The following is a 56208-nucleotide window of genomic DNA, read 5'->3' as shown; positions in this document are numbered from 1 at the left end:
ATTAGGGTTTGAGGCTCTGTCCTTTAGACAAATAGTTATCACCCGTAATTTATTATATTTATTGTCATTCTCTCTTCATTTTTAATAAAGATGATCGATGCTATTTTTAATTTTATATTACATTATTTTTTGAAGATTGAAATTGATATTATATCTTCAATATATATTTAATTATTTTGTTACTTTGTTTTTATTTTAGATTCTCAGATTAATTTTTTTTAATATTAATAGTTGTTGATAATTATTAATAATATGTCGTGATTAAATTGTGATGAAGTGGGTTTGTTAACATATCATCATTAGGGGTGATTATCGAGCGAATCGATCGCAAGTTGGACAATGTTCAAGTCGTGCTTATTAAATTTTTTTGCTGCTCGACTCGACTTGTTGCTCGTTAATATCTCTAAAAAATTTACCTTGTTTTTTAACTAAAAATAAAATTTACTAATAATATATGAGGATATTAGGGTTGAGGTTTTTTGTATTAAAATAATATTATTAATTAATAATATTTTATTATTTAATAAAAAATAATAGATTAGTTAACTTATTATTTATTAATAAATTAGTAATTATTATTTAGATTTATTTTTTGAATGAATTTTTTTTTGAAGTAACTACTACAAATATATTTTAAAAAATTAACGAGATGCTCGCGAACTTATCAAGTCGAGTTAGACTTTGCCCGCTCAACTCGTTAAGGCCTCGAGTCGAGCGTTTACCGGATTTTGATCGAGTCGAGTTCGAGGTTCTCACGAGTTACTCAACTCGTTAAGCACCCATAATCATCATTGCTAGATGTTTTTTTATTAGTGTTTTACAATGTTTACCTTTTATTGTAAATAGTGATATTTGTTTGTATCTATTTTTTATTTATATTGTTTAGTTGAAATTGTTATTTTTTTTATGATACAATTTGATATTTATTGATTAATTTATATACTATAATGATTATAGGAAAATTGATCCGTTAATATGATTAGTTTATTTTAATCTTTTTAAACTCTTTTTACAATATTATTATATTTTTAATTCAATAACATTAATTACTATTATTATTTATTAAAAAAACATTGTAATTAATTAGTTGATTAATTCTAGCTGATCAATAATTGGAGAAGGCCTAGTATTGAGTTGCTAAAGTTAAAACAATCAATGTGAACAAAAGGATCTCGACTTTACAAGTACAAGTAAAAGAAAGTAAACAATAAATGTGAATGTAAATGCTCATAATTTTAGGCCGAATAACAAATTGATGCACATTACACGTGCACGCTTATCTTTTCCAAGAAAACGTTTATCATTAAATAACATACTTGTACACATATACGTATTGTTAGGTTTACATTGATAAGGTGTTACAATAAAGCTGTGATGTTGGAGCAAAGAAATGTGACAACAGATGGCAATCAAAGTATGGCTAATATTAGCCGCCATCCTCCCCAGCCGCCGCTAATGCTTTAAGTTGTCGGCGATGACGACGACCCTCCAGAGTTGTTTGAATCTTAACATATATTATTATATAATGAAGAAACGATTGGTAAGGCAAGCAAATTAAACTAGGTTAGTTAGGTTAGCAACTATGAAATATTAATTTCAATACATATTTTTCTTCTAGAAATAGTGACTTAAGAGAGACTAGAGTATTACTAAGAAAATTATACAATGACAAATCAAAAGAAGGGGTTTCAAAGTCAGTGATGCACTCAATACATGATAACATGGACGGTGTTAATTCATATTATACACGTATATAATTGGGTATTTCATCACACACTTGAAAAGTTAAAACTTCAAGGCTTGGAAAAAATTGACTTGAAAATTGCAAATTTGTGAAACATCTATTAAATGTGGTGCTCAGTGAGTAAATTTCAAGGTCCACTGTGTTTTCCCTTTCGATAGGTAATTTGAACCTACCACCACGCCCTACCTACTTAGCAGCAATAAAAGAAACTAGAACAAAACTTACTCCTTCAAGATGTGACCATATATTTCATCAGTCCATCATCAAACCAAAATTTCTACATATATATATATATATATATATATATATATATTAATTTGAAGCTCAAAATGAATTTACTATCTGAATCTTACCTAATGCCCCAAATGCATTAGGATTTTGATTAAGCTGCTGGGATTTTGATTGCTAAAAAAATGGAGAAATGTAGGAGGGCATTAGAATTATGTTTAGGGATAGGCATGGGTCGGGTTGGGTCGGATTTTTGGTCCACCCGACCTAAATCCGTCAACAAATGAAGAGTGAGTAGAAAATTTAATATAAAAACCATTTGAAAAATTAAAAGCTACCCCTCAACAAATGCATTCAAAAAAAAAATTGACTTAAAAGTTTGACACTTAAAAACTATTGAATTTCAACATAGATGAGAAAACATGTTAGTAACACATGAAATTGAAAAAAAATCCAAGTCTATACTACTTTATGCAATATTAACATTAGACATTAAAGTTCATAGGCATAAAGTTATACAAAAATGTTATGCATTTGAAATTTTGGTATCAATTGTTAGAGAGACATCATTTGCAGTAAAACTACATGCATAAACATTTAAATTTAAGGTCAAAAATATGAATAATTAATAAAAATATTAATATTACATATCACAACCTATTTCTTAGTGAACCATGACATTCTTTGCCTCATAAGCTTTTAACTTATTTTCTTATCGTGAGAATGTCTAAAGACCCATCAACTTAAAATTTGGTAACCTTTTAGGCGGAACCTAAAATGTTAATAGTATCCATAACACATTTACCTATTATAACTCATTTTCTTACCATGTATGGCCTTTTAGTGCACCCTATTATGTTACTCCGACTTAAAACATTTTTTGGTTATGATTTATAACATTTTGTGCTCCATTTTCAAGCTATTACTTTTTTTTACCGTTCACGTTGTTTATGAACCTTATTTTAGGCGTCTCACACCAAAACTTCCTGTTATGGGCAACTTGTTTTGTACAAGCCATCTCAAGCCAGTTCTGAATACATTACAGAGTCAATATTGTTGTCTTATTCGACTAGGGAAGCAAGAAAATAAACTCAAGCTAAGATAGGGGGACTGCACCAAGATATACCCGTCAAGTCATATCGGATATCTAACGAAAACAAAAACGTTTTCAGTGTGTGGTTGCAGACAACGATGAAAAAGAATTAATAATATCAAATTGAAAGTAATTTGAATAAATTAAGTAATTTTTTATTTATTTATTTTAAAATAAAAGATTTTCTCTTTTAATCATAAAAAATGTCAATGTTGAATAGTCACTATATAAATATATAATTATCATTTACGAGATATATCTTAAGAATATTCTAAAATAATATAAAAATAATATATATCTAAAAATATACATAAAATAATTTAGATATTTATAATATTTGATATTACATATAGAATTATCTATAAAAAGTTATCAACATTTATAAAATTAATAACTAAAATATTGACGTGTATCAATAGTCCAATAAATAATAAAATCTATAAATATAATATGAGATTTATCATTATTACTAGAGTAATGAAAAATATATATACTTTAAAATTTTAATTGTATCTATCTTTTAATATATATATATATATATATATATATATATTCATCTTAAAAAAATATTTTTGAATCCTTAGCGGTTAGAAAATCATTCTTCACTGACTTTTGCGTGATTTCAAGACCGCCAAAGCTCCATTATCCGGCTTTTGCATTTCCCGCTATTCACTGCACTCCAAAATAATTTCTCCCTCCGTTTCCTACCCGTTGCTTTTACATTAAAAAATACTTTTTTTTTTCAGCCAAACACTTTTTTCATAAATATTACTAAGCGATCTCTTAGTAAGTACATAAAGTTCTAATGTCAAAAGAATTGACCTGTAACTCCGTAAACCGCCGACTGCTACACCTAAAATATTGAATTCCAACTGATAATGTCTTTGTCAACAATCCAATCAAGTCCAGAAATTCATTCTATGTTTGAATACTGTATGAAATATGAGAAGGTTATATATAAATTAATATGAAACATTAGTAGATTAAATAATATGTCATCTTAAGTTTTTATTAATAGTATTTATTTTAAATATATTTAATCATTTGATAATAAACGTATGATCATCATACTATAATCGTTGGTGCTTGACCCGTAACTTTTTAGGAACAACAACTATTTCTTTAACCGCTGAGATAAGTTAATTCTTGCTTTATTAATATTATGCTTAAATATAGTTAATCTTACATTCTTAGATAATTTGAGGGTTTAATTTTCATGTCCCACCAAAGCCTAAACAAGAGAACGAGTTACTGGAAAAACTGTAGTAGTAGTAGTAGTATGAGTGACCAAAGCCTAAACAATAAGCCCAACAAAGCAATAAAGAAAGCCCACATGTTCGATATCTCATGTATCAATATCATCATCTTAATTCTTAACCGTTTTAAAAACTGGTTGTTAATTTTTTGAATTTTGAAATTCGAAATGGTGTGACCGCTCCATGTATTCTCTCCCTTCCCTGTTTTTCAGGTGTGGCGCATGGGTCCTACTACCAGCTCCCCTCTACCCGTTTTCATTTCACTCCCACTCTCATCGCTCCCGACAAATAATTCACTCTCCTTAATAAAGCCGGTTTAATTACAGGGAGTGCATTAAGAGGGATTGGAGAAAATAAAGCGAGTAGAATAATTGCGAGTAGCTATTGGACTATGATTTTTCGATAATTCTAGGGTTTTTTTTGGTTGCTTAATTTTCCCGCCCATGAGGCTGAGTCAAAACTAGAGCAGTGAATCATCTGAAGGTTAAAAAGAAAAAATAATTCCTTTTAAAATTCAGATACTAAATCCGTGCCTTGAAAGAAAGCAAGCAAACAAGCCATTTTCCCCTAATTTTGTTTGATAAAAAACTTGGAAGAGAAACTGATAATAATGGAGGAGGTTGTCAAAGAACAACAATCTGCTGCTCCAATTTCTGGTTCTTTTTCTAGTCTCCTTTTCTCTATGTTTCTTTTAAGTTTTGGAAAACTGATAATCATGGAGGAGGCTGTTAAAGAACAACAATCGCTATGGTTCTTTCAGCACTGTTTCTCAAGTTATTGATTTCCCTAGTCAATTAGGAGTTGATAATTTGTGACTTATCGCCATTTTAATTTTCCTTTTTTTTCAAAATAAACTACATAATAGTTAAATATAATTACTCCTTTGTTGCTTCTGGGATGTTTTTAGCAAGTGCGGGGAAGTCGAAGCTACGATATCCACTTCGATCCTCCATTAAACCAAAGGAGGAGAAGCCATCGGCCGTTGATTTATCCAATTCTTCTTCATCCAGAAGGTAATGATTTTTTATAGCTTGCAATTCATGTTAATGTGTCTGTAGAATCAATCATCCATCTACAAATATCCTTTTGTAGATTTGAATGATCTTAGGCTTATATCTACATGATGTGCATTTGTGTTTAATAAGGCTGTTTTTAGAGATAAAGAGTTGGAGTTGCAGATACCAATTTCCTAGTTGCCTGTCTTATTTGTATTACCTTTGAATTGTTATAAATGAATTTGGGTCTTATTTGTTTTGGTCTTCATAGGGGGAGGGCAAAACCAAGTTTAAGCAAAAGCGTGGGTGTTCTTGATCTTTCCAAGGAGAAAACTGGGAAGCCACCCAGAAGGTTCTCCATCCCAACCAAATCAACTGTGACTCCATCTCCAAAATTTGTTGGGACAACCCCTCCTATATATGAGGGTAGAGCCGAGAAATCTACAAATGGTCAGGGAAAAAGTGACACTCCTCTTTCCGATGCTTCAAGATCGTCTACTCGAAGGAGGTTCAATATGCTGTCATCGTCTTCATACTGGCTGTCGCAGATTAAGCTCTCTGAATCAGCTTCTAAGCACTCTGTCTCACTTGGATTTTTCAAACTTGCCTTGGAAGCTGGATGTGAGGTATGCTTCATTTCTTTCTGCTTTTCACTTCATATTAGGAGAGATTCAATAAGAGTTCTTTGCTTTGGGTTTTAACTTATCTTTGTTTGTGATATAATCTTCACCATAAAACCAAATGCAGGCTACTCAGAAAATGCGTGACGAGCTTAAATCCTATATACGTCGCCATAATCTTGGTGAAAATGAGGAAGCTATAAAGGAACTACTTGAACACTACAGTGTTTTGGAAAATCCCGATCAACCACAGGTGTCCGAAACATGTTCCCAGGTGCCTGGTGAGGGGACTAGGTCATCTGACGATGAGATTCACAAGGTTTCTCCTTCAGCAGGAGATAGGAGATTGAAACCCAAGTCCTTGAACGCAGATGTCGCTCAGGTTTCATATGTGGCTAAATCCACAAAAGAGGCTACTCCAAAGAATAATGCTGCAACCAGGAATAGGCCTTTGAACAAGGCCAATTCAAATTCGAGGTCTTCGGACACCGGGGGTCGTAAGCGACAGAATGGAACTCAGAAGACCACCACCAAACCAGAGCCTGTTAAAGAGAAGGAAAAGAATAAGAGACAGGGAGCCAAATCAGACAATAAAGAAGGCAAGGGGGGTGTATTGGAGATATGCTTAAGGGTTCAGCATATGAATATTCCTTCTTACCTTGGGTGCATGACTAATGCATGTTTATCTTTGTTCACAGATCAAGTTAGCCCTTCAGCAACAGCAGCAGCAGCAGAGACTATTGAGGAGAACAAAGAAAATATGGTAAAATGTTCATATCCTGCAATAACTAATAAGGTTGATATATAATTTACACGATTCATTGAAAAATTCTCACCATCTTCTTTTACAGGATGCACCTTTGACAGAAGAAAGCAGCCTGTCTGGAGTTGGTGAAGGTGGTGTTCTGCACTAGATAAAGCGCTGCTGAAGAACCACATGGTTAAATTCTATCCTCTATTGGGTTATTTTTCTTCTTTTGTCTTTAACGTGTTGATGTTTGTATAGGGTTTAAAAACTTAAAAGTGAGTATTCCAATCTGTTTTTGAACTTAGGTTGTTGCTTTAAACTGGGATTCTTGTTTTTTGTCTGGTATTCTATAGTCACTTGAGATACCCAATCTGTATCCAAATCATTCAACGTGTTTGTTGTTTTGTTTGTTAATGCTTATTATTAATCTTTTCAACCATATGATAAAAACAAAAGCATGCCTGATTTGAATCTCTTAAAATCAAATTCAAAACAATTAACCTGAAAAGGAAGCACCCCCAATTTATGCATCAAAGGCTTCCATTTTTAAACACAAATTCCAACCCAAAAGTTACAGGGGATGGGGATTACCAAAACATGAAAAAAACATAAAAGATTAGGGTAATACGTAAAATTTGGAATTACTAGAGGAAATGTGATGGAATAAGATGAAGGAGACGAAGGGTGGCGGGTGCATCTGAACTAATGATAATATAATCAATCGGAGATCATCGCATCGTCGTCGTCGTCGGTGTAATCGGGAGGATTAAAACAGAGGTGTAGCCATAAAGAGTCGGCGAGGTGGCCAATGTGACGGCAAGGGAGGCTAGGTACAACACTTGATCGCTGCTTAACCTCTCTGGGTTACAGGCTATGTATTGGCATAGATTTGCCGATAAATTGGCTATTGCCACCACCAATGACCTGTTTAACACCTTCGCCTCTTCTATCTTTTTCCTTTTTATTATTTCCTGTCTGGTCTTGTAATATATGTAGTTTTGTTCTGGTCAAATTTTATTGTAGTCCCTGTAGTATGTACAAACTGTCTTTGTAATTTTATTAAATTATGAAAATTTTTAATAGTACGTGATAATTACAATATAATATTTATTCAGAATTTTTTTTGATCATCAACAATGTATGCTAATAATATAGATGTAATTGCTTGAATTCAAAATTTTAAAAAAAATAGCACTCTCTTTAACAATTGAGACTACTCAATAAATTCTTAATTGTAAAATTTTAAATTCATTAAAGATGACTCTACACACACGTCGCAAACCACAATATATTACTAAAGCGACGTACTGTAATGAATCACTAGTTAAATTATCCTTATTAAGTAAATATTAAAAGGATAAATTATGCGTTTAATAATTATATTATCATTTTTATTTCATTTTAGCACCTAAACTTTATTTTTTTCAAAACCATTAACGATAATGTTTTTTTAAAAGAAAAGCGGGCCTCATTAAAAACTCATTCTACCAGCACAAGATTGGGTTCCTACAAGGGAAAAAGAGTGTCCAAAATGCATTAATCAATCAGGATACAAATCATTTTTTACAACAGTTGCAAGAAAAGTCTGACACTCGACCTCAACAAAGAAGGAAACATTACAATCAAGAGCTCGTTTGGCTAACTATGAGCAACCATATTTGCTTCCTTACATACATGCGTAACGAAACAGCTATTAAAACTCCCACTATTAAATAGATTAACAACCGTAGTAGAATGCATCTCAATAATAATATTCTGCCATCCCTCCTCCAAGACCAATATTAACATCTGCAACAAGATTATGGAGTTCCACTAGTCCTGCCTCATAGATCCCACCAGACGTGGTAGCCAGCTCACCGAGTACAGCTCCAGAGGCATCACGGGCAACAACACAAGGCTGCCATTGATGTCACTAGATTGTACGCACCATCCGCTTCTATCTTTATATTCCTATCAGGTGGTGGTCTCCAATGGTTAGGATTAGAAACCTGTGCCAAGCAAACAGAAGGATTTTGTTGGGCAGCGAGGAAGTCGGCATGCAACGCCTTGGCATTGGCCACGATGATCCATGCTATCATGACATGTCAATTTTTTTAATTTCCACATTATTTTTCTATTTTTTCAATATTTTTAATTAATTTTATTCTACCAATTAAACGGTGACGCGTGTTATTAATCATGAGGATAAAAAAACTATTATTGCTTTTACCATGAATTAAATCTAGGCCTCTTAAATGAATTGCAAGACACTCAACCATTGAATTAAGCTAGTCATATACATTAATTTTATCATATTTTGTATTTAATTTATATAATAATATCACCACAAAATCAATATTTTTCTAATAATTATAAAATTTGAATATGTGACACTTTAAATTAATGATCGAAAGTTTTAGTCATTCAACTATAATGCGAATCTATTTTTAATATATCAAACTTAATCCTTACTTGTATCATTATTAAATTAAAGAATAATTTTTCACTTTATTTAAAAATAAAAAATAATTAAATAATTACTTTTGTGTATTTATAAAATTTATATTAAATTATTCTAAAAAATTTATTTATAATATTATGAAAATATTTTAAAATATTTATTTATTTTTTGAAATCATACTATTTTTAAATTATCTATTTAATTTTAAATAATATTATATGGAACCAAAGTAATAGTTAAATAGTAAACATATAATTTACCCTAAACTTAAATTATTTAAAATTAAATAGATAATTTAAAAAATAATATTATTGCAAATAAATAATTAATTTAAAATTAATATTATTTCAAATAGATAATTAATTATATTTTAAAATAAATAAATAAATGTTTTTATAATATTATAAATATGCCTTTTTTATAATTATTTCATATACTTTTTATAAATAATATATGAATTATTTTTTTTATTTTTTTATTTTTTAAATAAAGTGAAAAATTAATTTTTAATTTAATAATGATATGAATAAGTATTAAGTTTAGTATAATAAAAATCACACTATAGTTGAGTGACTAAGCTTTTGATGATTAATTTAAAGTGTCACAAATTTGAATCTTATCATCTTCGATTGTGGTGATATTGTTATATAAGTTAAAATGAAAATGAGGTGAAATTTATCCAAATGACTAGTTTAGCTCAATGGTTGAGTGATTTGTTTCTCATGTAAAATACTCGAGATCATTTCATATTAGGATAAAGAATGATTTCTATCTTTTTATCCTATAAGTGATGACACATGTCACAATCTAATTGATTAATCAAAATTAATTAAAAAACTGACAAATAAAAAAATATGATGAGGTAAATAAAAATTAAAAAAATTGGTATGTCATGTACATAAATATTGCCGTCAATGATTTAAAAAAAATTAAATACTATAATTAAACAAAAATTATAATTTAGATATAAAAATGTAATTTATAATTTTTAATATTTCTTGATAAGAACAATTTATTTAATAATACGTTTTGATACGTCGCTTTAATAGTATATTACAATATACGACATGTGTCGTAGAATTTCTCATTCATTAAACTATAAAATATAAATTAAATATTATATGTGTGTGCGCACAATTAATATCATAATCTACGTTAACAGATTTTATTATCATTGTTTAGGTTGACCAATATCGGATATCAGTGAAAATGTTCATTTCTTCATTTCCAATTTTCGTGCATGAAATATGGGATTTAACTTTTACCATACGTGAATGACAGAAAAGGAATACGCACCGATATATAATGAGAAAATAACATCAGTGATCGAAAATGTCTTATAATATATGATTTTAATTATTTTTTTTTGGATTTGTAAAAATGACCAATAAATTCGCAACGCGATCTTAAATTCATAACGCGAACTCCAATTTCGCAACCCAGTTTTTAAATTCGTAACGCGAATTTGTAAATCGCAACACAGAAGTCAAATTCGCAACGCGATTTTCAAATTCGCAACACTGAATTTCAAATTCGTAACTCAATTTTCGAATTCTCAACACGAATTTAATTTCGCAACATGTTTTAGTTTCACAACACAAATGTTTTGGGTATATAACTACGCAGCAGTAACAACTCATAACCTAAATCCCCAAATCGCAACTCATTCCATCTCCATCTATCACTCTCTGCGGCGACATCCGTTCCTATATCCAACGACATCCTTCATCATCTCTAATTTTTTTTACATAATTTTATTTCTATATAATTTTTCAATGATTTCTCTCCCAAATTATCAACTTAATAAAGGTATGTTTTTTTCTAAGTTAGTGATGATATGTAGTTTATAGCTCGTTTGTTTAGTAAATTAATTTACAATTTGTAGAATGAAATCATCTAATGTTGATCATGTTTGGATAGATTTATGTTTTGGAGGGTCATGGGAGAATGTTCATGGTGTTTTACAATATGTGCCTTTACCCATGAATCTTCAACTAAAACTGTCATTAAAAAAGTTAACTTATGAAAATCTAATGTTACGTGTTGCAAAGAAATTGAATTTAGAGTCTCTAAGTGGATTTAGGCTATCTTATCAGATAAAAGGTAAAGTTTATTTGTTAACCGACAATGAAGATGTTGAACAATTCATTGCTTACATTAATGTTTCGCAAGAAGATGATGTTACATTGTATGTTGTTGAACCTAGAAGTAGTGAAGTTGAGTCAGTAGCGGGTAGTAATCAACTAAGTTCTTCAACCCCAGTTTATAGTGCTCACAATGTACAACGTTGTTATCAACCTCAAAATTTAATGGTTCCACCACAATTTCATCACCAAGAAAATTTTGTTTCACCACATTTCCAATATCAAACACAATCTCAAAACCCATAACCTTTTCCTAATCCAAATCCCAATAAACTTTCAGCACCAAATTTTGATTTTCGTATTGACCAGTTAGACGATTATGAGCCAACAGAAAAAAATTGTGAGTACTAGTCAGTATTCAAAATTTGATCTTGGTCAATACCCGAACTTTGATCTTGATCAATACTCGGATTTTGATGATGTTTCAGAAGAAGAAACAGACCCTGCGTGTAATGATTTTGATATTGGTCAATACCCGAATTTTAATGATGAAACAGCCGCTGCCGAGGAAGATGTTGTTGATGATAATGGGGAGGAAGTTACGACTGTGAATGAATATGTTGAACATCCATTCTGTAATTCATATAACCCTGAAGAAGAAGAAGTCCCCAAAGAAAAAAGAAGAAGAAAATGCCACGGGAGTATAACTGGAATATGCCAGAATTACTTTAGATACCGAAAGAAGAGTTGGTAAAGATAGCAGTTTATTGTTACACAAAAGTTATTTGTATCAAGAAAGATGATTGTTTTGATACAAAGGAAGACTTGAAGATAGCTTTGTATACGAAATGTGTGGAAGATGGCTATCAACTAAAAGTTAGCAAATGAAGCAAAGATTGTTTCGAAACAAAGTGTATGATTGACAAAAACTGTATGTGGCGTATGATTGCAAAGAGGATAAAAGATTGCGAAATGTTTCAAGTTTGGACTTTTATTGATAAACATAAATGTTCAAGAACCCAAGTTTTTCCTCACCATAGACAGACAAACAAAAAGGTGTTGGGTGGTTTTCTGGCTGAGTTAATGTTTTTGAATGGAAGGGTATATCGGGGACATGAAATTATGACTGACATGAATGCTCGATTCAAGATTAGTATCTCATATTCTCAAGCTTGGAGAGCCAAATGTTATGCCATGAAATTGTTGAGGGGGTCGCCAGAAGCATCGTTTGCCCAACTGTCGGCTTATTGTCACAATTTAAAGTTGAAAAATCTTAGGTCGGTAACTCATATCAAAACAGATAGAGATGGACACTTTAAGTTGTTGTTTATCGCCATTGGTACTGCGGTTAGTAAATCATTATAATTTTGTTGACTCGTTTTTGTTAGTTGCATGTATTTCACTTTTAAATGATTATATTTCTTGTGTATATGATTTTGTAGATTTTGTAGATTCGTTCGTTTATTACTTGCATGTGCCCAATTATTATAGTTGACGGAGCACATTTGAAAGGTCGATACCTTGAAGTAAACTTATTAGCAGTAGCCATAGATGCTAACAATGGGATACTGCCAATAGCTTACAGGGTTGGCAAATCTGAAACCTCTGATTCATGGACATGGTTTATAGGGCATCTTAGGGATTGCATAGGTCCTATTAGCAATCTGACAATCATATCCGATAGGGCAAACTCAATTGACAACGCTGTTAGAATGTGTTTCCCAGATGCTTTTCATGGATTTTGTGGTGTTCATTTGTACAGAAATCTAAAATCAAGGTCTGCTGGTATAAAAAATCACAAATGGACATACTGGAAGGCTGTAAAAGCTTATCGGGAAGTGGATTTTAGTAAGCATATAAATTGTTTAAGACGTGTTTTGCCTCAATGTGCTTAAACACTAGAAGATTTCGGGTTTGAAAGATGGTCAAGAGTACATCAACTTGGAGCAAGATATGGTTTCATGACGTCAAATAGTGTAGAATCAATCAACGTTCTAAGTCGTCATTCCCGGAAATTACCCATTACTATGTTAATGGAGTTTTTTCGAGCCTCTATTCAACAGTGGTACTACAAGAAAAGAAACCATGCATGTATTATTTCTTTAAATTCGTAACTTATCATATATTTTACTAAGTATTATTTATTTAAATTTACAGGAACATTGGAACGTCGTGTTACACCATGGTCTGAAAAAATGATAACGAAACGTGTTGTGAAGTCAACGTCATGGAGAGTTGAACCATGTTCAAACACTTTGTTTGAAGTATTGGATAATAACTTAAATGGGCTTGTCGATCTAAATGTAAAGAAGTGTAGTTGTAAGAAATGGCGAACATCTGGTTATCCGTGTGGCCATGTTATTAAAGTTGCTCTTCATCTAAACCAAGATGATTCAAGCGCATACGCTATGGATTGCTACACTACAGAAGTATATTGACAGACTTATGCCGAGATTGTCTACCCTATTCCACATCCTTTTGAGTGGGGCATACCAGATGTCTTACAAACAGTTTTGCCACCAGTCATGGACAGCAGGCTACTTGGCCGAACAAAAAATCACGATCGTATACCGTCTAAGGGTGAAGAGAAGAGGATATCGACATGTAGTCAGTGCAAGGAAAGTGGTCATACAAGGTTGATATGTGGATCACCAGTGCCATCACAATCATCTTTTCCTCTACCAAAATATGGATCCTCATCAAAATCCAAAGCTCATATGGTGCCAAGCAAAAGGAAATCAAAATCGCAATCAAAATCAAAATCCCAATCACAACCGGCTTAACCTTTTGGGACTTATTAACTTAGGTGATTTTTAAATGCAAACGTTGTATTATGTGTATTTTATGTGTGAATGCATACATTTTCAGTTAGACATTCATTAGTAACTTGAGTTTGAACATTGCTATGATCTGTTCAATTGTTATCACTTATCATATTATTGTCTGTTATCTTTTTTAATGTGTTTTCCTTGAATTCGCAACGCGAAAGTCAAATTCACGTTGCGATTGTTGCGAAAGTCAAATCAACTTTTACAAATCAATGTAAAATTCAATTAAACAAGCAAAAAAAATGTACCCCAGACAGTTGTTTATGCACAAATACATCAATTTCACGTAGCTCACTTCAGGATTAACCTGCAGAAACCAAACATTTGCTCAAACAACACTTTCTACACATCTAAAACCAACAAACAACAAATTATTGAATTCTAGGTACTTAACCAAACATTTTCAAACCAACAAAGAGTATATATGTTAACAACACTTGCTCAAACTTACCAATTATTTATGCACACTTTCAGCACGCGGATACAGGTAGGCAATGTCTCGCATATATTGCTCGAGCCATAAAATGCTGAAACCACAACCCTACTGAACCTCTATCTCTATCTGTGGGAAGTAGAAACTATTTACTTCCTATTGTCAAACGTTCCAAGCACATGCATACAAGAGGACCACAATACCCTCTGGCTCCCTCCGTTTGTTGTGGCGCGGTATCGTCTCTGATCATTGTAACTTTGAACTTTTTTGGCTTCTTGTTTCTAGAATTAGTCCAATAATCAATTGCGCCCAAGTATTTCGCCAAATGAGCACTCCATCCCTTACAAATAATATCTCTCAAATCAGACAATGGTATGTAATTCAATATACTGTCATATAATATTGTCTTCAGGGATGGGAGCTGAATCTCGATGAGAAGCCAATGACGACGTTCCAAAACAGGGATAAACACCTGCAATCATAAATAATTGCGCACATCAAATAAAATTTATGAACACCTTTAAAATATTCAAAAAATAAATACTAGCCTTATCGACCTCCCACCATGCAAGATAAAGTTTAGTTTTTCCATTACCCAAAATATATGAAGAATCTCTCGGATCCTTCAAGTGAGCTACGTGAAAAGACGTCGGCATAATAGTCCATCGAGTATTTTTTATTTTCTTCAATTTCCTTATTATTAGAAGACATGACACCCATGCATCGATATGTTGTTTTATAAAAAAATACATATATTAGTGAATTTATTAATAAATTAAAAAAATCAAAATGCAATATAAGAATAATATAAGACTTACCCCCTTCGAAATAGCCATTATCTTCAACCCCTAATAAAATACCCCACCAAGACCGATCAAGAAACAAATGCATAACATTATCGAGTTTGCATATGTCAGAATAACACCCCTGGCTCCGCTCATGTAGATAAAAATCAACTGCGGTCGTAGCTCAAAGGGTATTATCCGTAATTGTGTCCGGTAGTGTTCTCCTCTCCTGCTGAGGAATGGTACTGGCCGGTAACTCATACGAAAGCCAACTCGCATCCATCATATCGGGCACGGGAGGGGGTTTATCAATATGTCGACATATGACTCCATGTGAATCGGGCTCTTGAACGGTGGGAGGGACCACTTGAATGATGACAGAGGCCTCTTGAACGGTGGGAAGGGCTTCTTGAACGATGAGAGGGGCCTCTTGAACGATGACAGGTGAATCGAGCTTCTTCTTACGGAGTCTTAGCATTAGTGGGGTGAAAGGTGACGTAATGGCACGTGCACGATGTCTGATGCGTGAACCCCGTCGTGTAAGAAAAACTCGACGTAAAGTATCTACCTTATCGGGCCGCTGAAAATAAATTAATACATAAATCAGTACATAAATAAATAAATAATGCCAAAAAAGGTTATTTGCATTTTTAGTATAGTATTAAACAAATTTACCTCATTGCGTAGAGTACGAACCTCATTCTGCAACGATGAAACAATCTCACGTAAAGCTGCTACCTCATCACGTAAAGTAGATACCTCACCACGTAGCGCACCATTGTCATCGTGTAAAACATCCACCTCACCACGTAAAGACCGTACCTCATCATGGCATGCACCATTGTCTTCACGTAAAGTACCGACCTCATGACGCAAAGCACCGACCTCATCACGTAACTCCCCTAACTCATCCCGTGGAGGTGGAGAACAGGGAGATAAATTTCGTGGCCTCTTTGCCGGTCGCCTATCATGAGGTGATGGTGGAGAAGAAGCTCGATGATGTGATGGAATAGGTGATGGTAGAGATGGAGAAGAGGCCCGATCAGGTGATGGCCCGGGTGTCGAGCTTTAGAATCGGCCCGATCAGGTGATGGCTCTCGAAGTGGGGGGTGCACATCATCCGTCCCATCAAAAAACCGCTTACTAGCTTGCCACCAATCAGTGGAAAGCTCAGCCTCTGTGGGTGTTAGCCTCTGTAATGGATAGTTGACCTCCTGATAATATAAAAGCTCAAATAAAGTTAAACGTGTACTAGTAATAACTTGTTTATATATAGTAGTATTTGTGTGTTAACTTACATCATTCATCGTCGTATATGGTAGTAACTCTTTCCAATTCAACAGGCGGATCCTCCTCCAGGTAATAGCCCTAGGAATATCATTTGAATTTTTTATCGCATATGTCCGTATGCTGGGAAAAGCCTCAAATATCCAAATCTACAAACAATATAATACACAAACATCAGTCATTGTTAAATAATTAATTATAAATTTGGAAACATTATATAGAAATTCTTACCTTAAAGGCTCAAATAAAGCCTGCCAAAGTGTATTTAGAACCATCGCCCCGCAAACTTTTTCAGTCCTCAAAGGCAGACGACAACTTCTTCTAGGTAGCTTTCCATAGATATGAACCCCTCCATGCATTTAAGTCCTCTACCAATAATATTAGGTCCTCAGAAATAGGTTGTCTGTCCTCTTTGCCTAAAAAGCCGGCATGCAAAAGTAATAAATGGCATACTCGGACAACATCAAGGTCATCCATCCGAGTAAAACCATCTTTAACAAATATTCTCTTTAAGTCGTCGACGTGTAAACTCGGCTTCGACTTTGCCAGCTCAGGAAAAACCCGAGATAACCATGATGGGCAGAGATATGACTAGTGTACCGGGTTACTTCATCGTGTCCGAAGTGTAGACCAGTGATTAAGCAAAACTCCTCCTGCCCAAAACAAGTATACGTCGGAGGAAAATGAAACCATATCTCTTCATCACCACGTTGTATCCTCTCGGGTAGATCGTTAGTCATGGTCTGAAGAAACAAATGTGTCAACATAGCATATCCACCCGGATGTTGTACTTTCAGCCATGGCCCGAAGCAAGTATCCTCAAACAATTTTCTTTGTAGAGGTGTAAGCGTCGACGCAATTTTAGTGGCTAGGCTTAATTTATTCCTTAAGGTCAATTGAGCCGAAAAAAATTTCTACAAAAGCAATAAACATACCAAGTTAGATATACCAAAAACTACAAATTATACACTATAAACAGACATGATATTAAACAGTGAAAACAAAGCCAAATATGTTTCAAACTAGCACGGTATTCACCCAAGTCATTATTCCATCATAGTTCACAAAATGCATCAGATAACATTCCAGAAGTAAACACTTATATAAACATTTAAAAGGACAACATATAGGTTTAGTGTAGGTTCAAAGACAACATAAAGAGTAGTAGTTTATTCTTGAAACTTAAATTCGCAACACTGTGAAGTTAGTATTTGTCTTTGTTTTTTGGTTGAAGTAATGCAATTCATTCAAGTTTCAATTTGCAGAATAAGAGTAGTTTCTGAAACTTAAATTCGCAATGCGAAAATGAAAATCGCAATGTGAAAATGAAAATCGCAACGCAAAAATGAAAATCGTAACACCAAAATCGCAGCGATTTTTATTTTCGTGTTGCGAATTTAAGTTTCAAAAACTATTCTTCTACAAATAGAAACTTGAATGAATTGCATTTCTTCAACAAAAAGACAAAACAAAGACAATTACTAACTTTACAGGGTTAAAGACTAAACAGTTTAGCAGTATTGACAGCATCCGAATGAATTTACTAAGCATTCTCAGTGAAATGGTTAATCTATATATATTGAAATTAACATTAAATTTATCATCAATATAAGAAAAATCTAATAATAATACAAAAATTTTAAAATAAAAATAAGAGATTAAAAAAACTAACCATCGATGGTTGATTTTCCATTTCTGACCGTGAATGGTTGTGAGGGTTCCTCTGAGAGATGGCGATAGACGAATTTCGCCGGAGATGGGGACGGATTTCGTCAGAGATGGGGACGGATGTCGTCGTAGAGAGTGAGAGATAAAGATGGGACTGAGTTGTGATTTAGGGTTTTAGGTTATGATTTGCGATAATATTGTTTACATTTGTGTTGCGAAATTAATATTGTGTTTCGAATTCGAAAATAAAATTCGCGTTGCGAAAATAAACGCGCTTTGCGAATTTGACTTCTGGGTTGCGAAATTGGAGTTCGCATTGCGAATTTGTTGATCATTTTCGCAAATCCAAAAAAAGTTGATTAAAATCGTATATTATAAGATATTTTCGGTCACTGAGGTTATTTTTTCATATATAAACTACCCTAAAATAATAGTGTGAAAACTAGTCTGCAACTACAAGGATCGAAAGCTCGTAAAACATTGAGCTTCTCTGTCGAAACAACGAAAGATGAACGACTGGGTTTGCGATGTAATGAATGAGATTTATATTAAGCAAAAAGATCATAAAGCCAATGGGTTTAGATGTCCATGTTATGATATCAACCTCTAAATATAAAAAAAATCAATATATATTCGTATCCGTCACAAAAAGTGTAGCACAAACTAACGGACACGAAGCAAAAGTCTATGGAGTATATATATATATTGAATTGAAAGAGCCTGTTACTCTATGGGGTATATATTAAATCACGCTTGTTCTCATTATTTGCACTTAAAAATTTCATGGATCGTGTGAGATGAACAATTTAATCCTCCAAGGTTTCGTTATAATAATAGGATGACTGGAGCGTTAGTGTTCTCCATTCTCGGAGAGCAGGCAACCAGATCGCAGATAATCTAACCAAACGAGCAACCCCATGAAAATAGAGTTCCACTACCTAAATGCATCACCCGCAGAACTAGCGAGAATGATCCAGGAAGACATTGATATAACTTAAGTAGATTCTCATTTTGTCAAAAAAAAAAAAAACTTATATGAAAATTTAAATTTTTTTTAAAAGAGACGATTATCCCCACCTTCGATCTATATTTACATCGGATTCTATGGTTTTCCTATTAAAAAATATTATATATTTTAAAAATATTTTTCTTATCTTTTACAAAATTATACTTTATTATTTTTTAAATTTATTTTAATTAAATATTTAAAATAATTGAAATAAATATTCAATTTATCAAACTAGATACTAAAACTCAAATTCATTATTCGCAATAATATAATAAATTCAAATAACGATTTTGAATATTGAAGCAGGTTATGCAATACTCAAACAATTGAAATCTGCATTTGTTCTAAATCTGTGTAGAATATTATTAAAATCTTTAAACTTAAATATGTAAAAATAAATTTGTTAAAAAATATGTAAAAAAAATAAAAGTATATATATTAAAAAGTAAGGGTAAAATATATAAATAGTCTCTAAATTTTTAAGGCGCTTAAATTTTGATCAACCAATTTTTAAACTTATAATACAGTCATCAAAATTTTAATTTATTTTCATTTATATCCCGGTTAACTCCCATTAATTTATGCTGATATGGCATTTAACTCTAGTTAACCCAACCCTCTTTTTCTCCAAGTTATTTTCTTCTTCTTCTTAAGATCCCACCTTGCAAACACTGCTTAAATCAAATCCTCTTTTTTAAAACTTCAAACTTTAACCCCTTTCTCTCTCACTTAGGAAACTGCAGTTGTTGTTCTGTCATTCTCTCTTTTACTGCATTTTCCCTTATTAACACCAAAAACTAGAAAAAGAAGGAGACGACTCACTTTTTAAAAGAGAAAAAAAATGTGAACTTTGAGATTGGGTTTTTGATAAATACTGGGATTAGATATCCTTCTTCACTTCCTATTTTTTTCTTCCATTTTGAAGGCAGGTAAATTTTTCAAAGACTCAATTTTCTTTTATGTTAGTTTAATAGGTTGTTAAAACGAAAAAGAGTTTTGGTTGTGGAGGATATAAAGGAAGAAAAGGAAGTTTTTGGAGAATATTGTGTTCTTGTGCTGTGAAAAGGAAAGGATTTGTTTTGATCATTGTTTTTAGGCTTGAAAAATGAGGTGGGTTTGAGTTTTTATTTTTGGTTTTGTTTTTTGGGTTCCAGATTTCTGATTTTATGATGTGTAGGATGTTAGAAAGTAACCATTTGAAGATGTTTTGGGTTCATCATCATCAAATCATGCAAAAAAGATGGTTACTTTCATTACCCCTTCCTCTTCCTCCATCTTTTTTAACTGCTACAGCTTTTAATGGAGATTCAAGCCCTTCACCACCACCATCATCTTCTGGTACAAGAATCAGTCTTCTTGTTTTTTTCATTATAGTAATCTTGATTGTTCTGTTTTTCATCTCTGGTCTCCTTCATCTTCTTGTTAGATTCTTTATAAAACATCCATCTTCATCTACATCTTTCAATCTAAGAAAAAGAAATAATTAGAAGAAGAAATCTGGAGATGAAGAAGGGGTGGGTTAATGGGAATTAAGTGTCACGTTAGCACAAACTAACTGAAGTTAGCGTTAGTAAGACAAAAAACTAAAAATTTGATCACTGTATTATAAGTTTCAAAAGTTAAGTGACCAAAATACAACAGATTTAAAATATGGAGACTATTTACATACTTTATCCAAAAACTAAATATCTAATATATGCCCGAATATGTACTGTCTGTGATCGTTCTAAACACGCCCATGTTGACGTCATCTTAGAAGTGAGAAGTGCGAAGCTCCCGTGGGAGTTGGGACTCTGACTGAATCAAGAGAAAGTAGTTGAAAGCCTGTAGATTTACATTAAAGCCCTTGATTTCTGTTTTCCGCGACCAAACCTGGAAATGGTTATTTAGAGTAGTCACTTAGCTAAAAATAAACTATTCAATTATTATTTTAGTTTTTTAATAAATTCACTATATTTTACGTAACTACACATGCCGATTTATTGTTTTAAATTTCCAAATAAATTACATTTTTTCTTTGTGTAATTATATTAAAATCGTATCTCGATCTAAGATTTTTAGAATTTCACCTTTAAAATTATTATAATTTTAAAGGGTTAGTCTATCGTGCACGTCACATATCATAACTTATCACTAAAATAATATATTGAAACATATTTCTAGCAAAATTATATTTATCACATAAATATAAAAAAGTATAAGCATTTATTCAAATTAATAATTAATTAAAAATTAAATTCTATTTTTAATAATATTATTTTATCTTAAAATATAATAATTAATTTAAGTGGTTTAATTTGTTTAGCATTAGGTTTTTATATTATTTAAGGGTTGAGGGTGACCATCAACATCATCACCCCGGAGTCAAAAACTCGTTGGAAAATAGTTGACAACAAATCTAACGGTGTCGTCGTCCAATTCATCACAGTGAAGGAGCAACAGAGTCGACCTTCAACCTGCGACTGTTTCTATTATTTTTACTTGCGTTGGCCTTCGGAAAAAACCAACCCGCGTCTATTGGTCGTTCGTCTCCAACTTCCAGCCAGGGGCGGACCTATGTGGCCTACAAAGTAGCATCTGCATATCCATTTTATTTAAAAAATACCAATAGTTAATATATTATATCAAAAATAAAAATTCTGCACACCTTTTTTTTTATTTTGTTTTTGACTTTTTTGCACAATTTTTATTGTTGTTGAAATTAAGTTGTTGCTCATTTCTTTTCCTCAGATAGTTAGGTTCGTACTCATTCTTTTACACTCTTAAATTTAGTTAAATTTATATTTGAGTTTGTAAGTTTTGAATTTTTTTAAATTTGAGTGAGTTAAAATTAAGAGATAAAATTAAATTTTGAATCAATTTAATAGATTTTAGTGATTTTATGAAACATATTTGAATGTTAAATTGTGATAGGTAAAATTACTAATATGTATTTTTGGGAATGAGAAAAAAATGGTATACTAAATTTGTGTAATTTAAGTATAAGCAATTTAGACATTTTAATTTTTAAGTTGAATCCATTTAAATTATTTAATTAGTAATTAAGATCTTATTTCTTTGATAATAAATATAATTACTAATAGTGAATTATAATAAATAATTATTGTGATTTGTAATTTTTGTAATTGTAGTAATAAGAAGACGAATGATGAAAAGATGAACTCTCGACGAAAGAAGAAGAATGGAACGTTGGATTGGTTTGTTCAAAAGTCCAAAAAGAATGATGCAAGTTCTTCCCAAGTGCCAATTTGTGTCTCATCACCGACTCAACCTTCAGCAACTCAAGTCGAACAAGAATTTTCTTTCCCTTCAAATAATATGCCCCAAACTCAAGAAACCGAAATGAGATCTACATGTATTACACGAGATGATAGTACAACATTTGCATCAAGAGAGATGGAAAGCCAAGTTAATGATATCTCTATTCCACATGATCCGGCTAAAAGAAAAAAATTATTGATTATCATCCAATGGATCGAGAAATAGTGAGGAAAAAATACATACAAAGAGGTGCTTGCCAACCAAAGAAGCACAAATTTCCTCAAACAGACTTCGGAGGAGGTACATTACGTCGCTTTAATAAATATTGGTTTAATAAGTATTCTTGGCTTGATTATAGTGTTTCAAAAGATGTTGCATTTTGCTTTGTTTGTTACTTGTTTAAGAATGAAACTACCAAAGATGCAGGAGGAGATGCATTTTTTGTTAATGGGTTTAGAGGTTGGAATAGGCCAGTTCGGTTTAGAAAACATGTTGGTGGAATTAATAGTGCTCATAATCAAGCTTTTCAAAAGTTTGAGAATTTAAAGAACTTTAAGTCATCCTTGAAAGTTTCTTTAGACCAACAAACCGAGCAAGCTAAAAGTGATTACCGAATCCGCTTGACTACTTCTCTTCATTGTTTGAGATTTCTTTTACATCAAGGATTGACATTTCGTGGTCATGATGAATGTGGTGAATCAAGTAACAAGGGAAATTTTCTTGAACTTTTGAATTGGATTGCGGAAAAGAATGATGATGTGGGAAATGTTGTTTTGAAAAATGCACCTAAAAATAATCATATGATTGCACATTTGATTCAAAAAGAGCTTATCAATTATTGTGCAAAAGAAACTACCAAGGCAATTGTGGAAGATCTTGGTAAGGATTATTTTGGAATACTAGTAGATGAGTCAAGTGATGTGTCTCAAAAAGAACAAATGGCTTTGTGTGTCCGTTATGTTGATAAAAAAGGAATGATAAAGGAACGGTTTCTTGGAATTGTTCATGTTGGAGATACCACATCTTTGTCTCTTAAAGAAGATATTTTTTCTTTGCTTGATGAGCATTCTTTGAGGTTTTCAAGAATTCGTGGGCAAGGGTACGATGGAGCTAGTAATATGAAGGGTGAACTTAATGGTCTCAAAACTCTAATCATGAGAGAAACACAATTTGCATACTACATACATTGTTTTGCTCACCAACTTCAATTAACTCTTGTTGTCATTTCTAGGAAAAATAAAGATTGTGGTTGGCTTTTTGATACACTTGGAGATTTGTTGAATGTTGTTGGATCATCATGTAAGCGAAAAGATTTGCCTAAAGGAAAACAAGCTGAAAAAATTGCAAAAGCCTTTGAAAATGGTGAAATTGTGACTGAAAAAGGTTTAAACCAATAGCTTTGTTTAGGTAGGTCGGGTGATACACGTTGGGGTCTCATTATAAGTTGATTTTGAATGTGATTGATTTGTATTCTACAATACGTGTGGTGCTTGATTTGATTGGTAATGATGCTCGAAATGGTGATGATGCTCGAAAAGCCGATAATGTGAGTTTTGCAATAGAGTCATTTGATTTCATTTTCATGATTCACTTGATGAAGAGAATATTTGGGATTATGAATGAATTAAACAAAGCTTTGCAGAGAAAAGCTCAAGATATTGTCAATGCTATGTCACTTGTTACTTTAACTAAAGAAAGATTGTAAAATATGAGAGAAAACGAGTGGGAGTCTTTTTTTGCTTCAATCACTTCATTTTGTAACAAGAATAACATTGATATTCTTAATGTGGATGCTATGTATATTCCTTCGGGAAAAAAGAAACGTTGTCGTTTGGATACTACTAATATTCATCATTTTCGAATTGAAGTGTTCTTGGGAGTTATTGATCTTCAGCTTCAAGAGTTAAACAACCGATTTGATGAGGTTAGTATAGAGTTATTGACTTGTATGGCTTCTTTGAGTCCACTTGATAAATTTTCTTCTTTTGACAAACAAAAGATACTTAGACTTGTTGAATTATATCTCGATGAATTTACAAGTGTTGATAAACTAGCCCTTGATGATCAACTTGATAATTATATTGTTGATATGCGGAGGGATGATAGATTTTGGGTATTGAAAGATATGGGTGAACTTTCCATGAAGCTGGTCGAGACAAAGAAGCATCAAGTGTACCAACAAGTCTATTTGCTCATAAAGTTAGTATTGATTCTCCCCGTAGCAACCACAAGTGTGGAAAGAGCATTTTCTAAAATGAACATCGTGAAGAATAAGTTGCGAAATAGCATAGGTGATCAGTTTCTAAATGATTGTTTGGTCACTTATATAGAAAGAGATGTTCTTGTCCAAATCGATGATGAAAAAAATCTTAAAACGACTTCAAGAAATGAAAGCTCATCGAGAACAATTGTAATTGTTTCTAGTGTTTAGTATTTTTTTTGTGCATTTTGAATGAATTGTTATTTTGGATTTTTAATTATGTAACTTTTTTTATTAATGAATATTATAATATTTATTTTGGACCCCATTTTTTAATTCCTGGATCCGCCACTGCTTCCAGCGACAACCACAATCGCCAATCATCGATAGTTTCCAACCGCCGTCGCGTGTAAATTCCTTTGCAAGAAATTCGCCGATCGTCTTCTTCCTTTGCACGATCGTTGCAGGTTAGTTCTAGTTTTTATTTTTTAATGGTTAAATTACATTACAACTCTACTTATTTGTGTGTTATTTACAAAGGTTAAATTGCATGAAAAATCCCCCATAATTTCTCCCATTTAAATTTTAGACAAACTTATGTGTCTATTTTAGTAGACATGTCTAAATTACACTACTCACCCCATATTTGTGTTTTAATTTAAATGGTCAAATTTCATGAAAAACCCCTATAGTTTCTCTCATTAGATTTTAGCCAAACGTATGTTTATGTATTAATAGGCATAGCTAAATTACACTACCCACCCGATACTTGTGTTTTAATTTAAATGGTTAAATTTCATGAAAAGCCCCTATACTTTTCCCTATTTAGATTTTAGACTTCTAGGTTTTAAATATTCTATAATTTTTAATTTATTTTTATTTTGATAATTAATTTTAAATTTATTCTTTAATTTTAATTAATAATAATATTAATATTCTAATTAATTTATTAATTTTTAACTTGATGCTAATAAAGTTGAATCTTAAACTTTTGTAATAGTTTTTTTAATAAATGGCGATCAATTGTTATTAAAAAAATAATTAATTTTTATTAGTATTAATTTTAATTTGATATTAATTGTGATCATATAATATTAATTTTTATACGTACATTTGACTTGCTATGAATATTGATCATTCATATCGATTTAATATTATTTTTTGTCAATAATCTTAAATTGCAGCATATTAACGATTATGGATGATGAGGGGAAGATTGAGAACAAGGAGATGGTAAATTGTAATCTTAATGAAGATGACAAAATAAATTAACCAAGTAGTGAAATTTATACCGAAGAAGAATGACTTGGATCCAATGTTGATGATGGTAAACATACATCCGATGACAAGAGCATTGATTACTTCATCAATGAGGATACCTGGGACAATATAGGAAATGAACAACAAGATTATGATGAAAATGACATGGATATGCTCAAGTGGAAGTCGTTGGATGGTTGTGTTGAATCCTACTATACTTATGCAAAAGTTAAAGGTTTTGGAGTTCATATGGATTCAACAATAAGAAGTTGAAGTGATGGTCACATAATTTCAAAGAAATTGGTCTATCCAAAACGAGGGATTTAGGAAGAACAAGTGAAACATCTTACCTAATAGAAAATGTGAACCAAAACCAATAAATATATTTGGATGTCAAACATTTATTAAATTCAAATTTAACGAGCAATATCAATTCTGGAAAATTGAGAAATTTCATGCATATCATTGTCACAAAATGATATAGCCAACACAAGTGTCATATATCAAGTAAATAAATGTGTAATTATGTTATATTTTTGTATTATTTTTTACCATTTATTTTTTTATATATATTTGTAATTTGTAATACCTACCAATGGTTTAGTTGTAGATCCTTTCAAAAAATTAACAAGAGATATATGATCAAAATTAATATCACGCACAACTTATGAATTATTCCAAATAGTATGAAGACTTATTGGACTTTCCTCCTTATGTCTAACTTCATCTCATTCCTACATAAACATAAAATAAATAATAATTATAAAAATAACAGTTATACAAAATATAGATATCCATAAAAAATTCATTAAATTAGCAACATAAACATTACATAAAGTACAAATTTTTTTGTTATAATTAATAAATAAAAATTAAATTTTCTTTCATGATGAGAAGTTTAACATTTTAACTACAACACTAAACATACATAACTCTTTTAATTAATCACAATGAATGTATCTCAATACTGATATTTCCTGAATTCATATCGAGTTGTTTCTTACCTTCCATTTTTGCTTGTTTTGCAGGAGTCAAATTGAGATCCATTAACTAGTTCAAATAGTTATAAAATTCAAGGAAAAATGTATTTTATCAAAATCAATACTAAATCAAAAGCAATGATAAAAATGAATATCAAGTTAAAATTAAGCATAAAAATTAAAATTAATGATCAGTATTAAATTTTACATATCAGAATTAATATTATCATGTTTTAAATAATCACAATTAATATCAAGTATCAAATTGTTAAGATTAATGATAACAACTAATATAAAATAATATAAAATTAATGCTAATAAAAATTAATAAATAAATTAAAATATTATTATTATTATTAATAAAAATTAATTGTTTTTAATAATATAAAATTACAATTAATATTATATGATCACAATTAATATCTAAATATAATTAAAATTAAAATTAAAATTAATACTAATAAAAATTAATTGTTCTTTTAATAATAATCGATTGTCATTTATTAAAATAAACTATTAAAAAAAGTTTTAAGATCGGACTTTATTAGCATCAAGTTAAAAATTGAAGAATAAATTAAAAATATTATTATTATTAATTAAAATTAAAGAACAAAATTGAAATTAATTATCAAAATAAAAATAAATTAAAAATTATAGAATATTTAAAACCTAAAAGTCTAAAATCTAAATAGGGGAAAGTGTGGGGGTTTTTTCAAAAATTTGACCATTTAAATTAAAACACAAGTATTGGGTTGGGTAGTGTAATTTAGCCATGTTTATTTAAACATAAACATACGACTATGGGGGATTTTCATGAAATTTGACCATTTAAAATAAAATAAGTATGGGGTGGGTAGTATAATTTAGCCATGTCTATTAAAACATACACACACTTTTGTCTAAAATTTAAATGGAAGAAATTATAGGGGTTTTCCATGCAATTTAACCTTTGGAAATAACACACAAATAAGGGAGTTATAATGTAATTTAACCATTAAATCCAAAAGGCTTAATACTAAAATAAGTGCCCAAACTATACTTATTTTTCGAATATGTGCCTAAACTATTTTTTGACTAATCTAGGCGTCTAACGTTATCATTTTAGGTGCCCGGACCGTCAACGACGTTAATTTCTCTGTAAAGTGACACGTGTCACAATATGGTGATTTTAAAATTTATTTGTTTAAATATTAAAAATATTATTATATTTATAAAAAAACATTAATTTCTCTTAAATTATAAAAAGCTCCCAAATCCCTGAAATTCCCAAACCCTAACCTTAACCCGTCATCGTCGTCCTTTCCGGCCACGACCACCATCTTCGACATAGTCCCTGCCATCCTCCTAATCATACGTCACCGTAGTTGTTATCGATTAGCTGTCGGAGTCGCGTGGGATCACGATTTTTATCATAGGGTTTGCGGGTATAAAATGTCGATTCATCGCCGATCGATCATCGACTGGTCACAGTTTCATAGGGGTTTTGGTTGTCGGTGAGATATGAGGTCGGGTGGAGCTTCGTCGATGGTAAAGGGCGGTAGTCGATGTGGGTTTAGGGGTTGAAATGAAGGTTTTCAAAGTTTTGAGGTTATTTTCAATTTTTTGTATTTTCTTTTTTAAAAAATATATAATTTCAATTTTTAATTTTTAAATAAAATTTTTAAAATTACCATATTGGGACACATATCACTTAACGAAGGAAATTAACACCGTTGATGGCCCGTGCACATAAAGTGGTAACGTTTGTAACATTAGGAATCGAGATGAGTCAAAAAATTGTTTAGGCACCTATTCGGGAAAACATGTATAGTTTGAGTACTTATTTTGGTATTAAACCAAAATAAAAACTAAAACTAACCTGCGACAATTGTGCAAAGGAAGAAGACAATAGACGAGTTTCTTGTAGAGGAACTTACACGCGACAACTGTTGGAAACTAATGATGATTGGCGGTCGTGGTGGTCATCAGAGGTTGGAGATGGACGACCGAGGGTCACGGGTTCATTTTTAGAAAGCCAACACAAGTAAAAATAATGGAAACAGTCGCGGGTTGACGGCCGAAGCTGCTCCTTCGAGATGACGAACTTGACGGCGGTGAATTGGGTGATTGCAACGCTAAATTTGTTGTCAATTATTTTTCGGTGAGTTGTTGGCTCCGATAGTGATGCTGCTGATGGCCACTCTCGACCCTTAAATAATTAAAAAAAACTAATTCTAAACAAATTAAATCACTCAAATTAATTATTATTATTTTAATAAGAATCATTATTAAATTACAATTTTATTAAAAGTAAAATTAAATTTTAATTAATGTTTAATTTTTAAATAAATTCTTATACTTTTTAATATTTACATAAAAAACAAATTTGTTTGTGATACGTTTCGCTACGTCGCTTTAGTGGTACATTGCGAATGTGACGTGCAACGTAGAATTTTCCATCTTTAAAGATTTAATTTCGAAATTATAAGGATCCATTTGGTTCGAAAAAATATAAACCATTTTTATTTTTTTAGAAAATAGAAAATATTAAAAATATATGTTTAGTTATAAAATAAAGAAAATAAAAACATAAATAAGTGAAAACATAAAAAAAATTCAGAAAATTAAAAAAATACGATATCTAGATTTTTAACATAATTTACACGTTCAAATTCTTCTAACAACAATTTTTTGACTTAATTATATTTGAAGTCCTCAAACTTTTACAAAAACTAATTATGACCCCTGAACTTTTTTTATATTCAAAATGGTCCTTAAATTGAAATTTTTAATAATTAATTTTGTAGTATTTTTATATTTAATGTATTGAATCTCTTAATAGTTTTTTATATTTTATATTAATTTTTTTTGTTTTTTCTAAAAAATAAAAAAATCCTCAAACTTTGCAAAAAATAAATTAGACCTTTAAACATAACTAAAAAAATTAATTATGCTCATCTACCATATCAACATCCATAGTGTATTTTCATGTAAGCATCGTGACAATCATCGCTTGATTTTGTTGGTCAAAGAATTAGATTAATAAAATATTTATTATTACTTAAAATAAAACCATAAAAATACTAAATTTTCTTTTAATGGTCCAAAAATAGTTTCTTTAATTTTTAATTTTTAAAAAACTACTTTTAAAAAACATTTATTTACAAAAATTCTCAAATATCTTTGATGTATATAATATAACACATTCACAAATATATATATATATATATATATATATATATATATATATATATATATATATATATATATATATATATATCTCCTTTTATTTATAGGACATTAACAACTTGAGTTTTCAAATAATATTTCAAATGAATCTAAAATCCAATAATTTATCATAAAGTTCTTTAGAAAATTTTTAATTTTAAATTAAATTATAAAAGAAAAGTTTGGATAAATTTCATATTTAGTACCTAAACTATCAATTTTAGTTTGTTTCAATACTTAAACTTTCAATTTTTTCAAAATCATACCTAAATTTTAGTTTTTGTTTCATTTTAGTACCATGTTCAAATTTTAATGTTAATTTTTTAAAAAATTAAAAGTTTAAATACTAAAACGGATCAAAATAGTTTAGGTACTAAACGCGTTAAGTTTTTAATAAGTACTAAAATAAAAAAAAACTAAACATTATATATGATTTTGAAAATATTAAAAGTCTAAAACATACCAAAACTTATAGTTTAGATACTAAATACATAGTTTACCCAAATTTTTTATATAGCGGGAGTGGAAATAGATTGAAATGTGGTTAATTAACGCTGTTGAGATACGGACGCCTATATCTCTCTTCCCTTCTCTCTTTCAAGGCTCTCTCTTATCGGCTTCACGTTCTCACTTTCTTGCCTCTGCAGATTTCCCCCGAAACAAACAATACACAGAGAAAATCCAAGAAAATTCGCTCTCTTTTAATATTATTCTCTTCAACTCTCCAATTTAGAAACAAGATAACCTTTATGGAGCTGAAGATCACCACCGTCGCGGTGCTGTTGGATCTGGTTCACTAAAACCGTAAAATTTGGCTCGGTAATTTTTATTTGCAAACAGCGCCAGGGATATATTCGTTTAAGGTGTCGTTTTAGATTCCGAAACTGAGAAACCCTAGTAAGAACCGTTTTTTTATTAGATGGGGAGCACTATGCTTTTCTAGAGTTGGGTAATCTGGGGAAAGGAGAAGAAAAATAGTGGCATTTTGTTGGGATGCTATTGCCTCGTACGATTTGATGCCACAAGAGCCGTCGCCTTGGGACCGGAAGGATATTTACAAGGACAAGAAGCACGAGAGGACGGAGTTGCAACAAATGCCCCTGACCGTGTCTCGATGGAGACACGCGTCTTATATGCCTTCTTATCAGCATGGATCACTCGCTGGGGAGGCGTTTTTTCCCGAAAAATCTTTTTAATTTAATATTTTCGATCAAACATCGATTAAACTATATTTCTTATTTCTTGATCTAACATTCTTTGCAGTAAGACGCGCGCCTTGCAGCATGTTATACGCTAATTTAACGTCACGTGAGATAATGCGCGCCTTTTGCTGACATGGATACACGTGTGTATGGCACGGGCAGGGGCTGCGCTATTCAATTATCTCAATTATCAAACATGTATAATGCAAGGCACGGTGCAAGGATCGCGCCTTGCATTATTTTCCCAAACTTCTCGACTTTAAGGCATCTTCTCTCGGTTATAAATAGCTGTCTCCCGTAAACTCTCTCACTAACAATCCTTTGAATAAGTAAATAACATCCGACAATCATCTTATATTTGATTCAGAAGTTTGCTCGATCTTTCGTTATAAGGTAATTTTGTTATAATATTTATTTTATAGTTATATATGATTATTTGAAAAAATATTATACTAATTGTTTTCAATTAATTTTTGTGTTTGTAGAATTAGAAAGTGGAAGCATACGTTGAAATATTTTTGCGGTGCAGGTAATAATATAAAATTATATTATTTAAATTATTTACGTTTATGTGTAAAAAATTATTCTGTTATATTTTTGGTCATATATTATTTATTTAATCAGGTTTGTTTTAGTTGTTTTTTTGCAGATATAATATTGTTGCACTTTTAAACTCTAAGAATGACGCGACTTTCAGCTATTATATATTATGATGGAGAAATTCGAGAAGATGAAACTGACGTTGTATTCGTATCAAATGAGCGTGTTAAAATATCATTCAAGAGAAATATAACTCTTGAGGAGCTGATAACGAAGATTTCGAGGAAGGTTCATGTTGGAAGTAGTAGAAGAATATCGTCGTTGCAGTACAGATTTCCAACATCATTGTTGCCATTAATTTATACAGCGTTTGAACTATCGAACAATGATGATGTTGAAATGATGGTTGATTCTCAAAGTAATAATTCAGACGGCGATATTGAGATGCATGCAAAGTTTGTTCAAGTGCGTGCTGTTCGGGGTCAGTCATTAAGCTCACACTATGGGTTGGTTGAACAAGTTGATCAAGTTGATAGCCCGACTACAGTAATGTGTAATATTTTAATGCCATAATGGGAAATCCACATCATGGTGTCGGCACATCAACTTCAATGGGGAGACATTCATCTGCAACTCTTTACGATATGTACCGAGGTGGGTCCATGAACAATCCGTATGGCAACATCGCGTCCAGTTCGAGGGGAAGGCATTTATCTGCAAATTTCTTTGACTTTAATATGGAGATGCCATCGACGCAACAATCTGTGCATTTTCCATTTGACACGATGACTTCAAGCTCCAAGGGGAGGCATTCGATTGCGAGCATTTTCGATCTCAATCCAGATATGCCTTATAGTTCAAGGGGAAGGCGTGCCAGTAGTAGGTTCTTCAATCTAAATGTGGAGAGCATGGAGGAACCATCATGTCCACCAGAAGAACCGCTTCGTGAGCCTGGTGCGGATGGTGCTGAGACTGAACTATTCATTCACCCAGAATCACCTCAATTCAACTCCAATGGTGATGATGATATAGATGAATTTCCAGAACACGTGGCACAAACTGACCCTCCAACACACATGTATGAAGCTGATTATGATGCAATGTACGGGCCAGAATTTGCGGATATGCCTCATCTCGGTGACTATGGATATTACTCATCAATAAATAATGATGAGTTATCTTTAGGCATGGAATTTTCAAGCAAGGAAGAAGCGATGATGGCTATCAAAAATTACAATATCTATAATTTTGTTCAGTCTAGAGTCGACTGCTCCACGACCGAAAAATATGTATGCTACTATGCCCGACGAGAAAACGGATGCAGTTGGATGGTTCGTGTATCGAAGAGGAAGAGGAAAAACAACAGATGAGAACTAACAATATACAACAGTCCTCACACATGTTGTGTTGGAGGGGTCAACCAAGATCATCCCAACTTGGACTTTGAAGTGATATGTCAAGCCATCATGCTCATGGTAAAAGCAAGCTCTCATATAGCTGTTGCTGTGTTGATTTCAGCTATACAATCGCAGTATAGGTACACTGTCTCCTATAAAAAAGCTTGGTTGGCAAAACAAAATGCCATTGTCAAACTTCATGGCGAATGAGATGCATCTTACAACGAACTTCCAGGCTAGTTTTGGCTGGTGCGGAGGTTGAATCCTGGGATAATTGTGGACTTCGAAACCTCCTATGCATACCATAATGATCGAGTTCTCCGCGATCGATGTCAATTCTACCGGGTTTTTTGGACTTACCCACATTACGTTAATGTTGTCAAATACTGCAAGCATGTGGTCCAAATCGACGGGACTTTCTTGTATGGAAAATACAAGCAAGTTTTATTATTGGCAGTTGTCCAAGATGGCAATCACAACATTCTTCCAGTTGCTTTTGCTCTTGTCGAAGGAGAAGATACAAACTTAAGAAAATTATCGAACAATTTGGTATTTCAAAAATAATTTTAAATACAACAAACTTACAATAAGTATTAAATGGTAAATGATAACCAAATTACAATAACTTATATTAAATGGTAATAAACAAAATTAACTGAAATATATTAAAAAAAAAGTCAAACAAATTTAACAAAATAAAATAAGTATTAAATGAGAAATAATAAAAAATTACAATTAAAAAGTCCAATAAACTAAATACAAATATAATAAAAAACAAAATCTATCGATGCCTGCGACGCGAATGTGTTCCGCAGGGCGGTAGATGTCGGTCTCGAGGAGGATTTCTTCGTATCACTGGTTGTGACTCCTCGCTGTCATCATCACCACCATCGTCGTCGTCGTCGTCGTCGTCCTGAGTAGGTACATTAGGTTGATGAGGAGCTGATGATGATGAAACACCTCCATAGAATAAAGACCCTGGAGGTGTATGACTGACTATCCCACCGGCCTGCGAAAACTGGGAAAACTCATAAAACCCAGACATCGCTGAGTGTGAAAACTGTACAGGAGGTGTCTGTGCTACGACCATGGGTGATGAGGCTGAACCCGCCAAATATACAACATATGAACCCCAAGTCGGATCTACAAACATATATCCATAATAGCCTCTAGGAGGGGTCATCTATGACAGTGGTGGCGGCGGGGTCATAAAAACAGGTGAAGGCGGTGGCGGCGACATCTAGTAATGGAAAGGCGGTGGCAGCATCATATATGGTTGCGGTATGTAAGTCGCTAGATACAGTGGCTGCTGTGAAGGTCCTGCTGGTGCAGCTGAGGATGAACCATATGCACCTGTTCTCCGTCCACGAGTCGGGGGACGATGGTGCTGTGTCGGTGAACGTCTCTGTCGATGTCGCAAAAATGTCTACCCTCGTGCATCCTCGGGAAGCAGAAACGATTTTCCGTTACTGTTGAACCACTCGTAATAACCGTCATCAACCATCAAAAGGTCAAGTAAAATGGGCTCTCTACGAGGAAGGCGTCGATGTCGATCCTCCCACAACACAACCCACATATGATGCCTCACCAGCCAATCTGTATCTGTCTTGCCGTGTCTATATGTGCTATGCAACTCGTCCATATTACGAGATGCTTCTAAATTGGTTGAAAACAACCAAATTGCCGGAGCACGCGATCAGTGAAGTGCCACTCGACGGTTGCATAACAGATCAAGGGGGACCATCGCCATCCAAACATCTGATGGGCCCCTCAACTCAGGTGGGATCATCGCCCTCACATCATCAGTAGAATATGACACCCATTCAAACTAAAACAAATATATATAACTTTTATCAAAATAATAATCTAATTATATAACTATAATCTAAAATTGATTTTAAAACATTAAAATTCATACCTGTGTACCAGCCTTCTGATCGATTAACACCCTAATTTTTTCTAAATCATTAGGTAGCTCCTGATGATTTTTCCTATCATTAGACCACCTATTCAAGAAAAATAATTTCTTATTCACTGTATAAAATTATTAATATAAAAAATCAGTTTTATAATTACTTCAGGAGTAGCGGAAATACGAATGAGTTCTTGACAACGGGACATAAAAAGGGCAATCGATACCATGCCCAAAACTGCAACAGCAGGAGACATCCGCCAATAGCATTACGCCTGTAGTCAATGGCTCGACACATCTCCCTGTACAGGCAAGCCAAAACTGCCGAGCCCCAACTGAGTGATCCGGCCAGATAAAAGTCGCCAAGATGTTGCAACCACATACAATGAACTTGGTTGCGCGATTTGTCCGGCATCAACAACCCTCCTATCAGCTGCAGTATGCATGCCCGTGCATACTGTTTAACTTCATCGTCAGACGCGTCCTCGTTCAACTCCCGAAAATTGGCATCCAACCAATTTAACGGTATCCGTCCACCGTTAAAATTTCCGGGACACGTCCTAGACTAACCCGACACTAAGTAGTCCAAGAACCGGAAGCTATCCCTGATATTACACCTCTATCCACCGGAAGCCCCAGGTGCATAGAAACATCCTCAAGCGTGATCGTACACTCTCCGCACGGAAGATGGAATATGTGGGTCTCCGGCCTCCACCGCTCTACTAAGGCAGAAATAAGGTCTGGTTCTATCTTACAGTAACCCTGATATCTACATAGGTGACTGAATTCAGCCTCTACTAAATACGACATTACACGAGTAGGTATAACTAACTTAAGGTTCATAATAAAAGGATCTAATATACGATATCTCTCCTAAAAAATAAATAATTACACAAATTAATTTTTAAACTAATAATCATGCATTAAATTAATTAATTAAATTAAAACGTTAAAATGTTACCGTATCAGTAAAGTGTCGAGATATATGATTTCCATCCAACCAAAGTAGACCGCCTTCCATTTTATATCTGTAAAAAAATTAATTAAATAAAATATTAAACAATTAAAATAATTAAATAAATTACTAAAAAAATACTAAATATAATAAAATATACCTTAATAATATAATATAAGAGTATTTGAGAGAAGTTTAGAAGATTTGTGTGATAAAAGTAATTGAGAATTGAGGTATTTATAGGGAGGGATGAGTGTGAACGGGCGGGGATAATTTGATAATTAATGATATAGCGCGGGAAAGAGCCCGCGTCTTTCTAACGCGTGTCAGAATTATAGGTAAGACGCGGCCCCCACGCCGTGACATACCTTAATTACCAATATATCCTCGTCCGTTCGCACGTATATCCATATCAGTGTAAGGCGCATGTCTTATCTCACTTGACGCATGATCGGTGCCTAATCGAAAATATTAAATTAAAAAGATGATTTTTTTTAAAACGCCAGCTGGGATCCGCTGACGTCCGTCGTCCTCTTGGTAAGTTCTTTCCTTCCATTTATTTTTAACTCTAATTTAGGGTTAGGATTGTATCAGCATGAGATTTTCCGGATTTTTTTTCTTTTTTGTGTGGGATTAAGACTGCGTAGATCCGTGGATTTTTTAGGTTTTGGTGTAATTTCTTTTTGGGATTTTTCTTTTTTATTCTGGTTCATTATTGATAATGGGAAATGTTTTCATTCAACTTCTTTTTTCTCGTTTTGGTTTATCAAAATCAACGTTCTCGGGTTGTCTGTTATTTTTTCCAGGTTTTTTTTACGGATGAGAATATTAAGTTTTTCTCCTTCTCTTTCTTGTTGGGTTCATGAAAGAACATACACTTTGATTGTGATAAAAGGGGAATTTTATTTTTATTTTTAATATTCTTCCATATGCTTTGTCGAAAGAATCACGTTTTTTTGGTTTTCTGGTACTATTTTGCTATTGCTTTTGGTCCTTTGGAGGTAAGATATATTGATTTTTCTTAGACGTTGTTTCATTGATGAACACATGCTTTGATATATTGAAGGGATTCTTTTAGTTATTTCCCTAGGAATATATATTTTTTAATTTCTTTTGGGGCTAAGGGTTGGGAGATTGATGGATTTTATTTTATTATTGGGATTTGAATTAATACATAAACATTTCATGTGGTAATTATTTTTTTGTGATTTTTCTTTTGTTGTTTAAATATTTTATGAAGGTTATGGTAAGCAGGGCAATTGGCATATGTTTCTCGAAGACATTGGTGCTCATGGATATGTGCCATGGCGGTCAAGTGACAAGATCTTGGATGGTGAGGCCTGCCGTCAGTATGTTTCTCGTGGAGATTGGAAATATAGTCGAAGCAGCAGTAGAGACAACAGCAAAGGGTGTTACAGCATAAGAGACTGGAGAGGTCATTCTTGGGAAACCAGCAATGGGTCCTCAAACACTCCTGGGAGGCCTCATGATGTGAATAATGAACAGAGGTCTTTGGATGATATGTTAACATACCCTTCTCGTAGTAACTCCGACTTTGTAAACTTATGGAATCGCCATAAAAAAGATCAACATGATAATAGAACATCTGGTGTCAATGGGTTAGGCACAGGACAAAGATGTGAGAGATTGAACTTCGTGGGCTCGGTGGATTGGAAGCCTCTTAAGTAGAGCCGCTCTGGAAGAATGTCTTCATGGGGCTCCGGATTTAGCAATTCAAGTAGCTCAAAGAGCGTAGGAAGTGCAGATTCTGGGGAAGCAAAGCTTGAGTTACAACAGAAAACTTTGGCACCAGTTGAGTCGCCTTCTGGGGATGTAGCAGCTTGTGTCACATCTGCTCCACCTTTTGATGATACATCATCAAGGAAGAAGCCACGGCTTGGATGGGGTGAGGGTCTAGCAAAATATGAGAAAAAAAAGGATGAAGGCCCTGACACAAGCATTAATAGTGATGCGGCTGCAATCTATTTTGGTAATGCGTAACGGTTCTCTGAGTTCTAACTTGGTAGATAAGAGCCCTAGAGTTCTTGGATTTTCTGATTGTTCTTCTCCTGCAACTCCCTCTTCTGTTACTTGCAGTTCCTCACCAGGTATATCTTAGATTTTCTTATATGTTTATTCAGTGTTAAGCAGACACGTTTAAAACACGTATAATATCATAAAAAATAACATTGAAAGCCTTCCTATTGAACTAGATTGTTGTCTACCAGTGGTTTTAGGGAAAATAATCTTTGTGATGTTTTAATTATTCTCCTCATTTACCAGCTTTAGTTTGACAGTGATGTAACTTTTATATCAGCATGACCCTTTGTTTGCTCATTTGTTAACCATATTCACTTCTTGCCCCTTTCTGCCATTCCTTAATATCTTGAATATGATAGGTCGGATGGTCTGATATCATTCATTATGGTACTGTAGTCCAACATGACCATATAAATTGATGATTAGAACTTTCATAGAACTCTGCATTCTTAAAATACTTTTTGCCCTGCTCTTTTTTTACTGGCTTTAGTTTTGAGAGTTATGTGATTCTTGTCACGACCATGACCATTCACTGGTTTCTTGTGCTTTAAGAACTGTTTATACACACATATGCATACATTCCCGATTCTCCACTTCCCTGCAAAGCTAAATCTATAATTTAGTCTGTCTTCATGAATATGGGGCGATTGCTCTTTTCCTTCTGTCAGTTATTTTAAAGGAGGGAAACTGTTAAATATTTGGCAAAACTTGTTCTCTGCTAAGAATTTTACCTATATGTAAGGAATGTGTTGTAAAGTAACTTTGTTTTCTGCATTTGGGACTGCTTCATTGTTGACTCACTTATTCTTAAGTTGTCTTCCAGCTTCAGAATCCTGTTTAAAACAGGATACTAACCCTTCTCCCTGTATCCTTCTCCTTGCATTATGATTGTGTAATGTGTTGTGCTTGCTCATTGATTGCCAGTGTGTTCCTTGTTGTTGCAGGCATGGAAGAGAAATCATCTGGTAAAGCTACAAATATTGATAATGAAATCAATAATGCATGCGGTTCTCCAAGTTTTGGGTCTCAGAATCAGCTAGAAGGCCCTCTTTCAATCTAGAGAATTTGGATATCAATTCGATTATTAATATGGTCTCTTCACTTATTGATTTACTTCAGCCTGATGATCCTAGTACAATGGATTCTAATTTTCTTCGGTCTACTGCTATAAATAAATTGCTATTATGGAAAGGTGACATTTTGAAAACATTGGAGATGACTGAATCTGAAATTGATTATCTGGAAAATAAACTTAAGTCTTTGAAAGTCAACAGTAGAAGTAGAAACCGATTACCATCAACAGCCAGTTCTCTTCCTGTTCAGGTAAATGGAAAATCTTGCGAGAAACAGGAGGCTGCATCCAGTATGATCTCTCAGCCCGCTCCATTGAAAATGGATCCTTCTGCTGATGTTCTTGAAGAGAAGCAGCACCTCTGTAATGGTGTCCTGGAAGATGTTAGTGTAGACAAGAAGGATGGGGTTAGTCCTGGAACAGCTACATCTGATTTTATGGCATCATCATCTTTGGATAAAACAGTTCCTCTTGGTGATATTGTGAAGGTTCATGATTGTTCTGGTAATGCTGGCTTTGCTCAATTGGGAACAATGGAAGAGATGACTTTAGCTACTGATTCTTTTAATGAAGAAGGGGCTGCAGTCATTCCCGGGGAAGGCAGTGTACTTGTAAAGATTGATACTGACGCACATGCTTCAGAATCTTCTAACTCTGATACTGGTGATGAAAATATGACACATGATGTAATATTGAGGACTAATAAGGAATTGGCAAACAGTGCTTGTCTTGTGTTTGAGAAATTATTGCCAAAAGATCAGTATGGCATTGAGATTTCTGAATTTTCGAATGCATCATTGTGGCAAATGAATCCATCAATCAGGGAAAAATTTGCAATGCGGAAGTGCCACTTAGAATTTAAGGAGAGAGTTTTGACATATAAGTTTGAAGCCTTTCGGCATGCTTGGAAGGAATATATGCTTTCACCCTCTAGAAAATACCGTGCAAAGTCTTAGAAGAAGTATGAACTAAGTTCACGTTCAACATATGGTGGTTACCAAAAGCATCGGTCCTCCATTCTTTAATTGTTTGAGCTTCCTGCTTCAGAATTGTTTATGCATTGCTATTTCTGATATGATTTTGCATATGGTTGATTTTCTATTACTTTAATTTAAGTACATTTAGCACTTCTTTTTTGTTTCATCTTGCCTTTCTATATTTTGAACTTTGATCATTCGTTTACTTGAATGCATTCAAGGTAAAGTGTTTTAAGGATTAGTTCTTATACAGTAACTGTCTCATATCATTAATTTAATCTTGAGTTTTTAATGAAATGCAATTATCATGGAAATGTTGCTGAAGGTAAATAGTTCATTGCCCATCGGTGAAACTCATTGCATATATTGTTAATGTTCAATTATGATTCTTGGAAAATTTGTTATTTTGGTATTCTAGAGAGTCTGGTGTTGCTGAAAATAGTTCATTGTGGTGCACCATTCTCAATATGCCTCATGCATTAGATATGAGCTGGTAGTACTAATTGCTTGACAAGACTACTTCGGTTGAAAAGCTTGTTGTTGAATCCTACTTTGGAAGATTTCATTATCATATCTGATTTGTCAGAATTTTATGCTGCTGCAAAAAATGGGATACGATGGTTGCCGTGATTTTTTGTTTTGCCCCCATATGTGTGCATTTTTCGTCACCTTTTACTTCTATTTCCCTTAATTAGTGCTGCTGCTGTGTACTTATAAATTTATATTTTCTGCTTTTGCTTTATGTTCTTTAAGAATATTCAAATATTTATCAGTAGTGCTACATATTATTAATGGATTACTTTTTGGGTTTGTTTCTTCAGCTGGTAATCTGATATTAGAACCTAGTGCTGAGATGATAAATTTTGCCAGCAAACTGCTTTTAGATCCCCATGTCAAGCGTTACAGGAATGCATTGAAGATGCCAGCATTGATTTTGGACAAGAAAGAACAATTGTCAAGGTTTATTTCTTGTAATTGATTGGCTGAAGATCCATTTGCTGTCGAAAAGGAAAGAGCTTTGATCAATCCTTGGACATTGGAGGAGAAGGAAATTTTTATGGATAAGTTGGCTGCCTTTGGGAAGGACTTCAGAAAAATTGCCACCTTTCTGGACCATAAGACAACTGCTGACTGTGTTGAGTTCTATTACAAAAACCACAAGTCTAAATGTTTTGAGAAAACAAAGAAGAAGCTTGATTCAAGTAAGCAGGGGAAGTCCTCCGCGAATACCTAGTTGTTGACATTGGGGAAAAAGTGGAGCAAGGAATTCAATGCTGTGTCCATTGATGTTATTGGCGCAGCTTCTGTTATAGCTGCACAGGCCGATAGTGGCATGCAAAAGAATCAGACATCTTCTAGTAGGATCTTTCTGGGAGAACGTTACTCTAGAACATCTCGAGTTGATAGCATTGCTGATAGGTCAAGCAATTTTGATCTTATTGGGAATAATCGAGAAACTGCAGCTGCCGATGTTTTGGCAGGTATATGTGGTTCATTGCCTTCAGAAGCAATGAGTTCTTGTATCACTAGTTCTGCTGATCCAGGAGAGAGTTACCACCGTTACTGGAAGTGCCCCAAAGTTTATTCTCTGCTCAAAAGGCATTCAATACCTGATTTTTCTCAGAATGTTGATGAAGGTACTTGTTCAGATGAGAGTTGTGGAGACATGGATCCTACTGATTGGACTGATGAGGAAAAATCTGTCTTTATACAGGCTGTCTCATCTTATGGTAAAGATTTTGCAATGATCTCGCAATGTGTCCGAACAAGATCCAGGGATCAATGCAAGGTTTTCTTTAGCAAGGCTCGCAAATGCCTTGGGCTGGACTTGATACATCCAAGAAATAGAAACACGTGAACACCCATGAGTGATGATGCTAATGGTGGTGGGAGTTATATGGAAGATGCTTCTGTCCTTGAGCGCCCAGTTGTCTGCAGTGATAAGTTGGGGTCTAAATTGGAGGACTTTCCTTCCAATTTTGTCAGAATGAATATGGATGAATGTGATCCTATCAGCAAACCGGTTTTAAAAACTGAGCTGAACTTACCAGACGAAAATAATGGGAATCATGTTGCTGGTCAGGCAATTTCTGAGTGTGGTACTGATGATATGGATGTTGATAGCAATGCGAAGTCATTAAAGGTTCAGAAAAGTGTTGCTTCAGGGGACCTAAATTCTGGAAGAAATCAGGTTGTTGAACAGGGTGTGTCTGTTGCAGTATCAGCATCTATTGGGGTGGCAGCTCATCATTGTACTCCTATAGATGTGGCCGAGTTCAGGCCTGCTACTGGTTGTTCTAATGAGGGCTTTAGGAATGATTTCATGGCACGGGAAACTTCATTGTCCAAAAATGTTGTGGATGAACATGATTCAAAATGCAGAGCGTAGACTAGCAGTCAGTATATGTAGGCGAGATTCAAATAAAACCAGTGATGAATCTGCTGGTCAGAACTCTTCTTCAGGTTTTAGCTTCAATACCGAAGGTCATCTTCCCAACTTGGATTCTGCCGTTGAGCCTTCTTTTGGTAAAAATTCTTCTGCTGAAAGTTCTGCATTGCATGATTCCATTTTCCTTCGATGTGAAAAATTATGCAACCTAGATAAATTGTCATCATCAATTGATTATCAGGGGAATGAAGCCAAACCGGCTCACATATCCATCTTTGAAGATGAGCCAAATTGTCTATCTGGAAAGCCCTTGGTGAATCTTACTGAATCCTGCCAGATCCTAAGGGTTATCCCTTGCAAATTTCAACATTGAAAGAAATCAATAGTGATGCCAAAAGCCTTTCAACATCCAAAAGGGGGGTTGCCGGTCCGTATTTGGCTGAATATTGTTATCTTCAGAAGTGCAATAGCTCAAAATCAACTGCCGAGCTTCCACACTTGGTGCAGAACTTGGAACAAGCCAAGGATCGTCCAAAATCCCAGACTTCAAACATTTCAGGCATAGGAAAGCCTTGCGGGAATGGTAACGTCAAGCTTTTTGGTCAGATGTTAAATTCTAATTCCCAACATTTAAAACAGAACACAAAACCGTCGAATTTCAAGTCTACAGGTAATAATGTTGATGGAAACTCAAAGTTCAATCAAAGTAATAATCGTGTGCCTGAAGCTGTTGCAAAGAGAAGTTACGGTTTTTGGAATGGTAGCAGAATTCAAACTGGGTTGTCACCTTTGCCCGATTATGCTATTTTAATGGCAAAGTACCCTTCTGCATTTGTCAATTATCCGACATCCTCTTCTCAAATGGAGCAGCAGGCATTGCAGACTGTTGTCCACAATACTGACCGAACTTCGAATGGCCGTGATTGTACCAAGGTTAATCTTTTCGATCCTTAGCTAATTAATTTACATTAGTTGATAGTTTGTGTTATATAGATTTTGACATGTTCGTAAATTTGTGTTGTATTCTTTTTTATATAATGTCGTGTTTTGTGCTTAAGTTTTTTCCGTATCTAGGCTCAACTAATAATGTTGAGTTTGATTTGATTGTTAATGGTTTTTTAATTTTAGAAACTCATCTTTCTTGCACTCGCTCTTGTTGGATATTTGGTGTATTAAATTATAACCCGTGTAAAATACTAACAAATAAACCCAAAAAAGTACGGTTTTGGTCTCAACTTCATTCGGATTTGGGGTTCGGCACTTGTAGTTTTAAACTGGTCGAATTATGGTTTTGACTCTCCTACTATTGTCAACTTTCAATTCTTTGACCCGATATAACCGACAACGAAAATTTCAGAATAAAAATTGCTCCTATTAATTTATTTCCCTGGAAGATTGCACTTCCAGAGACCAAAACATACATTAGAAGGGTCTGGAACACAATTAAACACGAACGGCTTAACTTACAATTCGGGGAGGGGGGGGAGAAGTTGATTAATAAAACATGTCTGTTGATGAAGAAGGCCTTGCCGCCTCCAAAGAAATGGGATTCCATTCGACATCTTTCCCGCAACGGCCATTTGTAAAGGCAATTCCTTCTAACGGATTTGCTGCACCAACAGAAATAGATGATTCCTCGACTGCTATCGCTTTCAACCGATATCGCTCTGCCCTAGAGCCGATCATCTGTCCTAATATAGATGCACCAATGGTGAAAGCCATAGCTGTCTTGGGCATCAAGACAGATTTCCGGAGCATGGCTATGAATGGAACAGCTGCATGGACGGCCACGAACCAAGATGGTGAGAATTTTTTAGTGTGTTCCCTCCATATTCCTAACGGAACATTTGCTGCCATGCCTAACATTCCTATCACCAGCACTTTCGTAGGCAAGGACTGAGGGCGGAGGTTCTTTGCGAAAGCGCTTTGCGATAGTGCTGCCCGGGCTGCTACCACAGCAGGTGGGCACCTGAATTTCATCCCTGGAGGCGGTTTAAAAACCTTGACAACAAGTGGCAAAACACCGCTAACAGCCCTATATGACTTGGCTATCGGACAGTTACCGTTTTGCAGCCACTCATTGCCGAATGCCTCGTGATGGGAATTTCCTCCCTGAAACATCACAGCATAAAATGATGTCAATAAAGGTAAGTTAAAAAAAACAATAATATATGATCTTTCAGATATTAGATGATCATTCTCAGTTTAGAAACGTAGGTATGTAGTATGTACTCCAAAGTAATGCCACATTCTACAAACGAGGCTTGGTTACCTGTGAAGAAGATTCTTTCTTGGATGGTTTTGATTTTTCGTTCTGATTGTTCCACTTGTTAGAAAATGCATCAAAACTGAATGCCCCCCCAAGTCCAAAGGATGAGAGACTAATGGTGGCTGCCCTTGCAGCCAATGGATTGAACTTGGGTTGGGCTGTTTCCGGCTCTTCTTTCTTAGCATGCAAGGAAGTTCGTTGTGACAGCGGAACTACTCCATCCTGTCCATGGAAAAGCCTGAATGCCATGTCGAAATTGGGCCCATCTTCGAATATTGGATCTCTTGCTCCTCGTAACTGAGGCAGAGAAGCGAAAAGCTAATGAGAACTCCAATCAAGAACATGATTCAAGAAACATAAAGCTCATGATAGACACAAAATTCTAAATGATCCATGATTTTACCGGCATGGACGACGAGAAAGAAAAGTTTGTCGGCTCATTAATGTTTCTCAAAAATGGACAACTGAGGATTTCCATCTGAGAAGTTGCAGAATCTTCGTGTATGCTTCTGAAGGGAAAATCCATTTTAAAGGTAACCTGCACAGAAACATAAAAAACTATTAACAAAATCTAAGAGTGCAAAAAGAACAAAGATGCCTCATCGACGATAAAAAAAACACAAATAACAAGTTAACAATACACATAAAAGCGATCGAACTCTCAAGCAAATCGATAGCTACTGGTAATAATCCCGAAATAACTATACATTACAAAAACAATTAGGTTATAGGCTTATATATGCCATAAGAACACATAGATAAAGCTTAGATCCCCAATGATTACATCTATTAGCATCAAAAGAACCATACATGTATGAATAGATTAAGATTGCATACGAAAACCGAATAACAAATCAATATTAATTTTATTACAATGTGAAACCAAGCATGTTTGATCAAATTAAAGCTGTCCAATCCAGAGCAAAATGAATGAGTTTAAGCTTTTAATAGATAAAAATGTCAAAAACGCTAACAAGTTCAAAACCTTGACTTAATCAAGCACATGCTGCTCTCAACCTGGTATTGGGATAGCCTACTATCTTACCTCCCCTTACCCCATATATATGGGAAAAAGGGACAGCCATAATAATTCGTGAATGAATGTAAAGGCATTGCGAATCACTGTAACAAATTGATACTCCCTCAGTCCCATAATTTGTGTCTTGTTTCGGAAGATATATTTGATCAAAAGAAACAATAAAATTATCCTTAAAAGATTATTGATAGATGTTTTAATGTGTGTAAAAGAATAAGATATACAAGGGTAAAATCAAAATATAAATGTTGTTAGTTTGTTGACTTTTCCAATAAAATTTTTTGAACGAGATAATTTTAAAAATTAAAATAGACATTTTTAGTGGACAGGGAGGGAGTATGAGTCATCTTAAACTAAAGCCAAAACAGTCAAAATGTGGGATGAAACTGAAGCTGCAGATTGACCAACTAGGCAATTACTCGTCCAAAGAACTCGTTTAATAACTAGTTAGGTTAAAAGAGGCATTACATGAATCAACTCATCTCAACAAAAACAACGAATTTCTTTTCAAAATAATATATACTCGGATGAATTCTCAGAAATTAATAAGAAGAAAAACATTGATTACATATCTTTCACAGAAAATGAAAATATACAGCTCACCCATCGAAGAACAAGAAATGATACACGATTGGAATCGATGAAAACAAACAAAAAGCATTACAAGCAACGAAGTTATTAAAATTCTATCACAAGAAAAAACTGAAATTAAATTTGTACCTTTTAGCAGGGAGCCCAGGATCAAGGAGAGCAAAAATAAAGAATGACTTTCAGAGAGAAATGAAAAGAATGGAGACAAATAAACGAATAGGAGGGCAAGAGAGTTGGGTGACAAAAGAAGAAGAAACATTCACGATAGTTTATAAAGACGAGGCCGTGGTCAGCACACGCCTATTGGGAAAGAGGGATTGGGTCAACTCTTGAGTGTGGCGGCTATTTTTTTAATCTTCAAAATTCAACAACGGCGTCTTTTAAAATCTTCATTATTTTTAAATTCTATTTTAGTTATGTTGCTCATTTACTACTTTTAAATTCGACCTGGTAATTTTGATCCGAATTTGATTATACAAATTAATTTAATCGATATAATACTCAATATTAACTTGAACATGATGATTAAATTTGATTCAAAACACGAACTATACTCAATCTAAAATTTAGTTGACTCAATATGGACTCATATTTGATTTGACCCGAATAAAAAATAATCCGAACATAAATTAATCCTAATCGAAAGTAACTCGAACCGAAAATAAATCAAGCCAAAACAACCCGAATTGAATCTAACTAGAACCGAAAAGCAACTCGAACGAGATTTAACCCGATCCAAAATTAATCTGAATCGAAAGCAATTTGAACCGAAAATCTATATATACTTGATTAGACTTATAACCAAATTAAGCCTAAATGATAAGATTAACATACAAGAAGATATATTTTTACAAGAATATATCAATAACTCTATATATACTCGATTAGACTCGTAACTAATTTAATCTGAATTGATCTGATCTAAAGGTTGACCTAAATAAAAAATCAATCGATTCGATATTAACCCGATCTGAAAATCAATTGATCCGATATTGAATCAACCATAAATCTAATCGATTTGATATTAACTTTATACAAAAATCAACCGATGTGATATTGATTTGAATCCAAAAATAACCTATCCCACAGTAACCCGACCAAAAAATTGACTCACCCGAAAATTGACTCGACATGCTACTTGACCCGACCCAATTTATTATACACCCGAACTAAATCCAAACCATACTTGATCCGACTCGAATAAAATAAAATTAAATATAATCTAAACCCGAAACGACCCGATCCAAACCTGATCCGAACATGCTGTTTACCACCTCTATTTTAAACCATGATAATACATGTATATTTTAACGAATTTTAAATTTAATTTTAGTCTTATTCAAAATGGAGGAGGAGGAGAAAAAAAAGAAACTACTCTTACTGAATGTAAAACTCAAAACTTAAGAAAATATGAGAGGACAAGGATTATACCATAACAGTAAAAGTAAATGTGGTATGACATTTTGCCCTTGATATAATCATTGATTAGATCATAATAGTTATACTAATCATTGAAATAATTTCTAAAAATAGTTCAAAATTTTAAAATTTTGTTTATTTATTTATTTTAGATATTTTATTTAAAAATAAAATTAAAATACTCAATTTAAATGATCAGGTATAATTTATTTATTTTAATTTATAAAAAAATATGTTATTTATTCGTAAAATAATATAAATTTTTTATATTTATATTACTGTATTTGACAAAGAGAAATTGCAGATCATCGTATTTATGAAAGTGATGTTCGGAGTAGAAATGATATAATGCACCAAGATTTAAGTGAAAATCTTCTAAAAAATGAAATATAGTGAAAACAGTCTCATGTCACGGTCTGAAAAATTGTAAAATACTTATAAATAAGGAAAATAAGACTTTGATCCTTCATATATTGAGTTCGACTCCTAACATCCGGAATTAGTCCGGAAAAAGAAACATATTATAAAGGGTAAATTATGCATTTAGTATATAAATTATCAATTTGGATATGTTTTAATACTCAAAATTTTAATTTTTTTAAAAATCATACACAATGTTTAGTTTTCATTTCATTTTAGTATCCGCCTTTAAAAACTTAATGTGTTTAGTACCTAAACTATCAGTTTTAGTATCTAAACTTTCAATTTTTACAAAACTTAATGTTAAATTTTGAACGAGTATTAAAATGAAACAAAAATTAAAGTTTTTAATGATGAGGAACTAAAATAAAACTAAAACTAAAACAGATCAAAACTAATAGTTAAAGTACCAAACATGTAATTTACCCATTAGAAACAGTGTAATTTAAACAGTACAAAAAAAAACATCCCACATTAATCATAAGCAATATACTTAAAACAAATCAATCATACAAATTTTCAGGCCATAAAAATTATGTCCAAAATTGTTGAACTATATTTTGATATAATAATTTATGGCAAAATATTTTTGGACTTAAATTGAATTTATTCAAAGTTTTTTTTTCAAAGTTTTAAAAAATAATTCAAAGTCCTTAAAAGTGGATTTGAGCACAAAATGATTTTCTGGACATGAAGTAATGATATTGTGCTTACAGTATCGATACCTCATTAACAATACCGATACTGTTCATATGGTACCGATACCAAAGATAAGGGAAGTATCGATACTACCAACATTGCTCAAATTCCAGAATGTAAAAATGGTATCGATACCCAAAGGAGTACCGATACTACTTTACATAGTAGTATCGATATCATAGGCATAGTATCGATACCATTAGGCCCGAACGGCTAGTAACGACTAGTTGATTTAAAAATAACAAAGGTAGTACCAATACCCTCTGTACTGGGTAGTTTTATTTTGCAGATAAAACATCCACAACGGCTCCAAATCACTCCCAACGGCTAGAAACAACCACAACTTCATTCAAACATATAAATACAAATTGAGGACACTTGAAGAAGGGTTAGAACACTTATCCAAGCATTCAAACACAAGAGAAAAGTTTTTCATTCCTATTTTACTTTCTCTTGTAAATATTTTGTTATTGTTAGCCTTAAATTTGTAAACACTCTACCTTATAGAGGTTTTATTTGTTTACTTCTTTTTACCTTTTGTAAAGGAGATTGATTTTAGTTTAGATAAGTGAAAAATTAGGGAGTGTAAAGGTTATCTCTTGATCCTAGAAAAAGAAAGAACAAACTAGTGAATTTGTTAGAAAATTCTTAGTGAGGAGCTAAGGTAGTGGAGGTAGACTTAGTTGAGAAGTTGAACCACTATAAATCGTTGTGTCAAATTTTCTATCTTTTATTTCTCCTTACTCCCTAAACCGTTTTTGCCAATTCACCCCTTTTATAATTTTTTCGGTTGATCAAATTGAGTCTCTTCTATCCTAACAAAAATATTCTAACAAATCAAACATTTAGAATATCAAAATATAAATATTATGCTCGTGTATGGATGATGATGCAGGCAAATAAACCCTTAACCATTCATATTCTAACTGTCTGGGTAAGATGTGTTTCTTAAAACACGGAATTAACCCCTTGTTGAAAATTAACATACGATAATCGACACGTAAAAAACCCGTTAAAAATAGAATACACAATTGATATGTAAAAGAATCATCAAGTAACAGGTTGTGGGAATAATATCTATTATACTTGTAAACACTTATTTTTGTCTAAGATTATTATGTTATATAGTATTATAGTATATAATATTATTTATTATATTAGTATATATATTATATTTATTATAGTATCATTATATTTATTTATTATTTTAGGTCCAAATTCGGTCCAACCAGGGAATCCAAAGGTAAAGTCCAAGTTCGAGAAGCCCAGCAATAAGCCCACCTATGCCAGTGGGCAAGCTATCAAGCCCAATAAAGGAAGCTCATCTTCCTGACCCAGTAGAGGGTTAGGGTCTTGTAAACCCTAAATTGACATAAGCACCGCACGAGGGATATCAAACGGCTGGTGGTGACACGCGTGGAGGCCATGCGCCAGCAAGGTCGCCAACTGACTGAGATTCTTGAAACAAACAGATCGAGTTGAAGCAAAACATAAGCAAAAAAGGGATAAATATTTCCCCTAATTTTTTAGCAATGAACGCCGAAAAATTCGCCACAGTCGAACGTGCAAATCGAGATTGCACAATCCTATTGCAATTAGAAGCAGTCCCATCGGGGGTTATATATATACATCGGGAAGCCATCGAAGAGGACACAGAGAGAAAAAAAAACCAAACAATATACAACATAAACCATGAAAACCACTGAAAAAACGAAGCAATACACACCGAAAAAAAACAAGCATCAAGCAAAGGAAAAAACATTTCGCATACTAAAAAAAACCCAAGACTCGACCTCGGTTTTTGCTTGAAGGAGAGAATAATCATCGGAGTTCGAAAAGTGGTTACCGGAAAAGGTAAAAATCAAAACTTTTAGTGTAGATCTACACCAATCGGGGGTTTCTCGATATTTTGAGGTTGGATTTAGTTTCGGGGTGTTGAGAAGAAGGTTTCGGGGTAATATTAGGTTTTTCGGACACCGATGGTGGTGACCGAAGCCGCGTCGGCGGCGGGTTTAGGCCTCGTCGGAGGATGGTTGGTTAGGAGAGGGGAAGGCTTGAGTTGAGAGAGTTTCTGTGTAATTACTAAATTCTTAAATTATTTTCACAATCCCTGAAGTTTTGATACGTAATTCATTTTGGTCACTTGTTGTAATTTTGCCCTTGAATTTTGAATTAATTATATTTAATCCATGTTTATATTTTTTCATATTTTATAATTTGACCCCTAACCTTTTTATTTTCTCCCTGCAGCTTTCATTTAGTATCAATTTGTCCCCCAAATTCTTTAATTCTTTTCCAATTTAATCCTTTTTAATATTTGTATTTTTTTCATGATCTTTTATTTTATTTGTTTAACATTAATTTCACTTCTTTTTAGGCAATTTTAAATTGATCAAAGGTAAGTAATTCATATCAAATTTTTAAATTTTAATTTTAATTTTAATTTTCGCAATTAAGACAACTTGGAAATCAAATTGGTATTGAAAGGGCAGTGCAATGGTGATCCTTCATTGACTGTAATCGACTCCCGAATCTGATTAATTTATGGTAAATTGTAGATTAGATAAATGGTAAGTTGAGGTGTCTGATCAACCTAATTTAAAATGATCGGTGGCGACTCTAACACATCAAATTAAGTCAGAACCCGATTCCGGGACTACCCGAAGAACGGTTACGACAATACTCTCGATTCTTCAATATAATCAACTCTAATAGAAAATAAACATGTATGACACACACAGCAGCATGTAGATTGAGAATATAATATGCTTTTTAGAAGTTAGTATAGAAGTAGAGAATATAATATGCTTTTTAGAAGTCTTTTAGAAGTTAGTATAGAAGTAGAGTAGTTCATGTTTTAGAGCACAATCTGAGCGTGCAATAACAAGTATTTTACCAAACCTATACATGCTTTAATAGGTTTTATAGATGCAACTAAATAGAATATTGAACAAGTATAACCACAACAAATAGATAAGAATAAATTTATATACAACCAAACAAATAATTAAAATATGACAAAAAGATCTAAGGCCCTTGTAGTTTTGGAAAAAAACAATGTGATTCTCAGATTATTTTTTACCTAATGTGATCCTCTAACTCAGAAAACAAACTCAATGTGACCCTTTAACTAACGATTTTCATTGTTAACCATTACGGTACTGACGTGGAGGTCCATAGTGGTGAGTTTTGTGATAGATAGACAAATTAATTTTTTGATCTTGTTAGAGGATCAAATTGATTTTTTAAAAAGTTTAGGGGTTTATTTAATCTTTTAAAAAATAAATATTATTTTAAATTTAAAATAGAATAAAAATTAGGACCAAATGTAAAATTTTACAGTATGATTAGAAGATTAAATTTAATAAATTAAATAAAATTTAGATCAAATTTATAGAATGTATAACTATTGAGGATTAAATGTATACTTATGTCAATTTTATTAACTGCAACATTAACATTTTTGTCAACTATTTTAATGATATGTGGCTTGATTGAGAATAATTAAATAATTAGGTGGTCTTATTAAAAAATTTAAAGATTAGTTGTAAAAATAAAAGTATTAAATAGTTAAGCGGTTAATGATATAGTTTATCCTATCTTTTAATTAATTTCGTTTATTAATTTTACAAAATCACTATTTATAATATTATTTTTGTTTTTAAATTTGCTTTCAAAATTCGCTACCAACTCTCATCTTTCTTAGCCAAACAAGCCTCTCAATCAGCCTAATTCTCCTCCGCCAGTTCCTGACGTAAGCTCTCTATTGCCTTCAATCTTCCGTCCGTCCATAAAATTTAATAAGATGCTTTTTGGAGCCCTTAGGTTATCTTGAAGATTTGACTTCTGGTTGAATCATGAGATTTTGAGTTATGGCTCGGTTCGCGTTTTATCTGCTCTCGGCTATACTTGATTTTATGTTTTGGAATTTAGATCCTACTGCTCAGCCCTCTCCTCGGGAGGTTATGTCGTAAGGTGAATTAATATACGGTTAAAAATGGTGTGACTGATTAAATAAGTAATTAATTAAAAACGTTATCGAAAATGTTATATGTTTCCATTAAAAGTATTATTTGTGCTGATAATAATATTGGTAATAATCAGGAATATTATCGTCACATGTAAAATGTGCCAAACAATATTAGTTTTAACATAACCAGTTAATTACTAGAAACATTATTAACCATAATAATCTAACAGATAGTGCTTATGTAATGTAATAGGTATCGTATTTTTAAAGATGACGGGTCTTAGAAATCTGACGATAATAAAATATGTTAATTACTTGATTTGTTATCAATATTATCAACATATTAGGTAGCGCCTAAAATGTTACCAAAGTTTAAGCTGATAGAGCCTTAGAAATCTGAAAATAACAAAATAGGTTAATTACTAGAAATATTATCAATCATAATAACATAATAAGTAGTACTTATTTAATGTAATAAGTAGCACATTTTTAATACTAATAGGACCTTAGAAATCCGACGATAACAAAATAGATTAATTGTTTAATTCGTTATCAATATTATCAACATATTAGGTAGATCCTAAAATATTATCAACATATTAGGTAGATCCTAAAATATTATCAAAGTTTAAGCTGACGGGCTTTAGAAATCCGACGATAACAAAATAAGTTAATTATCTATTTTGTTATTAATATTATCAACATATTATGTAGCGCCTAAAATGTTACTAAAGTTTAAGCTGATAGGATATTCTAAATCTCACGACAGCAAAATAGGTTAATTTATTATTTTGTTATAAATAAATATTAACATACTAGGTTGCGCCCAATGTTATTTTAAATAAAAAAGTAAGTTGCAATTTGGAATATTAAAGTTGTGTTTAATGATATTGATGAATTTAGTATATTACGTATCTTTAGATGTCAATTATTTTTAAACTAAATATCAATACTACTATGATATGATGGTCGATACTTTAACAAATATTAATACTTTTAGAGTAAGTATTCAAATTTTCGAATTTAAAAAAATATTTCAAACAGTTAAGTTTATATATTTTACTGTTTACATTATTGTCGAAACAATATTCATACTTTTAGAGTAAGTATGTATACATTATTATTAACCTTTAGGATATCCATACTTTTAGAGTAAATATTCATACTTTCGAATTTTTAAAAAATATTTCAAACGGTTAAGTTGTATATATTTTACCGTTTACATTATTATTAACCTTTAAACAAACCGGTATCTAGTTTAACGTAGTAAGTAGCGCTTATTTAACGTAATAGGTAGCGCCTATTTTATTTTACTATTTACATTATTATTAATCTTTAAACAAACCGGCAGCTAGTTTAACGTAATAGGTAACACTTATTTAATGTAATAAGTAGCGCTTATTTAACGTAATAGGCAACGCATATTTTATTTTACCGTTTACATTATTAGTAATATTTAAACAAACCGGCAGATATTTTAACGTAATAGGCAACACCTATTTTATTTTACCGTTTACATTATTAGTAACCTTCAAACAAACCGGTAGGTAGTTTAATTTAATATGTAACACCTATTTTATTTTAACTGATTAAGTTTTAAATATAAGTATCGATACATACAATATATGTATGTATATTTTTTTAGGACGATGGTTGAACATAGCTTACTGTCGAAACAATATTCATACTTTTAGAGTAAGTATGGATGCAAAAGCTATGCAATTTATGTTTCAAATTTTTTTAGTAGTTCTTCATGTTTTTCCCCTACAACATTAATTTAATAATTTCATTTACACAAAAAAGTTATTTGATTATTTAGATTTTTTTATAAAATATTATTTAGAATTTAAATTTAACTAAAAATAATAATAAATATGTGATATCTATGTTTATTATTTTTAATTTAATAATAATATATACTGTAACATAAAAATAAGACATTAGACGTTTATAATTACTAAATTAATATCTTAAAATTCACTCAAAAAGTAACCCTAAATTAATAATTTTCACACTAAAGTAAGTATGAATTCTTATATATATATATATATATATATGATGCCTACCGATAACTAAAGTTTACTAGTTACCATATTTTTTTATTAGTTCTTTATGTTTTCACTTCCAACATTACGAGCATGTCAATATAAATTATCTTATTAAATTTCTGATCATACTATTTTTTAAAGGCTGATTCCACGAGATAATGTTCTCGAATTTTTTTTTCACGAGATAATGCTTTGGACATATTATTTGCTGAGATAGGGTTAATTCTACAGTGACCAAAGAGGTCGCCATGCACGCCCAACGACCAAGGAGGTTGCCATTCACTCGGGGCGACCAAGGAGCGGGAGCTGCATGGTGTGCATGGGGGGGGGGGAGATCGGTGCATGCATATGGAGATCACGCCCAACGACCAAGGAGGTCGCCATTCACTCGGGGCGACCAAGGAGCGGGAGCTGTATGGTGTGCATGGGGGGGAGATCGGTGCATGGGGTGTAGGTCGCCATGGAGTCCCGGCGACATGGTAGGTCGCCATGGAGTCCCGGCGACCAAGCTGCTGGGAGATTCCTGCATCCCGACCAAGCTTTAACCCTATCACTCATGCATGCGTTGCATCCATAGCTGGGCGACCAAGCTGTGTCCCTCATGCATGTTGCATCCATAGTTGGGAGATTCCTGCATCCCGACCAAGCTTTAACCCTATCACTCATGCATGCGTTGCATCTATAGCTGGGCGATTCCTGCATCCGTAGATGCATGCGTTGCGTCCATAGCTGCATGATTGCAGCGTTAATTTAGCTGCTAAATGCTACAAATATTGTTGTTCAATTGAAGCCTTTCAATGCTCAATAGTTATACGATTCAATGCTAATATTATTTTCTTCAATAGTCAAATTTAATGACTCTGTCCAACGCTTTTTTGCTTTATATAAATGATATGGGGTTTAGGGTAGAAGCAGAACCAGGAGCATAAGAATAAGCACATATAAACTTTGCAGAGAGAGAGAAAAGGAAGAATAAGAAAAGAATATAAAGGATCAAACATAGTTCGTGAGGTAATTTTTTATTGTTTAATTTAGTTTATTATATGAAATTATTAGTTTGTTAGTTTAGGGTTTAGGGTAAAACTAAAATATAGTTAATTAGTTTGTTAGTATAAATTATTTGTTTGTTAGTTTAAGTTATATATT

The 56208-nt window shown here is 32.9% G+C and overlaps 5 protein-coding genes and 1 pseudogene across 7 annotated transcripts; 5 read left to right on the top strand and 1 right to left on the bottom strand.

Moving 5' to 3' along the window:
• The first annotated feature begins 4833 nt into the window (after positions 1 to 4833).
• Positions 4834 to 7092, top strand: LOC120128786. 2 transcript variants are annotated; one of them, XM_039146418.1, is made up of 6 exons: positions 4834 to 4977; positions 5229 to 5334; positions 5588 to 5942; positions 6064 to 6535; positions 6635 to 6699; positions 6788 to 7092. In XM_039146418.1, exons 1-6 carry the CDS (start codon positions 4932 to 4934, stop codon positions 6848 to 6850), a joined length of 1107 nt encoding a protein of 368 aa, XP_039002349.1. In that variant the 5' UTR covers positions 4834 to 4931; the 3' UTR covers positions 6851 to 7092. The 2 variants fall into 2 exon arrangements, with proteins under 2 accessions (XP_039002349.1, XP_039002348.1); XM_039146417.1 differs by having other exon boundaries at positions 6064 to 6541.
• Positions 7093 to 22688: 15596 nt separating this feature from the next.
• LOC120128654 (zinc finger MYM-type protein 1-like) lies at positions 22689 to 23876 on the top strand. Its single transcript, XM_039146298.1, has one exon. The coding sequence runs from the start codon at positions 22689 to 22691 to the stop codon at positions 23874 to 23876; it is 1188 nt and encodes a 395-aa protein (XP_039002229.1).
• A 311-nt stretch (positions 23877 to 24187) lies between these two features.
• On the top strand, positions 24188 to 24910 carry LOC120128653. The gene has a single exon (XM_039146297.1). It carries the CDS (start codon positions 24188 to 24190, stop codon positions 24908 to 24910), a length of 723 nt encoding a protein of 240 aa, XP_039002228.1.
• Positions 24911 to 25876: 966 nt separating this feature from the next.
• LOC120128652 lies at positions 25877 to 43662 on the top strand (annotated as a pseudogene).
• On the top strand, positions 41536 to 43662 carry LOC120129061. The gene has a single exon (XM_039146670.1). The coding sequence runs from the start codon at positions 41555 to 41557 to the stop codon at positions 42077 to 42079; it is 525 nt and encodes a 174-aa protein (XP_039002601.1). The 5' UTR covers positions 41536 to 41554; the 3' UTR covers positions 42080 to 43662.
• A 406-nt stretch (positions 43663 to 44068) lies between these two features.
• LOC120129060 lies at positions 44069 to 46740 on the bottom strand. Of its 2 annotated transcripts, none has more exons than XM_039146668.1 (4): positions 46636 to 46740; positions 45283 to 45417; positions 44883 to 45176; positions 44069 to 44722 (listed from the first exon to the last, which is right to left on the bottom strand). In XM_039146668.1, the coding sequence occupies exons 2-4, from the start codon at positions 45403 to 45405 to the stop codon at positions 44105 to 44107; spliced, it is 1035 nt and encodes a 344-aa protein (XP_039002599.1). In that variant the 5' UTR covers positions 45406 to 45417; positions 46636 to 46740; the 3' UTR covers positions 44069 to 44104. The 2 variants fall into 2 exon arrangements, with proteins under 2 accessions (XP_039002599.1, XP_039002600.1); XM_039146669.1 differs by having other exon boundaries at positions 44883 to 45190; positions 45284 to 45417.
• Between the last annotated feature and the right edge of the window lie 9468 nt (positions 46741 to 56208).

This window comes from Hibiscus syriacus, unplaced genomic scaffold, assembly GCF_006381635.1.
Source record: "Hibiscus syriacus cultivar Baekdansim isolate YM2019G1 unplaced genomic scaffold, ASM638163v2 tig00110482_pilon, whole genome shotgun sequence".
Lineage (NCBI taxonomy): Eukaryota > Viridiplantae > Streptophyta > Magnoliopsida > Malvales > Malvaceae > Hibiscus > Hibiscus syriacus.
The sequence above is the reverse complement of the archived record's forward strand: the minus strand, read 5'-3'. Positions and strand labels throughout refer to the sequence as shown.

Excerpts from the sequence above, each read along its gene's own strand:
- LOC120128786 (XM_039146417.1), top strand. The coding sequence starts at position 4,932 with ATGGAGGAGGTTGTCAAAGAACAACAATCTGCTGCTCCAATTTCTG. Across the intron at positions 6,542-6,634 it reads AGACAATAAAGAAGGCAAGG|ATCAAGTTAGCCCTTCAGCA; the intron begins GGGGTGTATTGG and ends CTTTGTTCACAG. Across the intron at positions 6,700-6,787 it reads AGGAGAACAAAGAAAATATG|GATGCACCTTTGACAGAAGA; the intron begins GTAAAATGTTCA and ends CTTCTTTTACAG.
- LOC120129060 (XM_039146668.1), bottom strand. The coding sequence starts at position 45,405 with ATGGATTTTCCCTTCAGAAGCATACACGAAGATTCTGCAACTTCTCAG. Across the intron at positions 45,177-45,282 it reads CTTTCTCGTCGTCCATGCCG|TTACGAGGAGCAAGAGATCC; the intron begins GTAAAATCATGG and ends TCTCTGCCTCAG. Across the intron at positions 44,723-44,882 it reads AGAAAGAATCTTCTTCACAG|GGAGGAAATTCCCATCACGA; the intron begins GTAACCAAGCCT and ends GTGATGTTTCAG.
- LOC120129061 (XM_039146670.1), top strand. The coding sequence starts at position 41,555 with ATGCAAAAGAATCAGACATCTTCTAGTAGGATCTTTCTGGGAGAACGT.
- LOC120128654 (XM_039146298.1), top strand. The coding sequence starts at position 22,689 with ATGGATCGAGAAATAGTGAGGAAAAAATACATACAAAGAGGTGCTTGC.
- LOC120128653 (XM_039146297.1), top strand. The coding sequence starts at position 24,188 with ATGAGAGAAAACGAGTGGGAGTCTTTTTTTGCTTCAATCACTTCATTT.